The sequence below is a fragment of the Coffea eugenioides genome, chromosome 7, assembly GCF_003713205.1.
Source record: "Coffea eugenioides isolate CCC68of chromosome 7, Ceug_1.0, whole genome shotgun sequence".
In the NCBI taxonomy this organism is placed as follows: domain Eukaryota; kingdom Viridiplantae; phylum Streptophyta; class Magnoliopsida; order Gentianales; family Rubiaceae; genus Coffea; species Coffea eugenioides.
Window position 1 is genome coordinate 2,041,769 of NC_040041.1, and position 60,395 is coordinate 2,102,163.

Sequence of the window (60,395 nt, forward strand, 5' to 3'; positions counted from 1 at the left end):
ACAAATAAAAAGATATTGATGCGCCTTACTACATTAACGGAATCAGGCTTCCACGAATCAGACAAGATTTAAATAGCTAAGCTTAACTTTTATCCTATCCGATTTCCCGATTTGACAAAAAACTTAATCTAATGGCCCGTAGCCCATCCCTTTAAATGGCATTCCTTGGTAATTGACAAAGTAAATGTAGGCACTACTTTTTAATTATTACGTCATGGCCATGTATTTCCATATAATAAGTACTAGTGTTAAAGGCAAACCCATGTATGTGCAATTTAAGAATAAATTAATTTTTATGAAATTTTTTTGGGTAAAAACAAAAAGCCTCGTGGTAAATCTAATACATAGAAAAGCCCCACATGATTTCAAAACGAGCAACACGACACTTCATGTTTTGAACTAAATTGTAAAAGTGACCGAATTCGTTAAACTTTATGGAAATGGATAAAATAACAAAAATGCCCTGATATAATTAAACAAAAGACAGTTCAACAAAATCATTTGTTTTATTCTCTAGAGAGAGAGAGAATTGAGGGTTAAGGGGTAGAACAGGTAAATTTGTTAAAAATTAGGTATAAAAATTATTATTTTTTGTTCCAATAAGTCATTTCCGTTAAATTGTACAAGCGACGGAATGTCATGTTGTACGTTTAGAATTTATGGGGGTCTTTTATGTGTATTAAGTTTACCACGAGGGGCTTTTTTGTTTTTTACCCAATTTTCTTTAATGAATCGATAGTTATCTTGGTAGTCATGTCAATTGATAGTTATCTTGGTAATTAAACCTTTTTTTAAAATAAAAAGTTTGGATATTTACACCAATTGGTAATTGCAACAAAAATTATGTTGGTTGTCTATAATTGGATAGTTAGGATAAAATTTGTGAGGATAAAAATAAAAGTTTAAAAAGTGACAAAAGATGTTTAATGGATAATAGAGATAAAGGTTAATGGATAATAGAGATAATGGTAAATTTGAAAATACAGAATGTTAACACCAAATAAATTACCTAAATAGACTTTATTAGTGTAATGATGCCATTAGGAATTTAACTGCTTGATAATTTTATCTTTAAGGGATTACTGAATTCCACTCCAATGCAACATTACATAGAGCCTTGATAGATCCGGTTTAGGCTCCTAAAGAAAATTTTATGGTTAGTATTGAACCTTTTCCCTTATTAAAATAGATTAAGCTTATATACATTATCCGTGTATATACTATCACCATTAGATATATGACACGTGTGTAAAATTTGAATTTAAAATTTAAAATTTGTTCATATGTCATCCACCGAACAGTGATAGTGTATACATTGACCATGTATATAAAATTTACTCTATTAAAATACTTTAATTTGTGCTTGGAATTATGTAGTGCATTGATTGGGTACCCTAGGTCTTTTCCTTTTTATTATTATTATTATTCTGAAGACATAATTTATCTAAATATTTCCTAAAAGCGATGCACGTAAAGTGAAACATAACATATATAACAAATGTATGGTTATTAAGAAAATGTTACAAAATCCAGTTCAGATGATTCTGTTGTTGGTTTTTAGATATAAAAAAAGTGATACACGCAACCAAATAAATAAAATGAAAGGTTCCATGTATTGTTAGTAAATTTGTAGCATTGATGGTTGGGTACCACGTTTAGCGATCCACTAAGTACACCGGACACATTCTCTATAAATATAAGACATTTGTGTACAAGTCCAAACACAACAGCTCCTTAGCCTTCACTCCACCCTTATAAATAAGTCCTCAGCCTCGCTAGTTCTAGCTAGTACTGTTCTTCTCTATTCTACACCGAAATACAGTAAAAAAAAAAAGCCTCTGAGTCTGAAGGGGTAGTGAAAAAAGAGTAAAGAGAAAGAAAGGAGGAGTGATCGGAGAGACTACCAAAGATGACAAGCAGCATGAGCCATCAAGCTGATCAGCAAATGGTTCTCATTTCTCAGTATTATCCCGGTATATATTCTCAACTGGCGCCTGCAGAACAAGGTTGGTTTTACACTACGAGTACCCATCAAGAACTTTCTGAGCATTTTTTGTCTTTTACTTTTTTGTTTTTTTTCCTTTTGGGGCTATGCATGCGAGTTCAAAATTTTCTACTTAGATTATTTCATTCAATATCAACTTCTTGTTATGTATCACGATAGGGGAAGTGAAATCACGAAGACGTCGTAAGAAGAACAGAGGAGGAGAGAGCAGCAGCAGTGGCGTGAGGAAGAGGAAGCTGAGCCAGGAACAAGTGAATCTTTTGGAGATCAACTTTGGAAGTGAGCACAAGTTGGAGTCGGAGAGGAAAGACAGGCTTGCCTCAGAGTTGGGGCTTGACCCTCGCCAGGTGGCAGTTTGGTTTCAGAACAGAAGGGCTCGATGGAAGAGCAAGAAGCTGGAGGAAGAGTACTCCAAACTCAAGTCTGAACACGAGAACACTGTCGTCGAGAAATGCCGCCTTGAAACTGAGGTATCCTCCGGCCGCCCCATCTCTTAAATTTCCTTCTCATTTCTCTTTCTATTTTTTTTAATTTATTATAAATTACCTAAAAATCATTCTTAGTTTCTCAAAGTCGTGGTATCATGATTTGGCAATATGAAGATAAACAATCAACTTGGCTTATCGGGCAAAAATATCTTTAACGATAGAGGCTTCAAGTTTAGAAGTAGACCCTTCATTGCAAAGAAGAAAAGGAAGAGTAAGCGGGGCCGCCATGTCGGAAATTTCATTTAAACGAACAGACTCACATGAAAAGATCCGAAGATAGTAGTGAATTTGTATTTAATGTTAGTTTGGTTTCTGTTCTTTTGAATTTAGAATGAGATATTGAGCCAGTCATTCTATTGAGCCAGATAGGCCTGCCTTAGCTATTTTTTTTCTTTCCCTATTAAAGCGGCCTATGTCTTGCTGATCACTTGAGCGTCTACAGTTTTTTTTTTTTGGTTAAAAAGAATGTTTTAAAGTTGTCAAACTTTTGTTTCAAGTTTTTACTAACATTTTTTATTTGGTCCAAGTTTCTGCATTTACCTCGTTAGCTTTTGGAGCGGTAATAACTTCTAGTTTCTATAAATTCACAGGAATTTTCCTTGTGCAATCATGCCATTCTATTTAAAGGCATTCTAACTTTTCTTTTCCTCCTTGATCTGGAACCACCAAGTTTAGAATATGCATGAACCCAAGGCTCGAAAAAGGCCATGTCTTCTTGTTAGGATGTCATAATGAAGGTGGCACCGAACCCAACCAGTGAAATACTGAAATTTGGACATGGAATATGGAGACTGCCACCCCCAAAGACAGCAAAACGTACATTTTCTTACAATTAACAAGAATCCGTACTCAGTTGTTTAAGGTGGCCATTTTTTGTTCACAACGTGCATGGTGGAAGTGCACATGACCTTTCAGCCCACGTGGTCCTTCGCTGACGGTTCTTGTAAATTTTCACACACACACACACACAGAGTCAAATACTTCATGGTCCCAACCTCGCTAGTTTGATCCCAGAGATTGAATCTAGTCTTGTGATCAACCTCAACCTCTCATGGCAAACAGTAGCTAGTGATCTTGTTAGCATTTTCTAGTAGCTCTGATTTATTGTCTATCTTCAACACAAGCTCAGAAAAGTTTGTTCTCATTTGTGAACAGGTTCTGAAGCTGAAAGAACAAGTGTCTGAAGCTGAGAAGGAGATACACAGGCTGCTGGAGAGGTCAGATGGGGTTTCAAGCAACAGCCCGAGTTCATCATTCTCAATGGAGGCAATAGAGCCACCATTTTTGGGGGAGTTTGGAATGGAAGGATTCGAGAATGTCTTTTACGTGCCGGAAACCAATTACGTTAACGGATTGGAATGGGTCAACATATATAATATGTAACTATTGGTAGCAGTATTAATTTAGTAGTAACTAATATTGATTGTATATGTAGAGATAGTGACCAACTGATGTACATCTTTTTTCCTGGCTTTCTGCTCAGTGTTTCTAGTCTAGTGATCAATGATATTGACTACCGTTAATTAGCAAAATGGAACTTGTCTCCTACACAACTTGCTTACTTTTTGACTCACTGCAGCAAGTCTTCGTAATTCATATCTTTTGATCCTGTTTTTTTTTTCTTCCTTTTTTTTGTTTTTTTTTTTTTTTTGGGGGGGGTGGGGGGGGGGGGCATCTTCTGATCCAGTGTTGTAACATCAAACCAGAAACATCGTATCTGGCTTTATCCTCATTCCCTTAACATGAAAAGCTGACTGAGGAACTCAGCAGGCTTCTTCCTTTTTTTTTTTTTTGGGGTATAATTTGATAGTGTATTTCAGCCTGAATCTGATAACCTGATCGACATGCATAGGTTTGTTTGGATTGGGTTTTATTTCCCCAAATTTATTTGCTTACATCATCATTACAATTTCCAATATACCTTTTACCTTCTCAATTACCTTTTTATCTCACATACATCACATCACAAAGAGTGTTACAGTAAAAATATCTCTAATAATTCACAATCCAAACAGACTTCTGTAGCTAGGTGGAACAGCTAGTATGTATTTTGAAGATGATTAATCAATCAAGCGACCTCTTCAACTACCTTCAAAACTTTAATATTACGATTCTAACGAGGATCATCGAATACTTGCAAGGTGAAATGGAGACGAGGAAGAGGCTAGAGATGAGGAAATACATAGCCCATAATGAGGACATTTTTGTCTTTTGGGTAAAGATGGATCGTATGACGAGTCCATGGTCCATGCACGTTCACTTGGTCACATGTTTGACTGAACCGATTCTCCGGTCTAAAACTGTAGAGCTCAGCTCCTAGAAAGTGACCTAAAGCTTCTTCATTTTTTTTTTCGTGGGAAAGCTTTATATATATATATAAATTATGTGTGGCATTGGCTCAAGGGGATGATGATGCTTTGCGGAATATTTGTACCTCAAACATTATGAGCATTAGACAACAAAATATATATATATCAGTCAAGTTACTTGGACTGACATGCTACAGACATTGCCGACAATTCTCTGTTGTTTCGCTTGTATATTATTTCAGAATTTTTTGTTAGGACCAGCGAATGCTGCAAGGTTGGATCAAGTATTAATTTCCAAATTAGGAATTGCTCATTAAAGTTCGAGTTCTTCAGTTATAATGAGAAAGTTTTTAATTCTTTTAGAAGTTGTTATCCAGAGCACGATTTTACGTCTTTTCAACAAAACAGTCGCGTTCATCTGTATCTGATGCAATGATCGCTTTAAAAAGAGCAAGAATATTCTTTACTATTGCTACTGTCAACAACTAACCTTAGGAATTTGGATCCCAAAAAGTAAGAAAAAGTAAAACCTTTGCTTCTAAGTTCGGATTGCTTGTGGTCTGATGGAGGGGGGAGATAAAAGTCTTAAATTCGGGTTAAAATAAGACGCATGCACGACAATTAACGCTCAACGAGTGGACGAGTAAATGACAAACCAATTAAAAAGTTCCTCGTGGACGACAAAGAAAGATCAAGTAGAAACAAAAAATAATAATAATAATCTTTGTTTTACCCAAACAATAAGCTAAATTAATCTGAGACACCGTTTGGATTGAAAGAATGGAAGGGAAAGGAAAGGATATCAATGGAAAAAAAAAAAAAAAGAAGAATAGAAAAGTGGTTTCCATCCATCTTATTTGAATTAAGTATGGAAAGAAAAGAGAGTAAATATTGAATTTTCATTTTGGTTGAAGAAGAAAAAAGAAAAAAAAAATCAAGCGTTAATTTACTGAGAAAGATAGAGAAAAATAATCTTTTAATTTAATTTTTCTCCGTTTCGACCTACCTTTAGGCGAAAGCCATAATTCAATAAAATAATTAGACCCTCCCTCTCTCTATTCTTTCCTTTCCATCTTCAAAAGTCAATCCAAACAACAAAAATCAACTCTCTTTAATTCTTTTCTTCTTTCTTTGCCTCCCATTCCCTCGATCCAAAAGGGTACCTAGTGGAGAAAGTATAAGCAACTGCTTTGAAGCATTTGTCACCCTCAACAAAGGGCTTTGTTTGGATTGTATTTTTTTAGATTTTTTATAGAAAAATTACTGTAGCGATTTGATATATGTGAAGTAAAAAAATAATTGAAAAATGTGTCCACGAAAAAGTTGCAATATTTTTTGAAAATCTGCAATCCAAACACAGAAATTCCCTCAAAAGTGATTAATTATGCTAATAAACTAATTGAAAACTATAGTTTATTTGCAATTTGTATGTTATAGCATTTTTAAATGTTTTCACAGCTGTTACTTTTTATGGTTATATTCGCATTGGATAAGGATAATTTCCTTGGCCAGTCGAGTACCTTTCCATTTTCATGCGGTCCTGCTGTCGCCACTAAAGAACAGTTGCTTCAATCATTGATTTACCGAATACTTGCGCACAACTCATGAGGAGTAATGGTTCAGGCCCACTTGCCGATGCAATTTTCCCATTTCCATATTTGGGCTTCTGTGAGCCCGTTCATTCTGTCGGACTTTTCTGTTATACCAAACAATACTGAACATTAGAGCATTATTCAATGGATCAAAAACCAGATTAATTTGCACCAAAAAGATTGGATTTGCACCCTCTCTTGTTTCTCAAACAAGGGCGAAAAAAAGGAAGGCCGTGACTTACGTACAAATCATTCTTCTTAAAAAAAAATCCAGTAAAAAATTTTGATATAAAAAGTCTAATAATTTTCTCTTACGCATCAAAGAAAGAAACTATAATAACTCAAATTGCAGGCCTAGTTCTATTTATTGCGGGAGTATGGATAAGATACACTTTAGATCTTAGAAATTAGGTGACTACAGTGCCATGCCTAGATTCCAAGTTCAACCAGAAAGATAGCAATAGCCCCCCGGGGCTAAAGCTGGTGGTAGTAGCTTAGTTGGGTGAGTATCTCCGCGAAGGTTTGAATCCCGGGTATCGGTCGGTGATGTTGGGCAGCCTTTTCCGATCCGCAGGGGATTAGTTGGGTCATTAGGTACCAATCCGAAGACCCAGATGCCCCTGCGTGACAAAAAAAAAAAAAAAGGCAGAAAGATAGCAATACCTTTTCGGTTTTTCGGTTAGAAGAAAAAAACAAAAAGATATACTATCGGATGGCCAGGAAAAACAAATAAATTAGCTATGCCTTTTATTGAGGTTTATAAAAGTTTAAATGAGTAAATTGAAAATTTTAAAAATTAACTTAGAGTGAAATTTGGAAGAAAAAAAAAGGCAACTTGCAGGATAGTATTCAACAAATCCAATAACCTAAAAATAAGAAAATTCGAGAGGATAATATACAAGAAAACCCAGATACATATCTTAACAACTTCATATACACGAATGTTTAGTCATAAGAAAATGCGTGGTTCTTGAAAATTAGATATCCAAAACTATTAAATAAATAGGTTTAATTAAATTACTTTTGGTGAGTAATTGACCCCTTGCAAAATTTTGTGGACAATTATAAAGAAGTCAACAAATTTTTTTAGGAAATATATTTTAATGCATGATGTAGTTTAAATTATACTAAAAGCTAAAATAATCTCTTCATATGTGTTAATTTTTAAGGTGTAAATTTTGCTTTTATTCCAATACAACAAAAATAAATAGTTTAAGTCAACAAATTTGCACCTTATAAAATTTTAACCTTATTATTATTTTTATTGTTGTTGTAAACTTCATAAGGAAAATACCATAAGAGTAGTATTGGAATAAAAATTTTATCCTTCTCGTATTTCCTCCAAAGGGGATAAAATGTTACAAAAAATATCAATTCAAGAAGGAAAGTAAGATTTTAAAAACCTCAAGGGATCCAAGTCATATTATTAAAAATCATGAGAGAGGTTTTTGAAATTATCCCAACTATTTATGTGTTGGCAGAAAATAAGGGTCGACCAACCTACCATGTCTTATATTCATATTCTGATAATTATTACCCTTCATTGCATTTATATACTTTCCATATTTAATCTTACCCACCTCTCTAATATTTATTTACTTTTTTAATTAATGTTATTTTTTTTTTAAAGATATCTTAAACATGACATCTTAAAGATATCTTTTTTTTTTTTTTTTGATATTGAAACCTTAAAGATAGCTTATTGAGTGTCTATTAAAGGAGTCAAATAAAAATAATTATTTCATTTATTAAGTAGGTCCCACGAAAATTAAAGGAGTCAATTTGTATCTGCCAATTCAAGTTTGCTGGTATCACGTTGTCATATCTGTGTTTTGTTTTTTATCAAGAAAGTAACGTACTGCAGTATTTACCAGCCTAAAGAGAAAAGGATGAATAATGGCAAATGCAATCCAAAAAGAATAAAGATAAACACTCCAAAATCCTAATTTTGGATATGAACTAAAATAAGTATAATTTCAAAATAAAAAAGGGAATATTTAGAGTTTAAATATGTATATGACCTCCCAATGTAAACATAAAACCAGGATTATATCTAGAATTTAGATATATATCGGTTAGACTCCTCTCCATTAATTGTAAATGATTTTTCTCTATTACACCTAAATAAATATAATTATAATATTATTTTTGAAAATAAAAAACATCCATATTATAGTTCTCTAGTTGTTTAAAGTATATAAAAAATTAAAATTAAATTGATTAAATTTGATTGTTGGATTAAATTTTATAACTTTTATCATAATTTTGACCCATTTGCACTATCAAAATGTTTTGTGCAAATTGAACGACAAAACATTCATAAACGAGTTTGATTTTTAAGTATGTTGATCTACTTGTGAAATAAAATTATATCAACACAAATAGATTATTGTGAAAAACTTTAGTTGTATAAATATCAAAAGATAGATAAATAAATAAAAAGAAAAATAATGGAGAGCTCTCAATCAGATGTATCTCTACTTCTTATCTTTTGGCCACTTAGAAAGATCTTTTAATTCTTCATTCCTTTTTCTTTTTTTTTTTTGCTTTTACATAAATCGACTAGTATACCATCTACAACCCCCAAATTTCCCGGTCAAAGAAAAACTAGAAAATGATATATAATTACTAGAAATTTAGCACAAAATTATTACACTTAAAGACTTCCCTCTTCTGTCTTCTGTCACATGGGTATCATTCAAATGTATACAGAAGGGCAAAACCATCACCACCAGAGTACATTTGCGAATTCTCTGTAGAAACTACAGTACACACACAGTTACACACACTGAAGCTGTAAAAATACACACGTTCTGTCTTGGGCAATGCGACAGCTGCTGTGAAACAAACAATGGCTGATCAAGAAAATCTTGTTGAAGATTCTCTCTCTGCTGCATTTGGCAAGGATGTTGAAGGGTTTAGAAGGAATGATGTTTTCGGTTCGAAAAGGCTTGTCAAGATTGGTAAGGAGCTGTTGATCGATCTAAAACACCTAACTATTGGCTCGATGATCAGTGAAGGCCCTTATTCTATTGTCTATGAAGCACTGTAAGTTCTCTATCTTCGTAGTTTCTATTTTTAGTTCATACATTGTCCTAAATTTCTTTGAAGTACTGATGCATTACGGACTTCAGATTTTCTCTAGAGGACATGAGGAAAGCCCGTTTCTTTGATTAAAATTTTGAATTTTTAATGGTTTTCTTGGCGGTGTCTCGTGACATGTTCTTTGCACTTTTGTGATGTTATCTTTGATTTCACACTGGTTTATCTATGATAGTTTTAATGTTAGAAGTGTATGCAGGATGCAGCAGCTTTAAATTTTAGGGACTGAGTACAAGATTGAAATTTATATAGTAGATGAAATGATATTTATTCACTAGAAAGAATCATGCACAGGAAATTCTGATTCCGTATGCATGGAATTTGCCAGTGAATATAGGGTTCCCACTTTTAAATTGGTGTTAAGGTTGTGTACGCTTATTTAGTATTAGGGGGATATTGTCAATTTTTGAACTTGAAATTATGTTTAGAAGGTCGAATTTCTTGGACAATAAAAAGATGCTTTTGGAAAAGATTTCAGTGTAGGTGCAGATTTGATGACTAGGAAAAAAGTAAAACTTTATGATAGTACAAAATTTGCATATGAGAGTTGTACTTTCTTTGGGGAGGTCGTCGTAGTTTATTTCTGAACTCTTCTGCCCGAAATATCTTTGTGCAACAGCAATAGTATGTTAATCCTTCATGCATCTCTTCAGAAAAGTAGTAAAATGTGGTAAATAATGCCTAAAGGCAATTCAAGTGGCATAGTTGGACCAAGAAAACTAGCAGAGTCACTTGCAAGGGTATGAGCTTGTATAGTACGTAGTTTGTGTGCATGCATTTGGCGACTCTATGATACAGATGAGCTTAGTGGATGAAAATGTTTTAGAGGGAGAAACACTTGACTTTAGCTAGTTATACTATGAAAATTGAACTGACTTGGGTTCCAGACTTTTAAAATTACTAATCAGATCTTGGAGATATGATGTTATAGATAACCCTGCAGGGTTGTCTTCAAGAAGATACAATTTTGACTTATCGAACTTTATTTTAGGTAACAAGACCCATAAGGGTCGATTGAGGCTCATCAGTTTGCATTTATAAATCTAAGATGCTGTACTTTTTTTTTACAATACGAGTATCATATCTTTAGAATGCAGTCCCTCCTTTTACATGGTATGACTACACTAAAGCAGCTTTTCTAACAACCACTTAAAATAATTTGTGTAACATCTGTTAGGTATTGAGAAAGAGCAACTTGGTTTCTTGTAATATCATCCTACTAGGATTTTCAAACATGGAGAGCAGATTAGATAGAATTTTATCAGGGCAGACACAAGGTGAACTTTTACCTGATATATGAGGCTGGATACTTCTCATTATATACAATACAATCATGTAATAATCAGTTTAAGAGGCAAAGAAGAAATTAGCTGAAATGTGAGAAAGAACCAGTGGCCAAATAATCTTCTAATTTGAGTTTGGCAGTGGTGTCCATGATGTCTACTTGGTCATGTTCACTTTGGGTTGGCTTGTAGTGCCATCTTGGTGCGAGTTTTGTCCAAATTAGTTGCTCAATGAATATATCCTTGCAATTGAGTCATATATTGAACACATGAGATGGAGTGTTTATTCTGCACCAAGTTTTGCAACATTTAGAACACTTGAATGACAATATGCCTTATTTAGTCAAAACAGATCATCACTGTCTTGTAACTTTAATGAGTTAATGCATATGTTAGAGTAATAAACTGAATAAGCAGCTAAGATTTCCAAATTTACAGTGACAGACTTGTGCTTGATTTTGTATATGGAAAGTCAGCTCACTCTTTGCCCTAACTTTCTTTTCCAAATGATCCAGGGAGAACCTTGAAATAGAATTAGTGTTCTAATACTGAATATTAAAGCTCTTTATAAATGAAGATCATTGGCACCATCCTCTTAGATATGAAATCATCAAATAAACTTTATCTGTCAAAAACTTATTCCGTTCATGTCTAATTTGGCGAAAGAAACTAAACTTTCCTCTCAGTTGCATTATGCATTTGGTAGCTGGCATGATCCTGAGGTTCTTAAACTTTCATTATTCCAAGTTTTGCTGATGTCTATGTGGAGGTTTCACCTTGAATTTTCTGAACTCTTTTTATTGGAGAATGCATTCCAGATATAATTCTGTTCCTGTAGCTGTCAAAGTAATTCAGCCAGACATCTCCTCAAATGTTAGTCCTGAGCGCATGGAAAAGTTTGAGAGGGAGGTTGTGATGCTGTCCAGGGTGAAGCATGATAACATTGTCAAGGTATGTGACAAATAAAAAAGAATGGAATAAACAGGGTGCCGTTCCAAAATGCACCATTATTTATGCTGCATAAAAAAGTTGAATACTATATCCTAATTCTGCATTTGCCAAGGATATGATCTTGTGTTGAATAGTTCATTGGTGCGGCAATGGAACCTGCTTTGATAGTACTCACAGAGCTTATGAAAGGTGGCACCCTTCAGAAATACCTGTGGAGCCTCCGTCCCAACTGCCCTGATATGAAGCTTTCTTTGAATTTAGCCTTGGGAATATCTCGGGCAATGCAATATTTGCATGCAAATGGCATAATCCATCGTGACTTGAAACCCAGTAATACTCTATACCGCTACAGATAAGTTTGCATGTTTAATTCTCCTCTAGTTCTTTTACTATATGGACTTACAGTGCAAGCATTTCAGATACAATATTATTAAGACTTCTTAGTAACTCTTCATGTTTTTCAGCTGACAAAACTTGTAATTTTCTGTATTGAGTTCATGTGAAGATATTTAATTTGACACACCGACACATTCATATTGTGAAGATGTAACATGTTATAGGAGATACAAACGTTTCAGGAAATTCATGCAATGTTTTCCACATAATCAATTTGCTGTATATTAGTTGATGTTCGTTTAACATGCTTCTTACTGGAATTTGTAGCTTCACTGCCATCAAGGAGCATAGATTTTCATGATTTTTCACTTAGTCAGTAGGGCTCCATCAATGGAGAAGAAGAAAAAACCTGCAGTTGCTGAATCTAAACCAACCAAAGACACACAAAAACTATTTACGTATTGCAAGACTCGAAATATTAAATTAACCAGTGAAATGGGTCAAACTCAAAGTCTAAACTTTGTTGGCCTTTTACTTGTTACTTAAATTTTTTCACTGTTTTGTAGGTAATCTACTCCTCACAGAAGATAAGAACAAGATCAAGCTAGCTGACTTTGGGCTAGCTAGGGAGGAGGCGGCTGGTGAAATGACTGCTGAGGCTGGTACCTATCGGTGGATGGCTCCTGAGGTAACTAATTTATTCCTCCTGATATACATTTAGAATCAGTCAAATTCTCGCAATGAGACTTTATTTATTTCCTAAATCAGTTGTTCAGTATTGACCCACTTAAACTTGGAGGGAAGAAGCCCTATAATCACAAGGTAGATGTTTACAGTTTCTCAATTGTTTTGTGGGAGTTGTTGACAAACAGCACTCCATTCAAGGGGAGGGGCAACGTCATGGTGGCATATGCTGCAGCTGCGGTACGTCCTTCATATGATCTAAGGATCAGGAACTTAGTGACTAATATCATGATGGATATTCTTGGCCCTTTATTTCATATACAATTTGTTTCGATATAGAAAATATTTTTGACTGTTATCTTGGCATCGACCAAATCTACTTCCTTTGCATATTTGTTCTTGCTCAAATTGTTGCAACAGTAATCTAGTTTCTAGTGATCGATTGACTACTATGCTCTGGATTGACTTTTGTTTTCAGAACCTAAGGCCTAACATGGATAACATTCCAACGGAGATTGTACCCCTCCTAAAATCATGCTGGGCTGCAGACCCTGCTGATCGACCAGAATTTGCACAAATTACAGATTTTCTTTCAAAGTTCATTGCCAACATGTGCTCAGTGCAGAAGACACTGCCGAATCTTTTCGACACAGAACATTCAAAGACGACAGGGGCTGAAGATTCTCTAGTTGCGGTCGAATGTTTGAGGAAGCGTAGGGGCAACAACAAGAAGAAAAGGAGTTTGCTGACTTGTTTCAGCAAGTGTGTTTGATGTGGCTATGGATATGGACTCCTGGGTCTGGATGCGTGGACAGCTCATCATCCTGGACATAAACTTGTGATCATCCTGAATTAACTTATGATCTCAGTGTTGCTCTTTCCAAAATTAGATAAAATCTTAAAAAAGCATGACTTGAAACATGAAGTTTGAAGCAATTGCCTTGAGATCATAGGATATCAACCGAACAAGAATCTTAGTGGTTAAATTAGTGTATGTCTTGTTTTAGCAGGTTTCCCGCCCTGATTGAGGAACGAGATCGGTGGCGGGAAATGCAGAGAAAAAGAGGAGCTGCTGAGTATAAACGGTAGTTCCATAGGAGAAATTGAATTTTGCAGCAGACATGAAGAATCAGTTTTCAGCTAGTCCATCTTAAGAATGTTAAGAAGTTGTGTCAAACATTTTTGTTGCGATGATAAAGAGTGTACAGAAAAGGTTAGAAACAGAAGAGAGCAGCTTATTTGAGTTTGTTTGGATAGAGAGTATTTGGTTTGCAAAATTTATTCTCACAAATCCCAATCACCTTTTTATCTTCCCAATCACCTTTTTATCTCACATACATCACATTTTGTTATGATGTTCCATTTTGTTGATTTTCTCCTTCCAACCAAGTTTTTGACCTTTTTACTCATTTTAATCATTTCCCGGGTCCCTCTTTATATTTTGAAGCTACTTGCTGCTCAAGAAATTTGCCGCAGTTGCAATCAGGTCTTATGAGCTAGTGACAAACCAGCCTTGTTTTTTGGGTTTTTACTAAATAAAAGACGCATCCTTACAGCAAAGTTCTTTGAATATCATGATGGTTTCTACGGAGGAGTTTGCAATTTTTCATGCAAATATCCGACAATGGTGTTAGTCATCACTTCGAACTTCTAATTTCTTTTCTCATAAAAGCAAATACTCAAATAGAAGATTAACTCAAAGGAATATAGATGGCAGTGGATTGAGTTTCGCCAATCCCTCGACAAAGATGAGTGACATGTATAATATTGCTCAATCTCCTCTTGCAGTCCTCGCGGAGGTGTTCCATGTTTTCCATATCATGAAGTGAAAGTTGAAAGTTTTAGATGACAACAACATAAATCCGTAAAGCCGGGGATGAAGATAAAAAATTTTCTCTACATTTAAATGTATACCTGAACTTTAAGTGTCTGTAGAAAGAGTTTAAAGTCAAGCGTGTTTAGATAGAAAATTATTTAAAAATAATAATTATTGTAATGTTTTTCATAATATAGTTTATATAAGATAAAAAAAGGGTTAATCACATTTTATCTCATTAAAGAATACCCCATTTCTCAGTTTACCCCCTAACCTTTAATTTTTTTCACTTAACCCCCTTTAGGACAAAATTGCCCTTGCATTATTTTGACTTTTCATTTACCTTATTTTCCTTTCTTTTATTTCTTTTTCTCTTTCTTCTTTATTTAATTCTTCCTCTTTCCCACAAAAATCTTCACCTTAATGATTGAAATTAAAAAAGAGGAATTGCAGAGATCTATCTTTTCCTTCAATGATTAAAAAAAATTCAAATCACTTTCCTAAAATACAATTTTTTTTAGCCTTTCAATTCTTTTAATTTTGGGTTTTCCTCTTTCCTTTCTAATTTCTCATTTTATTCCCAAGAAAATATCTTAAGATGAAATTGTGACCTGATTAATAATTATCAATTGAAATTTGTGACACGTGGCATCATACAAAAAATCAAAATTAGTTTTTGATGTCTTTTAAACCTTCGCCCATAAATATGCAATTACAAACTCAAAACAAAAATTTTCGTGGAAATCGAATTTTCTATTGGGAAGGATGATAGAGAGAAGAAAGAGAAAAAGAAATAAAAGAAAGGAAAACAATTTCATCTTATGATATTTTCTTGAGAATAAAATGAGAAACTAGAAAGGAAAGAGGAAAACCCAAAATTAAAAGAATTGAAAGGCTAAAAAAATTATATTTTAGGAAAGTGGTTTGAATATTTTTTTGATCATTTAAGAAGAAGATAGATCTCTGTAATTCCTCTTTTTTAATTTCAATCATTAAGGTGAAGATTTTTGTGGGAAAGAGGAAGAATTAAATAAAGAAGAAAGAGAAAAAGAAATAAAAGAAAGGAAAACAAGATAAATGAAAAGTCAAAATAATGCAAGGGCAATTTTGTCCTAAAGGGGGTTAAGTGAGCAAAATTAAAGGTTATGGGGTAAATTGAGAAATTGGGTATTCTTTAAGGGGATAAAATGTGATTAACCCTAAAAAAAATTGTTGAAAATACAAAAAATTGATTGTAACTTGTATCCACGGTGCATGTAAAATAATACTAGTACACGACAAATATTTTGCCATCCAAACAAACTCTTGCCCTATAGGTAAAACTATGAAGTGGCCACTGGCCGGTCATGAGGAGCCACACGAGGGCGGGAGAATGATTAGTGAAAGTTGGATAGTTAGGAGGAGAACTAAAGCAAGTAAAGAATGCAATTTAATAAATTAGGGCTAATTACATATGCCTCCCTTGAGGTTTGATCAAACTACCATTCAATCCCTGTGGTTTGGCCAAATTACAAGTACCTTCCTTCTCAATAACACCGTCAAAAGCCTTCAAACAAAAGCAATAACATGACAATTTTATCCTCTTTGCAAAAAGCTTCGAGTGAAAAGTTGTAAGCTGTACTCCATTAGTATTAGGAATTATTAAAGAGTTTCTTACTCTAAGAAAAAACAAAACAAAAAGAACATATTCTTTCCTAAAAAATAGTTAGTTACTTATATCAAACCAAAAATGTCAGTACTCTTTTCCGATCAAATATGATATATTACTTCAACAGTATATCCGCCAATGGATCATTATAACTTTTTGCTCTTCTGCCATTATTTCTTCAAACTAGTTTTGTACCCTTTCGTTGAACGGGAATCATCGAAAAATAATAAATTATTTAGTTAATTTTATAAAAATGTCGATATAAAATAAAAATTTAATGTATAATCTATTATAACTTGTCTTAAGTATATTACTATGTACGCATTGTAATACAGAGTATTCTTATAATATAAATTTGAACATCTAATTCAGTGAATAATAATTCAAAAATAGAAAAAATATCATTCAACAATAACATAACATTAAAAAACTTGAAAATAAATAAAAAGTGCAGTAAATAGTATCAAAAAATATTATATTCTTCAGAAACTTGTTTTTGCTTTTCTTCTGTTTGAACATTCTCCTTGATCTGTCCGTGCAAATCAGCATTTATTAATTTTTCATTATCGCTGCATGATAGCAAAGCAGGATAACGAAGTACTGGAAAAAAATGATTTATCGCATTCAAAATTGTGTATAACAATACGTAAATATTATAATTTAAGAAAGTAAAATAGTATATTAAATCTACCTTCTTATGCAAATTTTTTTATGAGAATTCCCTTCCTCTGTGGTTTTTGTTGAACTCTCTGATGAATAATTCATATGAAACATATTGAAATGTTGTTTATTAGAATCATCTGTTATACTAATTGGGATCTGGGAAGAAAATGCTTCAAGTTGGTATTGATTGTCGGTTCCACAAATCTGATAATGATTTATCAAAATTAAAGACAAAAAATATTATGTGAGATATAATATGTGAAATATAAGATAAATTTATTGCACATTACTTGTGAAAGCATGAAATGCGTTTCCCTCCCAAAATCACAGTGGAACCATCTAGTCACTGTAAATCTATTACTACCTTGTTCCAGATTGTAATTGTTCAACTTGATTTGGAACACAAAAGGTTTCCACGTGATCTTATTTATAATTGATGACATGATTTCACTGCTAAATCCTTCCTGAAAATGAAATGCATAATAGTTTTTTTTTTGTTAGAATATTCAACGGCTAAGATAAGTGTCGGATTATCTATTATTATTAAAAGAGTAAATCTTTCCTACACTGACAGTGTATACACTATCATCGTTGGATTCATGACATGTGTGCAAAAATTGAATTTCAAATTCAAAATTGAATTAAAAATATTTTTTAAAATTAGATATAAGTTTACTTTGTTAAATTCGTCAAGAACAAAAGAAAGTTTGTGTTCTATTATTCTTTCAGCCTCTTGATCAAATATAACAAACCAAGCACTACCGGTTGCATCACTTGCTAAGACTTTTAACATATACCTGTATAAATACACATATTCTAAAAGTTATGTTTATCTAGATATTATAACAATTAAAATGATAAAAAGGTTAACATTTTCTTTGTGGACTTTTCCAGAAATTTTCAATCAGATGAAGTGTCATTTCTCTTTGTACATCAATTATGCATGGGGATTGTGAGTCTTGTAAAAACTTTCTTGGGCTAACTTTCTTTAATTTCCATGTCTATATTGTTTGTACGTTGTTCTATATACGGATAGATTATCTTAAAATAAAAAGGATGTATGATGAAGTTGTAAAAAAAATTTTAAAAATGAAACTATAAAAAATATATATTATCATTTATTCCTATATATCTAATAGAGGAGATTTATGTCTCTTTTATTTATATCGAATTACTTTTTAGTTCCTTTTTTGGGTAGGAAATAAGAATCATATAATATTAAAATTTTTTGTAGGAAATAAGAATTGATATATATCCAAACAAAAAAGTAGCAAGCCACGTCGGAAACTACTTACCGTCTCATTAAACCACGTAGGAAAGAGAAAACGCGAAGAGATAAGTATGAGGATACGACTTTATTATATATATATATATATAATTTGAATTCTCAAACATGTTCCTTTTCCATGACCATTAGTTTTATCACTTTGTCTTCCCACAACCATCACAACTATGTTGGCAAATCCATGCGCTAGCACAATCATAAAGCTCAATATCCTAGAGATCTAAAAGGTATTAACACGATAAATCTATTAGTACCATGAATCAATTATGCTTTTCTTTTTCTTTTTTTTGGAGAAAAAAAAACATGAACTGTTTTGATACCTTGGGTATTATGACCTACAACTAATGGATTTTCTAGTGATTTGATATAGGTTGGTTATTGGTGTGTGATATTTTTCAATGGTTTATTTTCTTTTTTTTTTAAAATTAGAGTTAAAGGAAGCAATTGGTAGATATCGCAGATGACGACAGAGAAAAATGATGCGGCAATTAATTTCCTTAACTACTATAATATTAACATTGAAAATGTTTTTGCCTAAAAATGTTGAGTCTACTGTACTGTTGCTTGGACTGAAACCTTAAGAAGGATAATTCGTGCTGATTGTTGCTTTGCTATGACTCTGTCAATGAAGGTAAACATAGGACGAGACTTTTGACTTACAAAATAACTGCAACAACTTGAAGGAGGCGACTGTGCTGTTGTGGGCAATGTTGGGATCTCAGTAAAAATGCATGCTGACATAATCTAAACACTAACGGTCAAAGTCAATTGACTAACAAGAGGGGTGTATTTGTCATACAATTTTTAGATTGAGGGACCTTTTTGTAGTTTGACCAAAATTCAAGGTGTAAATGGTAATTTGATCAAACCTCAAGGAAGATAAATGTAATTAAACCAATAAATTTTAAGTTATCCAAAACAAGGAGTTTGCGGGGTCATGCCTATCCATCCAATGCATGCCAGCTAGATGCCTCTTTTCGTTCACGTGTCACATTCTCCAAACCCCCCTATTCCCTACGCCCTCCATCGGCATCCATCCGCTCCCAGAAGTCCATCTTACTTATCAGCTTCCCAAGGCCCAACCACGGTTTAAACAACATCGGAGCTCCGTTGGGGCTGCAAATGAATAGAACTGTTTGCAAATAAGTTAAGTTCGGTCAATATCGAATTCGAGTTAATCAAGTCAAATTATAACTGAAAAATACTCAACTTGTTAGTTCGCGATTCAATTCGATTATATATATATATATATTATTTTAATAGTAAAATTACATATATATATATATTTTATTATTTGTTAATAAAAATTATTATTTTATTCATTTTTAAAATTTAAAATAATAATAATTTTTTATTTTTTTAAAACTTGAGCTCGAATTCGATTTTCATTCGACTCGACTCGTTTGCACCCCTAAACTCCACCATGATATGACACAATTCTTTATCAATTTTTTTTAAAAATTTTTTGAGCTTGTCTAATAGGGGGTGTCCGCTAGGAGAGTTTATTTCTTGTAACAGTGAAATTAATTACAATATAAAGTGTTTGAATATAGGAGTACAATAAATTTGAGTATACACATTCGCGTAATAGATTTATATAATTTAGGCTACCTGTTAGAGAATTTTTAAATTTTTTTAATAGTTAATTCCTGGGTTAGTAGCACGTATTAAGATAATAGTTCACTCAAAATTTTTTAAAAAAATAAAGTTAATTAAGAAAATGTATAAATATAACAAACGGTATTAATAGTTAACAATAAGTCAGATTTGATTTAGGTTTGTATTCGCGAGCACTTGGAATAGACATCCATTAAGGTAAAAAAAAAAAAAAGGAAAGAACCTTAAGTCCAGTCCAACAAACAAGAACATTAATGAGCACTAATAACAAGTCAAGTACTTGCATGGTAAGTAGTGATAAGAGAGTTACTATCCACAGTAGGGCTAGAAGTAGTATAAGAAAAAGACTTTAATTGAGAAGAAAAGAATCCAGCGAAGCCGCTGCCCACCATTTCCATCTTACATGGGTCAAAGTCAAAATTTGAGGAGAGGGACCGAGAGGGGTGGTCGTGTCATCGTGTGTGTGTCGACGTAGATAGTGCCGCCGTGTCGTTTTCCTTCTCTGTCCTTCTTCCGTCTATAAGTGATAAATGAGAGAGTAGAGTGTAATAATTCCTTCCGTTTCCCTGATAGTAACAGTTCTTTCCTGCCACTGCCCTGAGCTAAAGATAAGAGTGGATAATATAAAGTAGTACTAATATTACTATTAATGAGTATTCATTCATTCGTGGCTGAGTAGTAGCGTATTAAGAAGCATGATTCAGAATAATAAAAATCTGAACCCCAGACAGACAGATATTCCAACAAAATCACCGGCGTAGGGGATATATTATCCACTCTTTTTTTGTTCTTATAAAAAAAAATAGTACTACTAAACAACAGTATTACTACTTAACGAACAACCCTAGCTTCCCAACCGTTGCATCTCAGTCGGACTCCTCTATCTTTTACAGTACTAGTAGAAGTAGTAGACTAGTAGCAGTATAATTCTCGTTGGTACGAACTGGGAAGCTAAAGGACTTCCAACAAAAGACTCTCAGCACACAGGCAGGTTTGTTGCTACGCTAAACCGAAAAAAAGAAAAGGGGTTGTATTTGTAGTAGGGGTGTTGTTGTTAGTCTAAATCTAAATCTATCCGAGTTGGAGTGTGTTTGGGCGTTCCACCTCATCCCTCCTCTCAGACTCTCTCTCTTTCTTCTTCGCATACCACACCCACACCACCACCTCAGGTCTGTTTTCTCTGTGTCTTTCTCTCTCTCTCTCTCCCCCTTCCCCTCCCCTCTCAATCCCCGCTCTCTCCCTCGTTCTTTCCGTCTCCCTTCATTTTTATTATTCTTTTCTCTGCTTCTTTGCCTTTTTTTTTTTTCTCTCTCTTGCATATACCCATATCCACACACGCGCGCACACCCACACACACCGTCTATGTAGGACTCGTTTGCTTTATTTGTTCCTTTTCTTAACGTTGTTTCGGATTAATGAGTATAATTTGTTTGCTGCGGGTGTGAATTGTTGAATTTAACTGCTTTTCTGTCCTTGAAATTTTGAGTTGTTAAGGAAGGACAATAGTCGAGTGAATTTAGTGGCCCGGAGGATTAGCGTATCACGTGATTCTATGGACTTGTTCAGTAGGAAAGGAGAATTTTGCGTTTTGTATTTTAATTTTCGGGCCGAATTAGTGTTTTGGATTTCTATGAAAGAGGGAGGGCTAATGGAATGCGTAGTGATAACACTATTCAATTGCGGGTGCATAGCCTGCCGTAAAGTTGATGTGCTTATTTAGTTGTATTGGGTGTAGAACGTGGCGAAGCATAAAGAAATGTGCTTGGTTTTCGTCAGAACTCTAGTTATGATTAATTGTTGATGCAAAAATATCATGTTTGTGTTGTGATTCATCATCATTCATAATATGTTATGCTGCTTGAATTCCTGTTCTCTTCATCAATTAATGCATTTTAGGCAAGCTAACATCTAAGACGCGTTACACCCTTTTTTCTTTTTCCATGTTTCCTATTATTTTCTTTTCTTTTATTTTTCTCCTTTCCTGGTTTGATTGTTTAGGGCCAGAATATCCTGGATCCCTAGCTTAGCTCTCTTGTAATCTTAGAGAAATGCTGAAAATGATAGAACGTTTGGTGACTTAAGAGTATGTGGTTGCTAGTAAACGTTACATAGATGTGATACAAGGTTTAGTACTTCTTGTGTTTTGGTATAACAGCTGAAGGACAATTGGAGCTGGAAGGAGCTGTGGTGTCTTCAGCCTGACATTTGCTAATATCTCATGCTGTCTTTGGCTTAATTGGTTTCGTGCTACGTATCTCTTGTTTTTTCAGTCTTCGGATGCTGCTGTGCTTCCGTTTGTGTAGAGCTTTGTTTCTGATTACAATAGTTCAGCCTTTTGGTCTGTCTTACAATTGGAAAATGATATTTGTGGCTTTATAACATAGAATATCATGAAAGGATTCAAAAGAATAGGTTGCCCCCTAGAATTTAGGTGCTCTTTCTTTCTTGCTTGATTTGAAGAATATCAGCTTCCACAGAGAAACTTAGGATTATAGTCATTGAGGTAATGATTGTATGCCACTGATGCTGATAATACTAATTGCTTCCAAATATTGATCCGAAAATATTCATTTTCATAATTTCATGCTATGCTTATGCATGCAGGTCCTTCTATATTTAAATTAAGGCTACAAGAACTCCTATTGTGGACTAATAGATAAGGCAGGTCATTGAATCTACAGTCCACTTGTCCAATGGGGACTGGGGAAGAAAGCACCCCTGCAAAGCCTTCAAAACCTACATCCACAAATCAGGTAAACTTCCTTTTATTTTCTCCATGTATTTAAGTAGGTTGAGACGTACGTTCTTTTCAACTCAGTCTTGAACAACATTTTCCTGAAACATACTTGTAGGAAACTCCTGCTACCCCTTCATATCCTGACTGGTCAACCTCTATGCAGGTTTTAATTTATTTTCTTCGTCAAATTTCATCTAATGCGCAACTAGGACAGGATATTCAGTACTTCCACATAGTAATACCTAACTGAACTTTCTCTTGTTAGGCTTACTATGGTGCTGGAGCTACTCCACCCTTTTTTGCATCAACTGTTGCTTCTCCTAGTCCCCATCCCTATTTATGGGGCAACCAGGTGAGAAGTTCCGTTAATCTTTTGCCCTTCCCTACCATTTTCTGACTTTGTAGGAGTTCTACTCTGGAGGACCTTGCTATGAATAACTAAAATCGTGACTTTATGCACGTACTTTTCAGCATCCTCTGATGCCACCTTATGGCACTCCAGTTCCTTATCCAGCGCTATATCCAGGGGGAGTTTATGCTCATCCTAGCATGGCAATGGTAATCTGGACTAGAATTGTAGTTTTTTGATTGGTTAGCAGAAATCATGCCATGATGATGATGCCTAATTTGATTTGTTAGTTTTTGTCTTTGTCAACTAATGGTGCTTCTTTTCTTTTATTTACTTGTTATGTATGTGTTAGGCTCCAGGAGCGGTACAGGCTCCTATAGAGTCGGATGCAAAAGCTCCTGATGGGAAAGACCGGAACACAAACAAAAAACTCAAGGGTCCTTCAGGAAACCCTGGGTTGATTGCTGTCAAGGCTGGGGAGAGTGGGAAAGCGGCTTCAGGCTCAGGAAATGATGGTGCAACTGATTGGCATGTTATTAAACTTGTCTTCTAACCTAAATTACATTTTTTTATCTTGTAATGCACTTGAATGAAAAGATATGCTTCATATGGTGGGTTGCTTATCACATCTGATAAGTTTGTCTGCTAAAATACAGTGCTGAAAGTGGAAGTGAAGGTTCATCTGATGGAAGTGATGAGAATAATAACCATGTATGTCTTTTTCAGGCTATAGGAAAGGTAAATATAACGCTATGACTTTCTTCAACTGAGATCTTTCTGATTTTGTATCTCAGGAACTTTCTGCAACAAAGAAAGGCAGCTTTGATCAAATGCTTGCAGATGGTAAATTTTTTGTTGTCTCTACCTTTAATAATGCATATATTTAACTACACGTAATAAATTCTGTTTACTATATTGTCAGGAGCCACTGCACAGAACAATACTTCTGTAGCAAATTTTCAGAATTCAGTGCCTGGGAATCCTGTAGTCTCCGTGCCTGCTACTAATCTAAATATTGGAATGGACTTGTGGAATCCATCTTCTGCAGCTTCTGGAGCCATGAAGATGCGTCCAAATCCTGGTGTCTCACCTGCTGTTGTTCCTGGCATGATGACTGACCAGTGGATTCAGGTGTGAATCTTTCAAGTTCTGTCCATCTCATTGTGCGTCCCATTTTAATAAGTGATTGAAATATAGTCTTATCTGAATTAGTTACTGCTTAGTTAGTTTCCAATTATGGAATTGGTGGGTTTTGAAAATTGCTTTGGAACCAAAAATGAGTTGAAAAGCATGAATGTCCTTGGGTTATTTATTGCTTGTGCTACCTAATATCTAATTTTTTTTAATGGTTTTAGGGAATTCTTAATGAGACAATAAAAATAGATTCTTTCCGTTGAATCTTACTGTGTTTTTTGTCCAAAGATGAAATTCTTAATGATCTTACTGTCTTATGTATTTGCAATTTTTGTCAAGTACTTAAACTTTTGCTTGTAAGCTAATTTTCTTCAAGTTTGAATAGAGTCAAACCCGATCAAAGTATCCCCTCCAAAATCTAGATTTGATGATTAACTAACTTAATTGGCTATAGTGGTTGACAGCTGTCTGAAGTAAAATAAACATAAATTAGTAAAATATTTTGTAGTTTGATAAATCCTCCTACTATGTATGGTAAAATCCATATAATACCATTAACTTGTTTGATTTGATTAGATCCCGAGTACATATTTTTTTGTTGATTTTCTTCCAGATTAAATGATAGTTAAACTTTCAATATAAAATTTGATACAGTTGGAGGGTTCACGGCATCACACTTAGAATTTTATGATACTTGATTCTGGGTTGTTATCTTAAACTATCTGATTGACAGTTCTATGAACTTAAACTTGCTCTTAAAAGCGCTCTAATGCCCAAATTATTGCTCGAGAGTGTCTAGTTAGAGGTTTGTTTCAGTTACAGGTGTCTCTTATGTTATTACCATTTCCTTTTCATAGTTTAACATTTTTCTTCAGGATTATATTTCTATTTTCCTTTTTGGCTCAGCTATCAATGCATTATAGATAAGATTATCCATCGTATATTTGAGAGGTTCAATATTAGTTGTTTGCACAATTTGGGACTATAAAGATCATAGACCTATATATTATTCTGAACATTTTGTAGTCATGACCTTTCACTTCACAGGATGAGCGAGAGTTGAAAAGACAGAAGCGAAAGCAATCTAATCGTGAGTCTGCCCGGAGATCAAGATTACGCAAACAGGTATGTATCTCAAGTTTTATGGCCATAAAATACATTTTCCAACATTTCTTTGTCATTGCCTTATTGATTCATGATGACACCTCATCTCCTTCAGCTCTTCTATTTGTATTGAGCACATATTACTGTGTTTTCACAAAATTTAGTTACTTTTCCATGTTATGATTCTATGTGCTATGTGATACTTGTAAAAATGTGTAGATTTCACATTGGGTTTCGGATGAATGTAAATAATTTTATGCACATATGCTTTCCATTTAATTTAGATAGACCACAAAACACTCATGGTGTTTCCTGAGCGAATGTATATGCAAAATGAGCCACTATTCTCTATCTGTTTGTACTTACGAGGATTTATCTCCTTTTACTACTCCTTAGCTGTTAGCTCTAGGTCCTATTAATACTATATCCACTTTTCTGTCACAGTTACCAAGCTGATGTAGATTAAAAAAAAAAATTGTGTCCCTCTACTGTTGTCAACCCCTCGAGGAGGTCATAAAAGAGCTGACCTTGAAATGAAGAGCTTTTGCAGGTTGTAGGTGGATTTTCGGGTGAATGGTCTTTTTGTATTGAGAATGTATAATACCTTTTGCAAGGAGATACTGCTATTCTTTTATTTTCTTGTGTTTTGACTTAGGACACCTCTAGTCCTTGGCAGAGGGACTTGAGTAGCTAACCATGAAAAGTATTGCTACAGCTGTACAGCCTGGAAATGATCTTTTAGTTACTGTGAGATTTTTCTTGTGGAAGTTATTTTTTGAAATTTTACGAGTCATTGAAGTGGGTTTCATCTGAAGGGAAGCAAAAGAGTGTTTTGTGATTATGATGAGATGAGCTCATGAGGTTTCTTAAGTTTGCCAAAATGTTAGAGATTGTTGGAATGATAATAATCTTGCTTAGGAAAAGATTTTAAAAGGTTTTTCTTCAGGAAAAGTGGGAAACAATTTAGAGGAAATATCTTACTAGGTTAATATGCATGGTTGCTTAGTTATAAGAAGATGGGTTGACTGTAACAAGAGCTCATTGAGATGCCTTGTAATGGCGCAAAGACAGTTGTACTCCACTTGCTCATAGTGTCCTCTTATTTGATAAACTTGGGAAGAAGCAATTGGTGCATCATTTCACCTAAAAGGGTGATTTTCATTATTTGGAGGAATTAATACACTAACATTTATTTATATATGTCAGACGACTTTAAACTGTTTCTTCAAACTGTAATGTTACTTTGATGTGTCTTATTCTGAATCATGGTGCTTTTCCTATTCTGCAAGCAACCAAGATAACGACCCTAGGATGCTGCACCTCTTGTACTGAGGACAATTAAGAGGAAAATTTCTCTAGATTTCTTAACATGTAAAGTGAACTACGAATTACTGAATATTTAAGTCAGAAGGAGATCTTTTGATTGTTCTGCTTCAAATACTTGTTATTATCATTGATTCTCTTCTTTGACAATTTCTGAGATTAATTGCCTAAACTGAACAGATTTCCTGTATAAATTGTTTTTAACTGATGACAATTTCCTATTCTCACTAGGCTGAGTGCGAAGAGTTGCAGCAGAGAGTCGAGTCACTGAACAGTGAAAATCGTGCACTTAGGGATGAGCTACAAAAGGTTTCTGAGGAATGCGAGAAGCTTACATCCGAAAATAACTCTATTAAGGTTGGTAAAATCACCTTCATGAAGTTTAAGATGTTTATATCGTGTTGTATCTGTCGCTCGCCACTAGTTATTTCATGCAACAACTGTTTTCAGCACAGTATTCTACATTGTGCTTTCCGTTCTGGATGTTTATGTCTCAGTTTATTAACACGTCTATTTCCTGGCTGCACCTATGGCCTCTTCGCCCACAAAACTGTTCCATTGCTGCCTATGATGGATTTGCTGCTGAAACAGGAGGAGTTGACTAGGTTGTGTGGACCAGAGGCAGTAGCTAAATTAGAGAGCAGTAGCATCACCCAACTTGAGACAAATGGTGATGAAGATGACCATTGAGAGAAGTGATTTCAGATAAAGTGACTCAGTTTATAATTGCCCGGAAATTATGCAAAGTACCTGAGAAATTTATTACTCTAGGGTTGATTAGGTAAAGAATGTTTGGTTTCTACTAATTATACAGTTTAACCATATCTCAGTTGTAACTGTATCATTATACTGTCGAATTCCGACATGAGCTCAGTTTGTGCTCAGTTTGGTGTACTAGTAGTCAATTGGAGAAATAGAAGAAAGAGTAGTTTTTGGGTGATTCTGTCGTCCATTTAAAGTTTTGTTTTCCCAGTTATATGCAATTTGATAATGCACAAGTATTTCCAGCATAGTTCGGATGGGTGGAGACGTTGCATACTTTGGTTTTATTATGTGGTTTTTGAAGGAGAAACTAGACAGCTGCAAGGCTCCTTCACCTGAAGTTCCAAATGGAAGAGGGTCGTTCGATTCTGATTGGACTGTCAAAAACTTTGGGTTGATTCTAGTGGCAATCTAGTTTAAAGCTGTCTCAGAATTGCACATGTCTACGAGGCTTTGTGACTGATAGATTCCGAAGATTGCCGGTTTTCGTTAAAAGGTCTAATGCTTTATGGTGAAAATGACAATCATCTTTTGAGGTGAATTAAAAGGATGTCAGAGGTGTGGTATGCAAAAGTTACAAGATGTCAAAGCGGTTAACAAATGCATTCTGAAATTGAAGAGAGAAGAAGTTTTGAGAGTTAATAATATACTTGATGCAATTATGATAGCATTCAAGTCTTTTCATTTCATTCTTTAGCATTTGCAGCTTATAAGTGAAGTGAGTGGGTTCTTGGCCTCAGACATCAGTCAGTATATACGACAGTTCTTGCTGAAAAACAAAAACAGTTAAAAACAGACAATGCTCAAAGCAAAGTGAAAGAAAGAAATACAAGTAGTAAACCCCACCCTTTTTTTTTTTACTTTTACAGCTAAAGCACAGGCATAAGCTACATAAGCTATACCTAAACCAAAGGTAATCCCAAGTTAAATTACATTGTACCCTTACCCAAATTACCAGTTTCATCACATGCTTCTACTTAATTTAATCCCCCATCATCAGGTTTAAAAACTGCCGCTTATTCTACTAAGTTGTTGCTAGTATGCTTGCTGCTAATACCTCCATGCTGACGTGGCAACGAGGGCCCTCTCATGCCAGCAAAGCAGCATCTCCGCCTGTCTCCTCGCCACGTGGAACCCCCTCACCTGTACTCTCCTTATCAAACACTCGGCTTGGAAGTCAGCAAACTGGCTCAGCGCCACCGGCCTCAGACCGGCCGCCACAAAAGCCTCCCGCCACGGAGCTCCACGGCGGCCGGCCACCCCGACCGCCTCCAGGATCTTTGGATAAATGACAAAACTCTCCATTTTATTCATCCAATCATCAGCACCCCCACCACCGTTCGCAGCCTCCAAGGACTCCAACAGCGTCGAGTAAAACTCCAGCCCGTCTATCAAAGTCTGCCTGAAAGACATCGTTCCGAACCCGATTAACCCTTCGCAATCCAAATGCACCACGACATGCGGCGAAACGCGGCGTAGATCGCTCAAGAATCCTGTCCCGACGCGCCGAAAAATAGTTGGAGATAAAAGAATAGCAACCTTCTCACCCTCCATGAATTTGATAGCTTTAAAGGAACAAAACTCAAATGTACGTACTAAAACGAAGTCCAAATCGAAGCCGATATTGAGTTCTCTCGCGAACTGAGAAAGATTTTCTCTGATCAACTTAGACTCCATTGCATACTCCTCTCCGACCACAGCGGTAATCCTGAGAACCGGCGGGGCTGCTTTGCGCAACTCGGCTTTATCAGCTAGCTCTTTCATGAAGGAAGCCCAGTGGCCTCCGAGGCCGATGTCGAAGTCGATGACGTGGATGAGCATGGAGCCATCAACAGCTTCGAGGACGGCTTGGTTGGCCGTGAAGCTGGAGAACATGGGTACAGGGGAGATGTTGGAGAAGGCCTTATGGGCTTTGATGCTCTGGATAACCTCGGAAGAAGTGGATGGCTGAGTTAGACGGGTTGACCCGGTGAGTAGGGTTTGCAGAGCTTCCTTGAAGTAGAAGGCAGCTCGTTGGAGTGGCTTCCCTGTTGGACCTCGGAGGCGTTGGTTGAGCCGTCCCAGTATCACGTGAGTCAGGTGAAGCGAGTTGGTCTCAAAGCACTCGGCGAGTCGGATGAGTTCGTCGACGTAATCAAACCCTAGATTCCAGTCGAGACTGGTATTGTGATGATGAGTATCATGAGAGAGCCCGAGAGAGTTGATGGAGCTATCGTTGAAAGACGACGGGTACGTAGAGATATCGGGGAGGGTGAAGTCGGAAGGGACAAAGAGAGTAGAATCAAAGGAGTTATGAGTCGGGGGAAACTCGGGAAGATTTTGGAACTGAACTTGAGACCCGCTTGGTGTGAACTGGGAATGACTAAAGGTCGTAGGTCTGGAAGTAGGGGTTGAATTAGAATCTTCAGGCAAGCCCAATTCTCTCATCAAAGAATCCCAGTCTTCTTCGAAATGATTCAGCACATGATCCTCCAGCTGAAGACCTGTGTCGTCCCAGACGGTGGAAATATCGGTATTTGAGGACGGAATTTCGGTGACTGGACTCGGACTTTGTCGGAGCTCGAGAACTGATTTTGGCTCGTAGCCCAGAAAAGTGTTGCTGTTGGTGGAGGTGGTGGTGGTGGTGGTGCGGAGGTCGTTGTTGTTGTCGTTGCAATTCACTTGTTTCGTTGAGTTCAATATTGATGGCTGATTTTGAATAAAGGGCACTTTCATTTCTCGGTAAGAAGAAGAGGATAATAAAAGTCACCAAGAACGCCTAAGTAAGAAAATAAATCTCTCTTTCTCCCTCTCTATATATACTATAAGATATCTGTACGGCTCTGTTTAGCCTGTACTATGTGTGTTTGTTTGGTTGGCTTGTTCAGTTTTTGTAATGTTGAAGTTAGAAATGTGTGGGAAAAATGAAGAGCTAGAGGGAAGGAGGGGGGGGGGGCCTTTTGGAGGTTATGATTGTGGGCTTTTTATAAACTATCTTTGTTTGGTTTGCGTGCGTGCGTGCGTGCGGTCGTGGGTGCATGAGAAGTATGGGATGATGAGGGTTATGGGGTGGGATAGAGATGAGAGAATGTTGGATTGATATTGGAGTGGGGAGTGGAGAGTCATGGAAGGCATAACAGACATGTATATGTGGACAATACATGAAGAAAAGGGACACGAGTCAGAAGATTGATGAGGGAGTTGATTGGATTGATCTATCTTTCGGAAGCTTCTTGTTCAAGTCTCCAAAGCCATTGTATACTCCTTTGAAGTTGAGGTGATGAGTAACCTTTTTTTGATTCTCGGCGTTCAGATTTTAACTTGGTTTTTCCTCTACTTTTGCTTTCTAACTTATCTTTTTGGTTTCTGGCTCTGGCAATAGGCCTTTCTTGTGGTGCAATGTCATTTACTAGTATTTTCTTGACGTAGAAAGGGCTGTCACGCCTTTGCATTACACTACTACTAGTAGTATTTAGAACCAGTGGTTGTGTATACTCCACGGAAGGAAAAACAACTGAAAAGGAAGAGTTGATGGCTCTTTCTGTTTCTGGCTTCCATCCTGTCAATTCGAGAAAGGCATATGTTTTAGTGGAGGTCTGGCTGTATTGATGGTCTGGCATATGGGAGCTGAAATGGGCTGCGAAAATTGCTAAAAAAGAACAAGAAGAACTTGAGTTCTTGATTTATTGTTGGCGTTTTTGACTTCTCTAAAGAGCATTGTACAACGAACGATGGAATTCCGAAACTATTTAAGATGAACTAGTAGCTGCTTCGTTTTTGTTTAATAAAGTGCTAATAAACAAGGGTGATGCACATAGCTAGCTAGAGACAATTGAATCCAGAAGCCAATTCTCGAAATTGTTGGTTTTGTTCATCGTTTAGCTGACCTTCGTCTTAGTCTTTTTGGACTTTTGAGGATCCTGAATGTCTCCTAGTGGCCAGTGACCACATCTTGCACAGTTCTCCTTACTTTCTGCGAGGGTAATTCACTATTCTCACTCTTTTCTTTCCTTACAACTTACAACTTACGCAGACTAATTGCATTATGGGCAGTGGGAACCTCTGGACTGGAAGAAACCCTGCCTGAAAAGTCCAACCCCATGACATAACCCAATCCCCCGCACCCCAAAGGTTGCCTAACCATACATTGTACAATGCGAACCACCCAGCTTTAGCTAGCTCTGTGACTACCAGAAAGGAATTACATCCCTTTTTGAACTGCAGATCAAGGTTTGAATCCTACTTATAGTTAAAAAAATTTTGGTATCATTTAAAACTTTGGTCTAGCCCAATCTATATAGTCCCTGATACAGTCTTTTAGATCAATACAATTTTTTTAGACTTTCCCTACCTACCTGTAGATAGTTTCTTTAAAAAAAGCTTTTCCTTCCCTGTAGATAATTTCTTTAAACTTCCTCTTCTTGTAAAATAAAATAGATTAAGTTATAGGAATCCTTAATATAGTTTCTTTAAAATTTCCCTTTTTTAGAATAAAACAGATTAAATTATAGGAATGGTATTGTAGCAAAAAAAAAAAAAAAAAAAAAAAAAAAATACATTGTATAATGCAGATTACTCGCTCCACAAGCAATTCACCATTACAAGGTATCGATTATGCTCTTTTAGACGCTCTGTTTTTTTACCTCTCGTCGACTTCTAATAGCAAAAGAAAATGCTACTATCTTATTCGTCGGAACTTAAGAATTTGGTATACAATGCAAACTAGTTCATTATTGATCACTATATATTATTTATACTAGTTTAGGATAGAATACAACGTCCATTTACAAAGCCAAAGATTTGGGGGATGTGGAATGGAACAGAATTTGAACTTTACTAGTAATTAATCAAAAGTTTGAACACTTTTTCTTTTTCTTTGTGCTGGCTTTCCATTTCTTTTTGACGGTGAGTTGTCTATGATTCCATGCCGGTCGAAATTCTCTATTTCTTAGTGACTCCGGACACATGCAGAGATCCTAGTGGCTATCACTAATTTTTTTTTTTTTTGGTAAATTTAATGTAGACTACTTACCTCAGACTTGAGATGATCCGTGAGATCATCCTTGCCTTTCTCTAGAACAAGAACAAATCTTTCCTCATTAATTTCTTAAAACAACTGCGGGAGGATCTTGCATGCATGCGTTCTTTTGTGAATCGCATGCATGCTATCAGGTCAAGGTTAGTAAATGATGGGCGCGGAGAATAAAGAGTCAGTAGCATGAGCAAAAACAAGAGAAGCACACCTCCAGTCAAATTTGCATGTTAATTAATGCCTGAAAGTGTGTTCGTGATTCACCGATTGCTCAGGTAAATTAAAAAGAAGTGGCTTGGAGAATGGAACCATTTTGAAGTGTCGTAGGATTCAGAGAAGAAAAGATCAAGATTCGGGAGATCAAATGTAGATCGTTGGATGATACTGGACATTTAGCATCTAAGAATTTGTGTGTGTGACTGGTGAGACGATCAGACGCAATTATGCAGACATGCTCACTCAATCCTCTTGATGGAGGAGGTACCTATATTCCAAAACCTGAAAAAGCCATTTATGAGGAAAGCTAAGCTTCTTCTGATATATTCCTTTTGACATAATTCAAGAAAAGATGACCTCTCCCCATGACAGAGACTAAACATTGACCTGATTGGCCTTACCTGACCCTACCAAATTGGACCCATTTGCTTCTTTTGTCTGCAATGCCATGCCATGCTGATCCATCTCACGTATATGTTCTATATATGATTGTAATCCGGCCCCTCAACTTCTTACTTCTTCCCTGCAATTTCTCTGCTCAGAAGAAATCCTGATCAAATTGCCCAGAGGGGATGTGGAAAGCAACTAAATCTGGCGGCTGAGACAGGGAATATGTTCTGCTGGTTATAATGCAATTAACAAACACACCACACCCATGACTCTTCCTCCTAACTATATCTGGACCTTCGTTTTTGCTTTGAACTTTAGTGGAAAAGCACGCATGAATAAAAGATGGTTAGAGGTCTTTCTTTAACAAGCAGAAATTGTTTTAAAATTGCGTAAAAGGCAAAAAAAAAAAAAAAAAAAAAAAAGAGTAGTATATGCTGCAATATTTAAAAAGGTTGTCTTGTCTTAATCAAACCAATGTGTTTCATTAACAATTCTTGCCATCTCATCTTTCAGATTTTACTTTCAATATATTAATATAATATCGTTGATTTGAAGTGTGAACACTGATAGATGTTAATTAATAGAGTATATTAAGAATTATAACACAAGCTAGCTAGCTTTGTACGAAATCCTTTTGAGATTATCATGCTTAACTTTTCTTCCAATAATTACCTTTCTGTGTCACCCAGAAACAACTAGCTAGCTAACCCCTTTTCCAGTTGCTTCATACATTGGCCTACCTACAAACAATTGCTCAGGAAGACAACAGCACATACTCTATATGTTTTTCTCTCTTTTTTTTTTTTGGGTCTGTATATGTTATGTTTAATAGCTAGCTTAATAATGCATCTATGTATGTTTTTAGTTATCAGAATCGTCGGTCACAATTTTTAGTTACGACAAAAATTAAATGGACGGCGAGATGTTCCGGAAAAAAAATTAATAGTATATAAAGATAAAGTAGAACTTGCGATTATGATTTTGATTCTGATAACTCCAGACCTCTGGTGTCCTTATCAAGAAGAAGGTCAAACCGCAGCCTTTCTGCAGTTTCTTTAGTTTGAAACGGCACCAACATTTTGAGCACATTCAAAGGACTTGTGCACGAACAATTTGCTACTCTTTTTGTGCTTCTTCTTCTTCCTCCTCCTCCTCTTTGTTAGGAGTATTATTTTTTACATATGCATTCCTGTTGGTTGGGGAAATGCTAGTTCTTACTAATCACTCTTTTTATTTGAATACATGCAGTTTTCATATTCGAATAAACAGCAGAAATGTTGATCGATGGACTTGGAAACTGCAGCTTGGCATGCTATTGCTATAGGACATCCCTGCTGCACAAAGTTACGGAAGAAAGAAGCAATGCGACATTTCATTGTGATGGTGATTAAAGCATCTATCATTTGGAATATATGTCAAAAATTACACCAACTTTATAAATATGACGTAATGGCAGCTACCCGATAGCAAATTATATTCTCCTCTCAAGTTAACTCGTGATAAAAAGCAAACCCCACGCACGTTATGTTATTCACAGCCAAATGATTGCAATCAGAAATCACATCTTTTTTCCTTTCTTCAACCCAAATATTAATGGCTTTGAAGTTGATAATATAATAATTAAACGTATTCTGACAATTTTAATTAAGAATAATCTCAATTTCTTCCCATTTTGTCATGCGAACAACAAAGAATGGACACCGTCATAGACCTTGGAAGTTAGATAACGAAATTTTTTGTTGGTGTTGGTGCATTCGCTGGCTAAATGATTGATCGATCATGTCAGAATTGAGCGTCTAGGAACTTCCTTCAAAAATGTTTCCGCTCATTCAAGATCACTTACATATGCCACCAAATCAAATCTGTTGTTGGTCAAGAAAACTCGAAATTAATCCACCGTATGGGAGACACAAAGAATACAAATGCTCTCCAATAATACGACCAAAGTCAAGTACTTAGGAGCTAAGTTTCTAACAAGTACACGGGACACACGCGGTGGAAAAGAAAGGAGGAACGGAGCCTTGTAGGTCACAAAAGATGGTTGGGTTGAGATTCTGATCGGCACCATTCATGTAAAGATTGTCACTCACCATTTAGCCAACTCCCACACAAAAGAATTTTTTTTTTTTTAAATAAAAAATAAAAATAAAAAAAAGGGGCAAAGCCAAAAAGAGTTGAAACAGTGGAGTGGAGTGGAGGTGGATTGGCCATGACATTAGGGTATCTATCTCCTCCTTCTATCCCTGCTGTCCTTCCAATAAGCAAGCACCATGAAACCAGCCATATGTTTGTTGCTTTAGTGATCCATAAGGAAGTGCTATCCCGCCCCTCCTGGGCAGCTCGTTTGGTCACGACAGCTCCTTGGAAGTCGTTGTCCAGCTCCCCCATCAGGGATCGAGTCCTAGGGTTACCGTGTTCGGGGGGAAGGGGCCTCTCCTCCCGGGTCGGAGTGGGATTAGTCGGGCCCCGTAAGGATTGATCCAAACACCCACTCCGTCAGAAAAAAAAAAAGGGAACCAGCCATATGCTTGCATTTTTTTTTTTATATATATGCATGGTTACGAAACGAGTGATGGTGGTCCAATCGCTTATACCAGATGGTACTACTACTAGTAGTAGTATAATACTGCTCTACTGATACGAATATATGATCATCGATTCTCCGGATATGTTAATTTCACTTTGAAAATACCTTTGATTCAAATAGTATTCTTTTTTCTTTCTTTCCGAGCTGTGACCACTATGATCGTTAATTTGTAGTTTATGGGCAGTGATTCCATCATATTTCACATGTGGCATTTGGCATCTCTCTTCCCCCTCAACTTGCACTTGAATGGTGCAAATCAATGGATATTTATAAGTCCCCACTTTCTCATAATTGGCTTCTGTCAATGGTCGGCATATTTTCAATGGTATTCTGCAAAACCCTAAAACGTAGCCACCATTTCTACCATAAATGTCGTGATATATGATGCTCTTTGGATCCTTTTTGCTTGAGGAAACACGAAGGGATGTGATTCAGGCAATTGTAAACGCTATTTTATCCATAAATCATCTTCATTAATTGTACTTGAATTTTCTAGCAAATGGTACCGTCACAATCTAATTTTATTTCCACATTGAAATGGCAAAATCACCTACTTTAAGACCAAATTGTTTCTTGGAGTTTTTTTTTTTTTTTTTGACAAAACTTCACTTAAAAAAAAGGATGAAATTTAAGGAGATGAGAGGGAAAAGAAAATTTAAATTCAAGACCTCTACGTCGTCTCCCTTTCCTGGAGTTGAGAAAATTGAGAAAAGGAAGTTGGGTATTTATTTCCGTGCCTGTGGAAATAAAATTTGAACTGGGTCATTAATGGCAGCGAGTTTTCTAGCTGTAATGGGGCTGAAGCCCAAATTGTAACATTTTTTATTACAGATACGGAGGGACGGCTGTGCATCAATGGCGGTTGCACAATGGAATCAACCCAACTCAATTCGCGGAGCGTTGATTCGATTGCGTTGATGCCATGAAGTCCAAAACCCAAAGTAAATAAATCTTGCTTTGGGCCGGATAGAGGCATTTATTTTGTCTTCTTATCCAGCTGAATGAGTTACTTAGACCTTAGACCCAAAAGAGACTGGTACCGTGACAGCGTCCGTACACAGACACAAACCAAGAGAAACGGAAGCTGCGAGACTGTGAAGGTGCCAAGAAACCTCGTCGGTCATCATTTTATGGAGCTTTCATCCCCTCCAGCATGCACGTCTGAATGGCGAAGCCACGTAGATTTGTCGCCTTCTTCGTCATGTCCCCCCTTTTTATTCATTCAACGCCACCTCTTCCAAGCTTACATTTTCGTCATCTTGCTCAGAAAATGTCTCAGAAAATTTTTATGATCTCGCCATTTTCGTTCATCATATGCTTAATCTTAGTTTTATGTTTCACCTGCATAAATGTGGGAGCTGCTTCCGATGAGGAGAGTGAATCCTATTTGGGATCTTTGGTGAAGAAGAAAGATGAACGGAAGCTAATTTCTTCGAGTGAATATGGAGAGATTTCAGGGGTTAGTGTTAGAGAGCGGACGGATTTGTCGTATCACCTTCAGTTCATCACCTTGAAGCCATTTGCTCTTTTCCTCCCCGTTGTATTACATGCAAATATGGTTTTCTATGTGCAAACAGGTAAGCAAAACAAGAGCCTAGAGTTTATCCAATTAAATCTTCATTGCATGTCGCAGTCTCTAAAAGGACTCGTACTATTGCTAATTTTTGGTGCATTATTAAGTTACTATATATTGGTGTGTGAAACATGGGATGAGGTGATTCAGATTCAGCAGGCCATGAATTCAGAATTTCTCTTTTTCCCCACAATTTTGAAGTCGTGGCCTAAAACTTTGCCATGAAATATGAGAGTGTTGCAGGTTCTGGGAAGCTGAGTTACACTAACGAAGCGGGCCGCATGCTGACAAAGACGTTGAGACAAGGAGATACTTTGGAACTCAATCCAGGGACTATTTTCTTCATGGAGGCCATCCACTGTGTGGACGAACTAAGAGTTTACGCTATCTTTGGTAATTTGAGGGAACATTTCCGCGTAAGAACTTTCAACGCCCCTGAATTTGTTTCTTTTATCTTATACTAATTTGTAACTCTTCAGTTGGATTTCCATAGGGACCGGCAACGACAGCACCATACTCTAGTTTCCGCCACCTGATCCTCGGCTTTGATAAAATGATTCTGCAACTAACCTTCAAGGTACATCAGAATTTGGGTTTATTTAGTGGGTGTAATTGCCTCCTTCCCAGTTAACTAGCATGTTTGGCTTGATTTAGGAAAAGAGACAGTATGCGGTTTGGATTAAGGGCTTCGATCTTGTTAAATGAATTTAGTGATGCAAAATTGTGTTTGAAGGTGCCTGAAGATGTGATTAAAGAGATAATGAATAAACCGAACCCACCGGCCATTGTTTCCAGCGTCTCGGGAACAATGGAAAAATTATGGGATTTGGAAGCTCGTTTCATTAAAGAATTAACAAGAAGCACGGGGCCCAACCTCCTCAACATGCTTGGCTTAGAACGAGATTGTGGGAACCATAATGGGTGGAGAACAACATCAAACAAGAAAAAGCTCCCATTTTTCAAAGGTTTCAAAGGTTCCAACTTTGGTGTTTCCGTAACAAATTTGACCAGAGTAAGTGTGGCTACAGTCAATTAGCTCTTAATTGGCTCCCTGCATTATGCTGCAATACCTCAAATAACTAATTATTTAAATCATCAACAATTGACACATATGATGATTGACTCGAATGTTTATCTGACAAAATGCAAAATTCCAGGGATCGATGGTGGCGCCGCACTGGAATCAAATGGCGACTGAGATAGTAATTGTTTTACAAGGAAAAGGAATTGTTCTAGTGGTTTGTTCTAGCATTTTTGCTAAACAAAATGAATGCAAAAACATGAGGTTTCAAGTGGGAGAAGGTGATGTGTTTGTCGTGCCAAGGTTCCATCCTGCAGCTCAAATGTCTTTCAGTGATGAAACATTTGTTTTCATGAGATTTAGTACCACAAGAAAGAAAATTAGCCATCAATATCTGGTTGGAAAAACTTCCATTTTCAAGACCTTAGGCAAACGTATATTGGCAGCATCACTGGGTGTCAATGAAACAATAGCAGACATGTTTATGGCTTCACAGAGGGAATCCGTAGTCTTGGATTGTAATTTGTGTGCAGAGGAAGAGTTAAGGATGATGGAGGAGGAAACAGAAAAGGCAAAACAGACGGAACCAGAAACCCCAGAAGCAGAAGTAGAAGCTGGAGAAGGAACTGAAAAACCAGAAGAAGAATCAGGGGAAGGGAAAGATCGACCGGAGAAACCAGAAGCTAGAGCCAGGGAATATGAAAATGAAGACACTATCAAAGAAAAGAGATGAGCATGGGCTTGAAAGGGATGTAATTCAAAGTCAATATTCAGTTTTTATTGTTAATCAGATTTGCATTGCAGAAGTAATTAGTGTTTATTTCTATGTACAATTACCGATTTTTCACACAGAAAAGGTTGGTGGCATTTGGGGGTGTGGTATTGTTCTGCATGGCAGACGACTCCTAGGACTCGTATTTCAGTATGGTATATATCTAGGAGCTGAGTAGCCTTTCAAACTTCTTAATCACGCGCGTAGCAATATCATAAAATTGACCAAATCATCATCTACTTGTATTTCTGCATAAACTGATCTAATATCTTTCGTAACTTTTATCAGAGTATAACATTTTGTGAATCATAGAGTAATGCAAAGCTAATTATTTCAGCTCCATTCTTGCCTTTGACTTTCATTTCGTAGTCAACTTATCAGCAAATTTACCGAAATAATGTGCAAATGACAATGAAGAGAATCCAGCAGTGAAGTGCTACGTTAGCATTTGTATCCATGTTATGCAGATACCCTTAAATGTGTTTGAAATTTCAAAACTTTGCCCTTCCAATTTGTAATTCCCGACTAGGTTCATGAGCAGCTGGGGGATTTCACAAATCTTAGAAGGGAAAGGAGAAAGAAAAGAGAGTCAAATAAAAAATCTCAGAATCACATAACTTATGTTCCTGCTTGCCATATTGAGTTTTCAGGACGGATAATTATTAATTTTTCTGTAAAAATAGAACGCAGCCCCCATTTTGCAGGTTGCTCTTTGTAATATACCTCGAAAGAATGGAAATGGAAGTATGGCCTTTTTTTTTTTTTTTTTGAATTTCAATAGAAAAACCCCATTATCTATAATGGTCATGAATTGACCATTGCATAGAAGAGTTCAAGATCATTGCATCATTAGCCTACTCATAATCGGCGCCCTCGCCTGAAGACAAGTTTGAATAAAAACACCCAGCTAAGGCTAAGGTCTCATGCATTTTTGCATGAATGTTTCAACATGTTCAACACGAACAGCTGCCTCGTGGCACCTTCAAATTGCCCCGTGTCCATGCAAAAGCCACGTCGCTTCTCTAATCCTCGTTTCCCCCTATAAAACCACCGGTTCTGACCAGCTCCTTTCTTCGCTTCTCATTAGTCCAAAAATTTCAAAAATGTCCACCGAAAAATTGTTGTCAGCGTCTTCAATTTCGCTCTTAGGCTTTGGTTTATGCTTATTTCTCTGCGTGCATGCTACCGCTGGGGAAGATGGTCAGATTGCCCCCGGAGCAGGACATTTAGTAAAGAAAGGTGAAAGGCAGCCAATAATCTCAACTGAATTTGGAGAGGTCTCGGGAGTTAGAGTTAGCGATGGAAACGAGACTTTTAATATTCACCTCATCACCTTGGAGCCCAACTCCTTGTTTCTTCCTGTTATGCTGCATCAAGACATGGTGTTCTACGTTCATACAGGTAATTTTATTATTATTATTTTTTAAAGGTGCTTGGACTCGGGCTGAACCTTGAATTCAGCTGTATCTAATTAGTCTAATAGTGTCTATATTATCAAGAACAAGAAATCACCAGCGGTGACTTGTCTTAATCATTGAATTTTGTCAAATTTTGCGGAGTTCATCCTGTTTGTGTACAGGGAGCGGAAATCTGAGCTACAGAGATGAACATAAAAGAGAGAATACGACCATAAGACGAGGAGATGTTTACCGTCTGGGATCAGGAAGCGTTTTCTTCATACAGAGCGACGTAGATCTGGAGAGACAGAAGCTAAGAATTTATGCCATATTTGGCAATGCAGGGGAGGACTTGAGAGTAAGAGACTAAAAGCACTATTTTTGTAATTGACAATGGATGCCTTCAGTTTTCATACGAGAGTGACCATGACCATGAATATTGCACCATCTAAACTTCTTAATCTTAGGAACCGACCGAATACGGACCATACTCGAGCATTCGCGACTTGGTTCTTGGATTTGATAAGAAAATTCTCCAGGAGACCTTCAAGGTATGTTATCTAATCTAGCATGTGGTAAAAAGAGTAAAGAAAGACAGGACTGTTTCTTGAAATCCCTCATTTTGGGTTGTAACCCCCGGTGCAAAATGGTACTCAAGGTTCCTGAAGAAGTGATGGAGGAAATCACAAGCGGAAGGAAGCCGGAAGCAATAGTTCGTGGATTGCCGGGCACTCAGGAAAAAACCATACGGGAGAGGGAGTATCAGTTCATCGAAGCCGTGTTTGGAAGCACAAGTATTTTCAGCATTTTCGAAACCAGCAACAAAGACAAGAAGAAGTCCAACATATTCAACATATTCCAAGAAAAACGAGATTTTGAGAATTGCAACGGGTGGAGCACAACAGTTACCCGGAAAAAGTATTCCGTCCTGAAGGGCTCCAAATATGGCCTTTTCATGGTGAACTTGACCCGCGTGAGTTTTTAATCTGAGTTTGCCTGAAATTTGTAGCTTGCAGTTAGCAATATGCAAGAATGTGCTACTTACCATACGAAATTTTCCCACTCTGTTCTTGGTCTGTGCTAGTAACGTAGTAGCCATGAGTAAATAGGTGATTGCTGATGGACTTTATTTTACTTCTTTTTTTTTTTCTAGGGAGGGATGATGGGTCCTCACTGGAATCCCGAGGCAACGGAGATAGCAGTAGTACTGCAAGGGAAGGGGATGGTTCGGGTAGTTTGCCCAAGTCTACCGAACAAAGCAGAGTGCAAAAACGCGAGGTTTGGGGTTGAAGAAGGCGACATTTTCGCCGTGCAGAGGTTCCATCCCATGGCGCAGATGGCTTTCAACAACGATACGCTCGTTTTCGTTGGTTTCAGTACGTCAACGGAGAACAATCACCCACAGTATCTAGCAGGGAAGGCATCAGTCCTCAGGACTTTGGACAAGCACATCCTGGCAGCATCATTTGGAATAAATGAAACTACCTTCGACAGGCTTGTGAATCAACAACGCGAATCGGTTATCTTAGAATGCACCTCCTGCGCAGAGGAAGAATGGAGGATAATGGAGGAAGAGATTGAGAGGGAAAGAGAGGAGGCAAGGAAGAGGGATGAAGAGAGGAAAAGACAGGAAGAGGAAGCTGAGACGAGAGAAGAGGAGGAGGCAGTTAGGGAGAGAGCAGAGGAGGAAAGGAAGAAGAGAGAGCAAGAAGAAGAGGAAGAGGCGGCACGGAGAAAGAGAGAGGAAGAGGCAGCACGAGAAAGGAGGGAACAAGAGGAAAGAGAACAAGAAGCAGCACAGATGGAAGAGAAAGAAAGGGAAGCAGCAGCAAGAAGGGAGGAGGAAGCAGCTAAGCGAGAAGAAGAAGAAGCAGCACAAAGAAGACAAGAAGAAGCTGGCCAGGGAGAAGGAGGGCGCCCACACGAAGGGGGCAGGGAAGCACGGCCGCCAGAGGAAGACGGAAGAGGAGGAGTAGGAGCCAGGCAGGAGGAGGAAACTGCAAAGCAACTAGAAAAAGAAATGGGACAAGAGGAGGAGCAGGGCAATGGCCAAGGATGGGGAAGAAGAATCCTTAAAAATGCTTCTTGACTGTGTCTAGTAATGCTCAAGAGTAGACGTCTCCAGTGAGCATAAAGCTGAATAAGCAGTTTTGTTTCAGTCTTTGCTCTATTTTGTGTTTGCTTGTGAAATACCTTTTCAGTTGAGAGCTCCATTAGCGCATGGTGAAGTCCTTTAAAAGCCAGCTTATTGAATTCCTACGAATGAATGACTCCAATTAATTCCTGCGATTGATCTATCTTAGAACTGCTTGAGCAAGAGCCAAAACTCAGCCAGGTTTTCTCACATCATGGACAGGAATCCTAAACTCGAGCAATAAAGGAGTTTTCTATACTTACTTTTCTTACTTTTTGATGGATTGCAAGAGAGGAAATATGTCTCACAATGAACAATGGACGACGTAAACAGGTCCTCAAATAGCCCAAAAAGATGAACAAAAAAAAAAGGACAACGCTTGAATACCCCCACAGAAAGCATTTTCAAGCTACAATAGCACGCAGAAATGATTTTGTAAACATTCTCAGACTATTAATACTCAATTAGATATCAGGGACGACCTCTGGGTTCAACGGCAGCTCAAAAAGCTAGGAAACTACTATCCATATCTTACAACTGTAACGGAACACCTTCATACGTATCAAATTTAGTATCAAATTTGCAAAAGAAGAGGGAGAAAGGGGGTGAGGAAATCTGGAAAATCTCGAAAGCTTTGTAAAGAGAACAAACACCACGTATTCAAAGGCCAGAATGAGGAAAGGACTGTATAAAGTCAAATGTAAGAATTGTAAAAAAATCTATGTTTCGGTCGAGCCTGATAAGTCAGAGACATACGAAACAACCACCGTAATGTCATCAAGTTTTCCACCATAATAAGAGAATCCAATCTCTTGTGCTGCAGTAGAAAATGGAGTTTGCCTTTCCCTGTCCTGCGCTCGGTGGCGCGCCAAAGCTGCAATTTTTTGTGCTGTCAACTCAGGGGTGAAACCTGATGTCACTGCTGCACCAACAATTGTAGTTATTTCACGTTTATACAAGTTATCAAATAGCCCATCTGTTCCGGCAACAATGACATCTCCCGGTAAAACTGATATCTTGAAAACCTGGCCAAAATATTTAAATCTCATTTAGTATCTCGCCAAGTAGGAAGTAAATTTCAAGATATTCTGACTTCTGAAAGAAATTTACGAAGACTCCTGTCGGTGAAACACTATTAGCGTGAACAATTGAGATGATATTCTTCTCGAGACATTCTTGATTATAAAAGCACCATGTATACAAATTCACTTGCACAAAAGATCAGTAAGGAGTGTTCCACTAAATTACCTGACCGGAACTTGGAAGGTCACCCTTATTTCCTCTTTCCAGTTGATAGGGGAAATTGAATCCATGCTGCTGGACTGGAGACTCAAAGGTGGTGCTTCCATCTCTGACCACAATAAATCCACTGTCTCCAAGATTTATGGCATGCAGAAACTGTGGAAGAGAACAAATATGCACAGATGACCATCAGAGGCATCAAAACTCTTCTCAAGTTCAAAGAGGGAAAAAATTTGAAGTCTATGCAACCTCCAGTACAACAAACTAGTGTCTTAAAGAATCATTAGCTTTTTCATCATCGCTTTAGGCTGTAATGTGACAGCCAAACCAATCCAATATGCAAGAGTAGGTCTGAAGAATTGAACAAACACTAATCTACCAAAAGGCATGCAAAGAAAGAATGAAGAAAATCAGGAGATTAAGTGTAGTTAGGCAAACTAATGGCGCACTGTTCTTTCACTTGTACTCAAGTACAATAGCATAACCTTTGCCTTTACAGTTATTTTCTGCAACCTCCAATATTCTAGTGGTCCTCAGAGAGAATCTCCTTTCTACTCAGATATGAGGTTTGGTCTCTTGCAGCAAAAAGTATCAGTGCCAAACCGTCGTCCCCTCTATCTTATAGGAAAGATAAAACAGAATTTCCCATCTTTGCCTCCTCTATGTGCATGGCTCTGTGCATGTCTTTTACAAATATAACACGAGTCGTCATCCATAAACACCACATAAATGTACTTCACGGTTTTACACTTTCTACACTTAGAACAGGAAAAAAAACACACCAAGAATGACATATTCTGCCTAAATTTGCCAAAACATCAGGATAATTCCCCTCTAATGAACCCCAACAAATACATTCATCTACAAATCACCAATCAAAAGTGGTCACATCCAAGTTGAAAATGTTACTACAGCCGTTTTGTTGCATGCACGTAGGAGCAATATTTTCAAAAGACGTAGTACAAGAAGAATATGTGTGCATGGACAAATATTTTTGGTATGAAGTTAGTAAGACCTGGTCTTTTAGCACAATGATGCAGGCTGTTGAGGAACCCACAGCATTTGTTTCCGAGTGTGCTTTCTCCAATACGTGAGCGGGATCAATAAACTCCCCGGGCTCATTTTTAATAGCATCCATTGAGTTAGACATGAGTTCACAAGCATATTCTCCAGCATTAATCCCAACCTCCGCCCAACCACCAACTCCATCTGCCACACCAATTGCTTGCTCATCCGAACAGATGAAATGAGCATCCTCTCCACCTGTTTTTTCTTTATCAGGATGGGGTAGGTAGCATGATCCAGAGTGTAGCTTCAATGTTCTGTTGCTTAGAGATCTTCTGGATTCAGCAGTAGTAGCCAACCAACATTAAGGAAAATCACAATACTATATCGCCAAACTTATTAATGCTCAATGCGACTCCGACAAACATAGAACTGTGCATCTCTAATAAACTTAAATTGAAAAAACCATTCAGTAGAAAATTGAAGCAGGAAATGATCATCTTTGACGCAACGACTCACTGCTAAGATTTATTTACCTAATAAGTAAAAAGACAAAATTCAAGCAATACCTTGTTTTGATTAAAAAACGTAAATATTTGATACTCAAACCAGAATAACGAATCTCTACAATAGCCACAATATGTGAATATGCAAATCTTTGACTTTTCAACATCATGACGAAAGACAATGTTCTTTAGCTATCAGAGAGAAAGTTTCCCTTTAAAACATGCTAAAAATCAGAAACCATACAAAAGAGGAGAAAAATCCATTCCATTTTGAGAAACGATGGACACCCAAGTTCGACAACTATGTCTTTTCACAAGTCACCACTTTCATCCTCCTTGAAACTCCATGACTTATATGAGTTGGAAGAAGCATAAATATAAAAAATCCTGTAAACACTGAGTCGAGGATCACATTATTTTTTTATTAAGTTCCGGCCTGCCGACAAGCTAAGCTCAACTAAAGAATTCTCTGTCTGACAGACAAACTGCTAATGTTGAAGGGTCACCATATACGATCTTGACTGTTGGAATATAGGACCTGGATTATTGTTGAATATCCAAACTAATTTAAGGTCAATACATCGGGACCATACACGACTGGCCATCTGGTTTTATTTAATACAACACCTTGGCTAAATTTGAAGTTAAATGAACGCACCAAAAATTCTTCAGGGAACCGCTACCTTCTGGATTAACAAATGTATTTAACTATAATCAATTTTGAACCATTGAGCATAATAAAGAAACTGCATACAAGAAAAATTTTTTGTTTCTAAAACTAACAAATAGATGGGAACAACTGGATAAGACAACACAAAAGGTTAGAGCATTTACTGGTCTGGTGGTATAGCAAGACTTGATAGCTGTTCGTCGAATGAGGTTCCGTTGCAGAGTACATCAGATGCAGCCCCAGTCGAATAACATGGTGATGATGAGGAACTGCAGCTTCTAAACCACGACCCAACAAGGGCATTCGAGCTGCGACATTTCCATCTACCTCCAAGCACAGAAAAAGCACGATCAGTGCAGCAGCTATTGGTTACCCCATTTCTCAAACTCAGACTAGCTTTTTGACAATTATCGAGACCTCTATTGCCAAAATACATCACAACAGGTTTAGCAAAACTCGAAACATTCCCACAACCAGAGATAAAAGTATCCATAACAAGGTCTCCAGGGGCAGCCGTTGAACTAGAAACAGCCATGGCTCCACTAAATTTCCCAAAAGCTTGAGAAGACGGGCGCGATACAACACCACCACCACCACGTGTCTGAGAAAATGCCTCAACGGCAGAATGCTTGGTTCTACTGTAAGTATAACAAGCCCCAAATTTCTGACTTCTTTTTACTGCCAAAGATTCTATTAACTTGTGGGTTGGTGCTAGTTTCACTCTTAAACCTCTCTGAACCCCAAAATAAAAGGCAGAATTCGGTTTGGGAAGCAACCCTGATGACATATCCTATTCCCCCTCAGCTCAACCCAATTCGTCCATTAGATGAACTCCAAACTTAGCAAGTCTGCATTGTGAGCCAATTCCCTTTAATCCTGAGAAACTTTACATCCTACTCAACGATAACTTTGCCTGCGCAAGCAGCAATTTCCTGCTACCTGATTACAAAAACAATTGCATTATAAAAAGATTCATTCGTTTTTCTTTTTCTTCTACTTTCGCAAGATGAAAAGAAAGATACAAGGGAAAAAGGAAGGCATGGGGAACCCGGGATTTCGGCAATTCGGGCTTGACTAGGGGCGGATCGAGAATCCTGTCTGGGGACAAAATTATCGTTGGAGAGAAGAACAGCCGAAGTCCAGCGCTTAATGGGGGCTAATATCGCAGTCAGTCTCAAATTTCTAAGTTTGACGCCCGCCAGCCCAAAAAACTGAAAAACGGACAAAAACGAAGCGGTGGCTCAGAATGAAGGGGAAATTGGCGTTTGGATTTATATTTGTTTTTGGTGAGTTTTTTGGGAAATATTTTAGTGTAGCGTGTACTTAAGATAAAAAAAAAAGTGATTAAAAATTAGGTATATAAAAATATTTACAAAAAATGTAATAAAAAATTTCCAAAAAATCACAATCCAAATAAGGCGTAATTTTTTAGTCCCTTTTTAATAAGAAATCATGTCAATTTTGTCCTATCAAGTTTTATTTTGATTAATGTATCACAACATACTCCCTCCGTCCCACTTTGATAGTCTTATTTTTCTTTTTCGTCTGTCCCAAATTGTAGTTCAGTTTCTAATTGAAGAATGTAGTTGTATTTTAATTTTCCTAAAATACCCTTATTCAATGTAAGTTGTTGTTACTATAAACCTACCCCATTTAATGAGAGTTGATTCTTTTTTTACTATCAATTCAAGTTCCCATAAAGTTATACTCTAATTAATGTGAGGGTATTTTAGGAAAATAGCCACCTAAATTGATTGTTTCAATAAAGTTAACTACTTTTTCTTAAACTGTGTGAAAAAACAACCAGAACTATCAAAGTGGGACAGAGGGAGTAGTTTATAACACTGGAAGAAGATGACCTATAACACTTTGACACTCATAAAAATTGACAGTAATTTTTGAAAAAAAAAAAAGAATTAAGAGGCATTGAGTGAATTGTCTAAAATACAGCAAGTATTATTATAGGGACTAGGGAGAGCGCAAAATTGGAACACAAATGTGCATTATTAATCCCTGCTTGCAAAATTGTCTTTTTGTTGTTTATCCACAATTCCCGACTTTTGTGTCCCCCAACCCAACTTTTGGACGACATTAGGGGCTTATTTGTGCATGCAAAACTCGTGCACCAAGATGCTATCAGTGTGCAATACAACAACAGGCCCTGTGACATGTAACACAATTCCAATTGTTTAATCCAGCACCAGCATGATTGTGTGTTTTAACAGTAGTGCCGTTTGTATTGTTATTTTTAAAAATTTTTATAAAAAAAATATTATAACGATTGGATTTAATATATATGAGTTAAAATAATAATAATTAAAAAATATTATATTTTTTTTTTCTGTAAAAAATCACAATTCAAGCAAGGGCGCTTGACGTTTACAGTAAAACGTAAAAGTTTTACCGTGGATGTACGAGATAAATAATCTTTCTGTTTGGATTGTAAGTTATTTGGGATTATTTGGGATATTTTTACTGTAGCACTTTTTGTGATGTGATGTATGTGAGATAAAAAGATATTGGGAAGATAAAAAGGTGTATTGAAAATTATAAAGATGATGTAAGCAAATAAAATTGGGGAAATATGAAGCAATCCAAACAATCCAACTTACGCGCCACGTCGTGTTTAGAAGCACGAAGAAGCAGAGGCTTTGGCCTGCCATGAATTGTTCGCATGGAGTAGAGTAGAGTAGGTGACACGTTCCCTATACTACAGAGGCCGTGCTACTTGGCACGGAATTCTGGAATAAGTACAAAAGTTAAACCCCACTTTACTGCTCTCTAAAGGTCAATAATGTCTCTCACTCATCCTGATTACTCATTTTACACAATCCGTCTGCTCTGCACAAAAACAATCACAAAATTACCATATTTGTTTTCATAGGGCCCGCATTTCTAAAGAAATTCACCACTCCTAGCTAGAGCTGTTCGAACCGGGTAGCTCGCGAGCCAAGCTCGATTCGGTTCGATAAGGGCTCGATTCAGCTCATTTACTGAGAGAAACGAGCCGAGCTCGAGTTCAATTTTAGTCTCATGTAATAGACGAGCCGACTTATGCTCGATTCGTTTAAACTCGACAGGATTGAATAGTAGGGTCATTAGCGTCATTTCATTGTGTATTTGATACTTTTATCTAATTCATTCTCAGTTTCTAGCCCTACTTTTTTCTTTCCTCTTTCGGTCGTGCCCCTAATATTCATCTCCCAAACGAGCTCGACCTCGATAAGATTTTGAACTCGAGTTCGAACTCGAATTTTCGACCGAGTACAGCGAGTCGATCTCGAACAGCTTGTGAAGTTCGAATTACTAATCGAGCGAGCTCAAGCTAGCTCAATTAGATATTCGAATCGAGCTCAATTATCATATGTTCGAGTTCGACTCGATTAACAGCTCTACTCCTAGCTATCTCTTATGTATTTTTTTTTTAAACCCGACTCCACAAGAAGACTATATAATGTTGAGTCAAAATAGTTATCCGTCCTACAAATGAGATACTCGTTCAAGCTTGGAGTGCAGAAGCAATTTCTTATTCGTGTAGTCTCTAGCAAGTAATGGAAATATGTTGATGCTTCCACCCCCAACGTACAAAAATAATTACTCCCCGGTTTTCTGGTTGAACCGTGTAGAAGAAAAAATTATTGGAGGCTCAAGGGTCATGATGTCATAAATAAACCAGTAGTAATTAATCTAATCTGATCTTGGATTATCAGTAACCGTACCGAATACTGGACCATTCACCAACATTGTGGCCGATTGCTTTTACTCCTATCTTCTACACTATTATACTCACAAAAGTGCCACCATTTTAACATCATCTTACATATATAATCAAAAGTGTTTAAAAGGTCTCTGGACCTTTGGCGACTCATATTTCACGGAAAGGGTCTCTTCAACCTTGATAGGCAGCAGAGCAAACATTAAAACCGACTCACTCTCACTGCCTATACTGTAATGCTTAATTTTTTAAGGAGCATCGCCGGGCCAAGAGTCGCTATTTGCTGCTGCAAGATTAATTGACAATAAAGCTCGATGCCACCTCACAAATCACACTTCCGAAATGTCAACTATGAAAGCCTTGACTTTCATGAAAACAAATGTTCTAATTGCTGTCATGATCCCCTTCCCATATCTTTACCAGAGTACTCGCCGCTGCCACCAAATGATGCCGCTGCAGCAGCAGCAACATCAAGGCCGCCACCAATTGATGTCATTAAGGCAGAAAATCCGCCTGATGGGCCTCCACCAGCTGCCATCCCCAATCCAAGAAGGTCAAGGGTAGTATGCTTAGGACCGAATACAGATGGAGTCCCCAACATGAGTTCCTTCAAGCTAGACCCACCGTCACATGGCAGCCCAAGTCCCAGGCCTGCTGCCAATGATGCACTATCAGACTCAATTCCCCTCCCACTCCACTCCTGCTGCCCGCTCGAAGCTGACGCCGAAGAAACAATCCCGAACCCTCTCAGGAGTGAAGCATTAGTTGCTGCTGCTCCAATCTGAGCAGCTTTTTGCAGTAATGCTGTTGCAGACATGGCAGGTTGTGGTGCAGGCGCATACTGCCTACGTTCTTGCCCTGCTGTTCCAAAAATTGATGAACCGTGACTTGTAGCAAGACAGAGGGATATGGGTTCCGTAGAAGAAGACGCTACGACTTCAGATGCATTCTCAGGACGAGCCACAGCTCTAAACAAGTCGGTAAATTCAGGTGTTTGAGATTGCATGCTTCCCGATGTTGTTGATGAGGCAAATAAGCTTGCAAACACGCTGCTGCTAGTACTTCCATGACTGCTTGAGCTGCTGCTGCTACCACAGCTGCCGGTTAAGCTGGTCACAACAGATGTTTCCTCTAGAATCTGAGGTGGAGCGGGACTTTGCTTGGGATTTTCAGGTCCCTCTGTTGAATTAAACAAATCATATAAAAAGAATGAGGGAAAAAAAAAAAAAAGAGCATTCCCTGGTAAAGAAGCAAGAAATGAAGAAAGTATAACCTTTCTTATTAAAGAGCTTTGTATATGATTAAAAGAGATTCAATAATACCCTCCTTTCTCGGCATCAACTTTACTTTTAGCTTTTGGCTGGATCTCTGTCCATTCTCTACCAAAAGATTGCTTAGATTCAATCTCAATTTTTTATTCATAGTTGAGATATGATGGTTTTCCCCAATTGAAGTTAGTAGTAGTTCATCCTTGTTCTTATAGTAACGGAGTAAATCTAGTCAACCATATATGCAGATAACAACAAAGAAGAGGAACAGACAAAAACAACTAGACTCCAAGATTAATAGACAAAGAACAACAACAACAACATTTTGCTTTTCTTTTCTTTTTTCCCGGCAAAAGTATGATATACATCCGACAAAACCCGGAGTACAGAGCTACATAACTACCCATCATCAGCAGTAGGTGGAGGAGGCTGAGCTACAAATTGGCAGTTTCGAGCAGAAATACCTGGATTTTGAACAGGCAAAGCTGAAGATGCTAAAGCAGCTGGTGGAGGAGGCTGAGCTGCTACCGAAGGTGGTGGTGATGAGGATGCAAGTGTTTGAAGCTTCGGCTCCTCATCATCAGCAGTAGGAGCTGGAAGTGCCTCAACTGTCTGTGCTTTTGCACTCTCCTCAGCTAATGCATCACAAAAAGCTCTATGTGTAATAAAGCTATCCCTCCTGCAATCATCAAACAGACATTAACATCATTCTTGAAAATAAAAAGAAAAACAGAGGGAAAAATTTATCTTAACAAGGTAGGGAAAAGATCAGTTAACCTTGAAAACAGAGTCCCACAATCACATTTATATTCTCTAGTTCCACAAATCTTTGAATGAGCTTTCCAATCAGACTGAACAGCATATTTCTTCGAACACTTGTCGCATTTCCACTTCTTTTCGCCATGTTTTCTGCAGAAATGCTTCTTAATTCCGGTCAAATCGCCCAATGCTCGAGAAGGATCATGGTGAACACAGGTGAGTTCAGGGCATACATAAACTCTCTTCTTGACCTCTTTGCTCGATCTCTGCCTAAGTTTCCAAGGCAAATTATGTCCTCTCCGATGCAGCTGCAAATTCTGGTCCCTTTGGAACCCTTTATTGCAAATTTCGCACACAAATCTATTTGTTGCCAACAGAGTCTTTGGTGACAAAGCAATCACCTCTGCATCCGGATCTAAGAGAAAAACAAAATGAAACTTCAGCAATAAGCAAAAACAGATTACCAGTCTTTTATGTTTTCCTTTCTGGCTCTTTTACCTGGCATGCCTGGGAGATTTCGTTTTTTCTTGGCAGATGATGTAGGAGGGGCTGCCGCTTGATTGCCTGAAGATGAAGCACTGGCATCACCGGAAGCGGTAGAATCATTCATGACAGAAGAGTTATCCATATCGGCAGGCATGGAAAGAGTACTGGAGTTGTTAAAAGGGATTTTTAGACTGCTAGAAAGGGAAATTTTGGGGCATTTATGCTGCAAAAAAACTTTTAGGATATAAAGCTCCTTTTTCCTTTCTACGGCTTATGGTCACAGCACTCAGCACTCAGACTTGTGTATCTATACACCAGTCAATCTAATTTAAAAAAAAAAAAAAAAAAATCTCCTAACTACCAACTACGATCAACTTTTGACCACGACCAGATCAGAAAATGAGCTAATTAGCAAATCCCAGTTCACAGAACCACCACCTGTAAGCTCTGCAAATAACGGAATCAGAGTCGCCAGAGAATTATCGCCGGTGAGCATGACATGAGTATCTTCAGCTAAAAGAAGATGAAATTTTGCTGTACTTCATGAGGTTTCTAGAACATGGACCTTAAATCTAGGCAGCTGTTCACCTGTCTAATAACCAGAAAACATTTCAGCACCGAGCTTCTTGAATTTCCGATGAAGTTTTCTCCGATGAAAATGCCGGAAATTGGGCTGGGGAGCAGTACTTTCAAGAAGACGGCTCAGAAAACTAGATGAAAGAGGAAATTTAGGAGGGCAGAGACAGAGAGAGAGAGAAGAAGATGTGAAAGTCTTCTTGTGTTTGGTCTACAGTCGTGTATTGTTTAGATAGAACAGGTAGCCGATGTGGATTTGATTAAAGAAGAGCTAATAAATTAATTAGAAATCATCAACTGTAAATGGGGAGAAGGGCGAAAGATAATGACGAGTTAAGTTTTGTGGCTCACTTTTTAACCACGGTTTCATTGTTGACCTGACCATATGGTGTGGTAGAGTTTCAGAAAAAAACAGAAGAGTTTAATGATGGTGCAGAGTGCAGACTGCTAGTGCTGTTCAAAATGTTTTCGACGTGGGATTGGGACACGTACGTTTAGCTTTCGATAAAAATTAGTGATTATTGTAGTGTTTTTTCAGAAAAAAAAAAAAGAAAGCTATAATATTTCAGAAATATTTTATTAGTGTAGTTTACAGAAATAATAGTGTATATTAAATTATGCAAAAATGCATGGCAACCTTACAGTCATAATAGTGTCCGGACCCTTTTGATTTTTCTTGCCATGGCCTTTACAATTTTGACTTTCAATTATAAATTTCTGCACAATTTTATTTTGTGATATATAATTTGTGTATTAAATTTTTAAAAACAAAATTTGGTAATTGTTTGTTTCAATTAGGCTTCACGATGTATATTCAAAAACTCTCGTTTATTTGTTAAAATTTATTTGCTTACAATATCAATATATTTTTTAATTATTTTTTTATTTCGCATATATTATATCAAAAAAGAGTTACACCTACGTACGGCGAATATAAATGCATTCTCGTCTCTAAGTTGTAGAGCGAGCAAAAGGGTTTTATGCATAGCAATTATGTGTAATTTGCACCGTCGAGTGCAACCACTACATTCTATTCTATTGTGGATTAAGAAATGAGGACATGTGTCATAAGTAATCATCCCATCCTCTTACTGATTTATGCTCTACGTCCAGTCTCCATTTTACACATCCCCTGTAGCACCAAACGAAACATGAATCTGGCTCTCTAATTCCATCTCCTAATAAGTACTAATAAGTTGCTTTATTAAGACTAATCGTCTAATCATCATTCACCCTGGAGGTTTTTTCCCAGTGAAAAATGCCTTATCCCACAAGAAAAGCATCGATATCATTATTGTTAGACTTTTGATGAGCGAGACCGTCTTTCATTCTTTTCCTGCTCATATTCTCTCCGTCAATGCCAAGCTCTCTTTTTTTTTTTGGTCCTTTATTTTTCTTTTCCATGACTTGCACAAGAGAAAAACGGAGCGGGAGATGGAATAGGCTGTGGGAATCAAATACCGGTTTGAAGATCAGAGAAATAAAACTCTCGCCCATTGGGCAGTGCGTAATTCTCTACTATTTTTCAATTTAGCAAGATTATGAATTTAGCTGAAATGATGCATAAACAGGCCGCCCGCATATTTCATGAATTATAGCTAAGCATAATCATCACGTCATCTTTGATAGAGAAGAGTTATTTCACTTCACTTACAAAAACAGATTTTGTCGGAGAGAGGTGACCAGTTTTTCGTGTTTACTAAACAGAAAACTATACTCCTAGCAGAGATAAAAAGCAAAGGCTATACGTAGCCTGTCAATCTAACCTAATGAGCGAGTTTTTATAAGCTTAAGTTCAGCTCATTTTATTTGAAATATTTTCGAGTTTCGGGCTATGAGTTTCGGGTTCATAAATGTGAAATTCATACTCAACTCACATAATATTCGGGTTGTGAGCCTTAATCGAATTTAGTCCAAACTCACTTATTACTCCTTAATTTTCTTAATATAATTACTATAATTATTAAATTGTAAAACTAATTTAACATTTACAATACTATAATATTAAAACTAAACATGAACAAATAATAGTTCTTAAAAAGTGTATAAACCAAAAATTTTCAACAATATTTATATTTAATTCGTTCAAAATGCATGAAAAAATAAGATAACTATTTAAATCCAAATATGTTTGATGATTTGTGTTTGTAGACCAAAAAGAAATCAACCAATATTATGTCAATACAAAAATTTACTCAATCAATAAGAAAAGTTAGAGATTTAGTTATGCATTACTAATATTGGCTCTTAAGAAAGCTCCTGGAAAAGTCTTTAGATGTATTTTTGTGTTTTGTAATTTATATATATTTAGTATTTAGTAATAATATATTTGAATATATTATTATACATAATATCAAATATAAATATTATATATATAGGTAATTAAAGGGCCGGACCTATATCGGGTTTGAACCTAATATGACCCAAACTTGACTCATATTTAATTCGGGCATAATTTTTAGGCTCAAACTCAGACCGGTTCACTAAAAGATCGGGTTCATCGGGCTTTTTGTCTGGCCGAACGAGTCGAGTTCAAGCTGACCCAACCCCATTGACAGTCCTAGCTATACACTTTTAACAGAAGTGTTTTTGGAGTCGAGAATCGAAAATAGAACTAACGAAGTTCAATTAAGAAACATTAGGGTCCAATTATTGTTTGGATATTGGTTTTTCACAGAAAATTTTTTACCTTTTTTGTGAATACATCTCTCAATCACCTTTTTATTTTACATATATCAAATTATTGTAATACAATTTTTTAAAAAAATTTATAAAAATAGCAATCTAAATGGGAGGGCGGCACCATAGTTTTAGTACAATTATCAATTATACTAAAGTACACTTTCAATAATTATGCCAAAAGATAGTAAAAAATATATGTATAGTGATCTTTTTGTTCCTTTACTTATTGTTCTTAATAAAAGAATTGAAATCATTGTCAAAAAAGACGAGGGACGATCATATAAATTTGAGTGACCTAACAGTCTAGTTCAATTAAAATTTAACTAAGCATACTCTTAGTAGTGCTAATGGTATCATATACCACGTTTTGATACTTTACCTGTAATTCTTTCTTGCCTTCATTCAGCTACCTGGGCTAAAACATCGTCTAGCTAATATCGACCGGGTCTTTGCATTCACATCACTAGCATTGCTTGATGCGACTGGTAGCTAAGTTCGATCGATTTGAATCGGACCGTGACCGACCTTATCCTTTTCCTGTCGGGCAAAAAGATGTTGAAAATAACGCCAGAGGAATCGTACCTTATATATGTTACTTTGTTTAGCATTTAGGAAAAATAGGTTAAAATGTTTTTCACATTTCACCAATTAATTTTTTTTATCATTCTCTTTCAAAACAGTGAGTTTGTTTGGATAGAGAGAATTTGGTTTGCTTAATTTATTCTCACAAATCCCAATCACCTTTTTATTTTCCCAATCACCTTTTTATCTCACATACATCACATCATAAAAAGTGCTACAGTAAATATCTCAAATAAATCATCCAAATAAACTCTTATCCAAACAAACTCAGTGATTTTACGTACCCTACAAAATCAAGTTGATAAAATGTAATTACAACCTAAATTTCGACTACTTTTTTTATCACCAAATCTATCAGGTGACTCACACAACATATAGTCTCATTGTTTTAGGGATAACAAAAGGTTAGATCCTATTTGTAGTTAAACAAATGATTTGATTCATATTCATTTTTATTTCTAAAAAAATTAGGATCCAACATGGATCATATTCATTTTTTCCCTAAAAAAGAGATGTGATTCAATCCATATTGATTTTTGCCACTAAAAAAAAGTAGGATGTTATCACATTGTATATAAAAAAATAACTGCATGTAGGTCGCATGGTGATTTTAGACTAAAAAGTGATAAAAAAACTTAGGTTGGGATCCAATTTTGCTAACTTGAATTCGTAAGAGACGTAAAGTTAACATTTTAAATGTGAAGAATGAAAAAATTAATGTAATAAAATATAAAGGATGTTTTGAATAATTTTTCCTAGCATTTTCTTATACTAAATTTGCTTCATCAAACCAAAATAAGCTAGAATTAGAGAAATGAAAACCAACGACTGTGTATAAAGATGTGGCTCAAAAAAAAAAGAAAAAAGAGAAGAGCTAGCTGCTTGTCATCCGGAAATAAGTTAGGTAGTATAATTTTGCCGGGTTTATTGTTGGATTTTTGCTGTCATTCCCACCTGAAATCCCTACAACAAAAAATGTGTTTTTGTACGTTCTTGATGTCTGTGTTGAATTTCAAAATTCAGAATGACAAGTTTTTCCCACCTGAAATCCCTGCCACAAAATGTGTTTTTCTCTACTTTTTCCTGATGCCTAAGTTGAATTTCAAAATTCAGGATGACAAAAAAAAAAATTTTTTTTGGATGTCGTAAAATTGGTTGAAATTAAGGCCAAGTCTGATACTGATTCCTGTTTTGAGGATACAGTCTAGCTATTAATGGTTACAATTTACATCTACTAATCATTTTCCGATAACTGGTTTACTTTTTGCCTTACGTTTATATATTTTATTTCTTTGTTAGTACGTATTATTTAGAAGTTCAAAACATCTACAGTAAAGCTACTTATAGTGCTTGATTGTCATCATTGTCCATCACATTTCCAATTTTCTCCTAATTTGACATTTCAAACATTCGGCCAAAAAAAAAATCACCCTTGATGTTCTAATTTTTATTAACATATTAAACAACCGTTTTTTTTTTTTTAAAGAAGATCAACAGTCCAGCAATAAGGGGTCAACATAGAAGATGGCAACGATACGAGGCCGCTCGCGCTAGTGCTTGGTGGCTCAGTATCTCATTTCTCCGGCGAACTTTGCAACTTTACAAGACTAGTACAATAGAGACCTTTTGCTGTTCTTTCATTTTGATTCTTTTGATGAGTTAATTTGATGTTTTAGTTTCCTTAACCAAGATAGCATGCCATTAATTGAGATTCCAAGGAAATTGACTTGACATTCAACAAAAGGGGCTGGCTGATCTCAAAAGTTTCAAGCCTAGAAAGTTACTTTTAGTTTCAGAAGAGGACGGAGGACCACCTCAATAATCACGATGCTTCTTTTATATATATATATATATATATATATATATATATAAATTTTTAGCCTCCCAAAATAAAGAGAAAAGGGTCCCGGGTTACTTTCTTTTTATTACCTGGAGCCCGAAGGATATGCCGGCAGTAGCATTTCGGCTACGCAAAGTCAATAACAATTCAAGAAAAAAGTGTAATTGCGAATATAATGATGCAGATAATTGAACATATGGCATTTGTTCTATTCCAGGATGACAAAGATCTTTAGGTCTAAGCAAGTAAACAACACTTGGGGTTACAAGCCCTCCCAAGAATTTAGAAATTACACTTCATTTCCTTAAAGTATTAAAGAGTTTTATTTACTATATATTTGTAAAAACAAAAAAAAAAAAGATTTTGTCCCTGAAAAGCATCCTAATTATCAGAGTTGAAGGATGGGGTCCTAATAAACTAATTATTATTATTATTAAATCAAAAGTAAAGTTATAAACACGGTAGAGGGTAGGGGTGTTCGAGCTTGACTCGAGTTTGAGTTAATTGAGTCGAACTCGAGTTCAAAAACATTAAGTTCGTTGGCTAGCGAGCTTAATTATATATATATTTTTATTTTAATAGTAAAATTACATATATATCCATAATATTTTATTATTTGTTAAAAAATTATTATTTTATTTATTTTAAAAAATAAATAATTATTTTTAAAAAAAATAAATTTATTATTATTATTTTTTTATTTTTTAAACTCGAGCTCGAACTTGACATTTTGAGCTCGCCGAGCTCGAGTTTCACAAAATTAACTGAAGGCTCAACTTGATTAGGTCAAAATTCGACTCGACTCGACTCGCTTGCACCCATGGCAGAGAGTTGTCGTTTCAGACTTGTGGTGGTCAAGATGAGAAAGAAATGGCAAAAAGGAGACGTGTGCACCGTCCAAAATTCAAAATTAAAGAAGGGACAAGGATGGGACAATGATCGAGTTTGAAGTACAAAAGCCAAAGTATACTGTAGCGTAGTTTCTTATGTTCTTTTTTGTTATAATAAGGAAAGAAAAACGTATGAGTGCTTTCTAGTAAATAATTGCAAAACCCAGTAATAAAGTACTGTAAAAAGTTTCCTGATTTCACTTCAGAAAGGGTGCACGTTCTCCTACGTGTCTCAGAATTTTATTTTATTTTATTTTTTTTTGTTGTCAGCATCAACTAGTTTCCATGATGCTACTATCATACAAGTGTTTGCTTTCCATATTTATGAAGAAATACGTAGCAAGTAAGAATGGAAGACGAGGAGAATGGAAGATCTTGACTGTTTATCGTAAACATAAATAATAATGCTTATTTGTTGGGAGTTTAGGATCGGAAATGAAAGAAGAGAGAGATCTGTTTGGATTGTGAATTATTAGAGATATTTTTACTGTAGCACTTTTTGTGATGTGATGTATATGAAATAAAAAGGTAATTGGAAAGGTAAAAAGGTGTATTGAAAATTGTAATGATGAAGCAAATAAATTTGGAGAAATAAAGCCCAATCCAAACAAACCCGTTTATCATAAAAGAGGAGAGGGCAGTAGGATGGGAATACTTGTCTGGGAGTAGCAGAAGAAGAAGAACCACCGGTCCTTTTGGCTCGGTGGTCACCTATACGTGACTATTTTCAGTGGCTCTCTCTTATGGAATTTCTACTCTCAACTCTATCTTTTCCCTAATTATGATAGTTTAAATTATAAAAATATTATAGTTACTATAAAAAAAAAAAGTAATAGAAGAAAAAAGGGAGAGAAAAAGTTTTCTCCTCTAGTATGTGGCTCGGTTTGACGGACAAATAGAACAATAATTATTTTCATAGACTTTAAATGACACAAATAAATTTCCTTTTTTATATCTAACCACTTTTCAAGAGGGAGCTTTCTTCTTCTATTTCTCTCAATTAATTTTTTTTCTTTTCCCTCCACTTAAAAACCCTGAAACAAAGAAAAAATAAGCAATTTCTCATACTTTCCCTTCTCTTATCTCCATTTCCTACCATCCAAACGCTCCACCTATGGTAAAATAAAACCAAAAAGAGGGACAGAGAGTATAAACTAGAGAGCGAAAATCATTTTCGATAATCATCATTTAGTGTAGGACTCTATGCCATGGTAACAACCACAAAGCCGGCATAAGACTTTTCTCAACATCCACATAATTAATTGCATTGACTTGGAACGCAATTGCTTTACCTTTTTTTCTTTTCTTCTTAAAAGAATTTGTCATATCATATTCAAACTTGTTATCATGCTGGACAGAAATGATGGGCCTAGCCAAGCTGGATTTCTAGTGCAGTAAGGCACTCGTTTTCTTTATTCAACAAAAATGAAAATAGGAGGAGAGTATCGCAGGGAACCCTTTTCTTTTGGGCAAAATATACTAAATTTCCATGTGATTTGGGTTATTATCATAAAATCTCTTCATTATTGGACGATTTCCGTTCATTGCCCAAATTAATCCAAACCACGAGGGGGTTCTTTGGGGGTTTTCAAATAATGAGGAGGCTTTATGATAATAACCCAAATCACAAGGAAATTTAGTGTATTTTACCCTTTTCTTTTTAACTCTCCCAGCCCCTTTTATCATATGGAATGGAACGCGATCTTGACGGTGGTGATTGAAGGCCAATTCATTAAAAAAAAAAACTTTTTCCTTAAAAAAAAAAATTTAATAAAAGCTATTGGGTGGGTAGGGGGATGATAGGTTGGTCTCAATCGATGAGGGGTCGATCAATTACCACCACACCACACCACACCAGCTGAACAATTTCTGAGCAGAACACATG

The 60,395-nt window shown here is 36.5% G+C and overlaps 8 protein-coding genes across 11 annotated transcripts; 5 read left to right on the forward strand and 3 right to left on the reverse strand.

Moving 5' to 3' along the window:
* Positions 1 to 1,802: 1,802 nt before the first annotated feature.
* On the forward strand, positions 1,803 to 3,936 carry LOC113778764 (homeobox-leucine zipper protein ATHB-40). Its single transcript, XM_027324254.1, has 3 exons — positions 1,803 to 2,006; positions 2,165 to 2,475; positions 3,649 to 3,936. The coding sequence occupies exons 1-3, from the start codon at positions 1,910 to 1,912 to the stop codon at positions 3,874 to 3,876; spliced, it is 636 nt and encodes a 211-aa protein (XP_027180055.1). The 5' UTR covers positions 1,803 to 1,909; the 3' UTR covers positions 3,877 to 3,936.
* A 5,192-nt stretch (positions 3,937 to 9,128) lies between these two features.
* Positions 9,129 to 13,979, forward strand: LOC113778441 (serine/threonine-protein kinase STY13-like). The gene is made up of 6 exons (XM_027323855.1): positions 9,129 to 9,442; positions 11,598 to 11,730; positions 11,865 to 12,060; positions 12,633 to 12,754; positions 12,835 to 12,990; positions 13,229 to 13,979. Exons 1-6 carry the CDS (start codon positions 9,246 to 9,248, stop codon positions 13,520 to 13,522), a joined length of 1,098 nt encoding a protein of 365 aa, XP_027179656.1. The 5' UTR covers positions 9,129 to 9,245; the 3' UTR covers positions 13,523 to 13,979.
* A 6,875-nt stretch (positions 13,980 to 20,854) lies between these two features.
* Positions 20,855 to 27,366, forward strand: LOC113777932 (G-box-binding factor 1). Of its 2 annotated transcripts, none has more exons than XM_027323165.1 (12): positions 20,855 to 20,948; positions 22,384 to 22,532; positions 22,632 to 22,679; positions 22,782 to 22,868; positions 22,988 to 23,074; positions 23,218 to 23,393; positions 23,522 to 23,576; positions 23,660 to 23,708; positions 23,788 to 23,996; positions 25,047 to 25,124; positions 26,658 to 26,783; positions 27,018 to 27,366. In XM_027323165.1, exons 2-12 carry the CDS (start codon positions 22,473 to 22,475, stop codon positions 27,114 to 27,116), a joined length of 1,074 nt encoding a protein of 357 aa, XP_027178966.1. In that variant the 5' UTR covers positions 20,855 to 20,948; positions 22,384 to 22,472; the 3' UTR covers positions 27,117 to 27,366. The 2 variants fall into 2 exon arrangements, with proteins under 2 accessions (XP_027178966.1, XP_027178967.1); XM_027323166.1 differs by lacking the exon at positions 20,855 to 20,948 and adding an exon at positions 21,010 to 22,282.
* Positions 27,367 to 27,973: 607 nt separating this feature from the next.
* On the reverse strand, positions 27,974 to 30,103 carry LOC113777391 (scarecrow-like protein 15). Its single transcript, XM_027322428.1, has one exon. It carries the CDS (start codon positions 29,901 to 29,903, stop codon positions 28,239 to 28,241), a length of 1,665 nt encoding a protein of 554 aa, XP_027178229.1. The 5' UTR covers positions 29,904 to 30,103; the 3' UTR covers positions 27,974 to 28,238.
* Positions 30,104 to 36,658: 6,555 nt separating this feature from the next.
* On the forward strand, positions 36,659 to 38,965 carry LOC113778267 (vicilin-like seed storage protein At2g18540). Its single transcript, XM_027323606.1, has 5 exons — positions 36,659 to 36,969; positions 37,209 to 37,381; positions 37,459 to 37,542; positions 37,699 to 37,977; positions 38,123 to 38,965. Exons 1-5 carry the CDS (start codon positions 36,663 to 36,665, stop codon positions 38,717 to 38,719), a joined length of 1,440 nt encoding a protein of 479 aa, XP_027179407.1. The 5' UTR covers positions 36,659 to 36,662; the 3' UTR covers positions 38,720 to 38,965.
* Positions 38,966 to 39,855: 890 nt separating this feature from the next.
* LOC113777628 (vicilin-like seed storage protein At2g18540) lies at positions 39,856 to 42,445 on the forward strand. The gene is made up of 5 exons (XM_027322780.1): positions 39,856 to 40,159; positions 40,338 to 40,513; positions 40,623 to 40,706; positions 40,814 to 41,128; positions 41,309 to 42,445. The coding sequence occupies exons 1-5, from the start codon at positions 39,862 to 39,864 to the stop codon at positions 42,242 to 42,244; spliced, it is 1,809 nt and encodes a 602-aa protein (XP_027178581.1). The 5' UTR covers positions 39,856 to 39,861; the 3' UTR covers positions 42,245 to 42,445.
* A 272-nt stretch (positions 42,446 to 42,717) lies between these two features.
* Positions 42,718 to 46,926, reverse strand: LOC113777629 (probable protein phosphatase 2C 80). Of its 3 annotated transcripts, none has more exons than XM_027322784.1 (5): positions 46,761 to 46,926; positions 45,877 to 46,651; positions 44,547 to 44,868; positions 43,538 to 43,687; positions 42,718 to 43,314 (listed from the first exon to the last, which is right to left on the reverse strand). In XM_027322784.1, exons 2-5 carry the CDS (start codon positions 46,497 to 46,499, stop codon positions 43,009 to 43,011), a joined length of 1,401 nt encoding a protein of 466 aa, XP_027178585.1. In that variant the 5' UTR covers positions 46,500 to 46,651; positions 46,761 to 46,926; the 3' UTR covers positions 42,718 to 43,008. The 3 variants fall into 3 exon arrangements, with proteins under 3 accessions (XP_027178585.1, XP_027178583.1, XP_027178584.1); XM_027322782.1 differs by having other exon boundaries at positions 44,547 to 44,871; XM_027322783.1 differs by having other exon boundaries at positions 44,547 to 44,871; positions 46,735 to 46,926.
* Positions 46,927 to 49,373: 2,447 nt separating this feature from the next.
* LOC113777978 (zinc finger protein GAI-ASSOCIATED FACTOR 1-like) lies at positions 49,374 to 52,741 on the reverse strand. The gene is made up of 4 exons (XM_027323214.1): positions 51,953 to 52,741; positions 51,473 to 51,869; positions 51,160 to 51,374; positions 49,374 to 50,606 (listed from the first exon to the last, which is right to left on the reverse strand). Exons 1-4 carry the CDS (start codon positions 52,092 to 52,094, stop codon positions 49,822 to 49,824), a joined length of 1,539 nt encoding a protein of 512 aa, XP_027179015.1. The 5' UTR covers positions 52,095 to 52,741; the 3' UTR covers positions 49,374 to 49,821.
* Positions 52,742 to 60,395: the final 7,654 nt, after the last annotated feature.

Excerpts from the sequence above, each read along its gene's own strand:
- LOC113778764 (XM_027324254.1), top strand. The coding sequence starts at position 1,910 with ATGACAAGCAGCATGAGCCATCAAGCTGATCAGCAAATGGTTCTCATT. Across the intron at positions 2,007-2,164 it reads ACTGGCGCCTGCAGAACAAG|GGGAAGTGAAATCACGAAGA; the intron begins GTTGGTTTTACA and ends GTATCACGATAG. Across the intron at positions 2,476-3,648 it reads AATGCCGCCTTGAAACTGAG|GTTCTGAAGCTGAAAGAACA; the intron begins GTATCCTCCGGC and ends ATTTGTGAACAG.
- LOC113778441 (XM_027323855.1), top strand. The coding sequence starts at position 9,246 with ATGGCTGATCAAGAAAATCTTGTTGAAGATTCTCTCTCTGCTGCATTT. Across the intron at positions 11,731-11,864 it reads AGCATGATAACATTGTCAAG|TTCATTGGTGCGGCAATGGA; the intron begins GTATGTGACAAA and ends TGTGTTGAATAG. Across the intron at positions 12,991-13,228 it reads TGGCATATGCTGCAGCTGCG|AACCTAAGGCCTAACATGGA; the intron begins GTACGTCCTTCA and ends TTTTGTTTTCAG.
- LOC113777932 (XM_027323165.1), top strand. The coding sequence starts at position 22,473 with ATGGGGACTGGGGAAGAAAGCACCCCTGCAAAGCCTTCAAAACCTACA. Across the intron at positions 23,075-23,217 it reads CTCATCCTAGCATGGCAATG|GCTCCAGGAGCGGTACAGGC; the intron begins GTAATCTGGACT and ends TGTATGTGTTAG. Across the intron at positions 23,577-23,659 it reads GTGATGAGAATAATAACCAT|GAACTTTCTGCAACAAAGAA; the intron begins GTATGTCTTTTT and ends TTTGTATCTCAG.
- LOC113777391 (XM_027322428.1), bottom strand. The coding sequence starts at position 29,903 with ATGAAAGTGCCCTTTATTCAAAATCAGCCATCAATATTGAACTCAACG.
- LOC113778267 (XM_027323606.1), top strand. The coding sequence starts at position 36,663 with ATGTCTCAGAAAATTTTTATGATCTCGCCATTTTCGTTCATCATATGC. Across the intron at positions 37,543-37,698 it reads TTCTGCAACTAACCTTCAAG|GTGCCTGAAGATGTGATTAA; the intron begins GTACATCAGAAT and ends TTGTGTTTGAAG. Across the intron at positions 37,978-38,122 it reads CCGTAACAAATTTGACCAGA|GGATCGATGGTGGCGCCGCA; the intron begins GTAAGTGTGGCT and ends GCAAAATTCCAG.
- LOC113777628 (XM_027322780.1), top strand. The coding sequence starts at position 39,862 with ATGTCCACCGAAAAATTGTTGTCAGCGTCTTCAATTTCGCTCTTAGGC. Across the intron at positions 40,160-40,337 it reads GGTGTTCTACGTTCATACAG|GGAGCGGAAATCTGAGCTAC; the intron begins GTAATTTTATTA and ends GTTTGTGTACAG. Across the intron at positions 40,707-40,813 it reads TTCTCCAGGAGACCTTCAAG|GTTCCTGAAGAAGTGATGGA; the intron begins GTATGTTATCTA and ends ATGGTACTCAAG.
- LOC113777629 (XM_027322782.1), bottom strand. The coding sequence starts at position 46,499 with ATGTCATCAGGGTTGCTTCCCAAACCGAATTCTGCCTTTTATTTTGGG. Across the intron at positions 43,688-44,546 it reads TCATTGTGCTAAAAGACCAG|TTTCTGCATGCCATAAATCT; the intron begins GTCTTACTAACT and ends TCTCTTCCACAG. Across the intron at positions 43,315-43,537 it reads ACCTTCCAAGTTCCGGTCAG|GTTTTCAAGATATCAGTTTT; the intron begins GTAATTTAGTGG and ends TATTTTGGCCAG.
- LOC113777978 (XM_027323214.1), bottom strand. The coding sequence starts at position 52,094 with ATGCCTGCCGATATGGATAACTCTTCTGTCATGAATGATTCTACCGCT. Across the intron at positions 51,870-51,952 it reads AAATCTCCCAGGCATGCCAG|ATCCGGATGCAGAGGTGATT; the intron begins GTAAAAGAGCCA and ends TTTTTCTCTTAG. Across the intron at positions 50,607-51,159 it reads TTTGCCTGTTCAAAATCCAG|AGGGACCTGAAAATCCCAAG; the intron begins GTATTTCTGCTC and ends TTAATTCAACAG.